The following is a 72,089-nucleotide window of genomic DNA, read 5'->3' on the forward strand; positions in this document are numbered from 1 at the left end:
TGATTTAGTTGGATTTCAATTTTCTAGTATTTTTTATTGAATCCAAATGGAGGGTACTTCCTTATTTACAATGTAAACTTAAAGTAAATGGACATATAAATTAAGTAAAGACATTTACTTAAATGTTTTCATCTGTCAAAACTGTTAATGCACCAAAAAACGTCGACTGGTTTGATGCATACGTCGACCGGTTCATGAAGCATACGTCAACCAGTATCTAGGCAGTACTGAACTTCAGAAACTCAACACATACGTCGACCGGTTTGTAGTATACGTCGACCGGTTTGTGCCATACGTCGACCGGTTTATGCCATACATCGACCGGTTCTTGTCGGATCTGCAGATTTCAAACTGCAACGGCTCTATTTTCCTCGACCTTTGTGCATTCATCTCCTAATAGCTATATTGAGCTTGCAAACTCTATAAATAGAGTGGGGAATGTCTTAATAATTAAGAGACATCATTTGAAAGCCTTCACATTGCATTAAAGAAAGCTTTTGTTCTCAAATCTTCTCTTCATCTTTCTCATTCACTCTTATTCTATCTTGAGAAATTTAATTAAGCACTCAAAGGGCTTTTGCTCTTGCTTTAATCTTCATAGAGTTTTTGCTCTATTATACACTTGAGAGATTATAAGAGCTTACATTCTTCACTTATATCATCTCCTCTCATTTATTTCATTCATAGAGTTTGAGCTTCATTTATATTCATCAATACTCTAGTTGTGAGCTGAAAATTGCACTACTATCTTTGAGAGATCTATTGTACTTCATTGTTCTTGCCACTATCTATTGTAAGTGTTGGTGTGACCCAAAGGAAGACTAAGAGAAGGTTGTTCTCTTAGCAAGGAAAAGAAGCAAGATCTTGCTTCATGTAAAGGTTTGCTCTCCATCCGTAAGGAGAAGTCATAGTGGATTGGGAAGTCTCAAGAGGAGTCTTGAGCTGAGGAGTAGGAGTTTCCGAATCTCGCTAAAATCACCGAGTCAATGTTTGCAATTTCTCTTCTCTTATCTCTCTTATAATTGTGCTATTTAATTGCTTATTTCATATCTTTATAATTGCACAATTGTGTTAAGTACTTTGCTTGAAATTACTTTTCTATATTGCAAAAATTATCCATTGTTTATCATTGACTCTATTCACCCCCCCCTCTAGAGTCAATACTTGGGCAACAGTTTTCATAATCTATGTCTAGGAAAGACAAGTTATACTGCAACATTAGTTAGAAGTAGGTAGGTAGATAATTCGTGTCAACCGAAGATAAGTTATAGTTAGTTGAAGTTCATGGAACATCTTTCTTTAAACTCGAATTAAATGAATGATATTGAGTTTAATTCATCTAATACGTAAATTGTGAAATCCCAAGGTTGAATGATTGACCATAATGCGAGATTCGTGGTGAAGTCGATGTTGGGAAACGCGCAAGTTTTAAAAACTTTTCAAGGGATTTTGATTCATAGATCTTGATTCATCACATAGAGACAAGTTTTATGCAAAAAAAAAAAAAAACATGATGTATCATTCAATTAAAAGATTGAATACTTACATCAAGGTTTGAGTAAACCTTAGATCTCTACTCTAAAGTGAATGTTCTCACTTATTGTAGATCCCTTAGCAAGATGCATTCTCCTTAGATCTCCATCTTCTTGGTAATTGTTTTGCCTTTAGGAATCACTCATATGCCTCCATGAATGACCTTGGAAAACTAGGCTTGTGGGAGCCTCCATTAGATGAGAACATAAACCCTAATTTTCTAGAGAGAGAATATATATTCCTTTTTCCTTCTACTAAAAATCACCCGTAAAATATACATAGACCATGTATATTTATAGGCAACATAAAAGTAAAGAAAAGGAAACAACTAATCATTCTCAATCTCTAATTCACATGTCTCAAATCTAATATGATTCCAATATCGAGTTGGGCTATGAGTGAGAATCCATTGGGCCTATTATTTTATTGGCTATAATGAATTAATAATTGGCCCGGTCCATAGACCCAATTAATTTCTACTCCACTAAAAGAAATTAATTGAACTCCAATTAAATAATAAATAACCTCTAAGTCAATATTGCACTTTGACCCCTCTATGCATAATTAGTTATCGGATAAATAAAGCCATCAATCCGACTACTTAATTAATATATCTATTTTGGTGCCTCTGATTATTTCTGGCTCGATCACAATAAAACATTTGTTTGACAAAAATAATAATTTAAATAAATAAATATATAATAAATCATTTTGTCTAAAAACACACGAAGGCCTTCGAATTTACTTTGTGATCAACCATAATCAATACAAAATAAATACAAGTAGCAATGATGCAAATATTGAAAATATAACCCTCTAACTATTAATTACATAACTACCCAAAGTGTCGGTCTAAGGATCCCGAAGAATCCGCCGAACAAATCAAAGTAATTATTAATTAATAAAAGAGTCTATACTTTTTTCATGCTTAAGAGTCAAATGCCATGACGGTGATAGGGAGTAATTGCATACGACGGCTCTCGCAATATATCTCAACCTAACGCGGATCCAGTTCAAGTCTTAATAAATTATGAGTCCATCTATAATTACCGACTATGAACAATTTATAATTACTATTTATATATCATGCATTGATTGCCATCACATACATATATATATAAATATTTCTTGTAATTACATGGACACTATCAATTTCATAGTGAATCGAAACATAATACATTGAATTCACCAATTATATAAATCATAAATATTTCAGATATGTCAGGAACATATGTTACTATAATCCAGATAGGAATTTGCTATGCCAGGGCATATAAATCCCAACAGTCGATCCCTAAGACCTTCTCTCTCTTGATCTTTTTTTTAATTTAGTTTACTTTTATTTTTATGTTCATGACAAATAATCAAAACAATCAATCTTTCCCCTTGAATCAAAGTAATATTAATTGGATGCTTAAATAAACTACGACAATCTCTGTAATTCGACACCTTTAATATAGTCCTATTCTGCAAAGATTCATGCTGTTACAAGTGGTTATAATTTGGTACACATCACCAGGTGTCAACAGTTTAATAAATAAACCATCACATCTTTGTCCTAACATTTTCACGTGCATTTAAGTGATAGAGTAATATGATGCATATCCACACATTCATAAACTTTTTCAACATGTCGCACCATTTATATAAACATATCATATAAAATAAATCCTAACATAGTTCAACTCAACCTCATAGAGGAAAATCATTTAAAGTAGGAAGCAAATGAATGAAACATACTTTGAACTGAACAACATAACTGTTTACAAACAAATATCAACAGTTTAATAAATAAATCATCACATCTTTTTCCTAACATTTCGAATTGAATATTAATGATAAAGTAATATGATGCATATCAGCACATTCATAAACTTGTCAAACACTAATTTAAGTGCAACACTAATATCTTGATATATACACATTTATAACAAGTTCCAACATCTGGCACCACTTATATGAACCTATCATTCAAATTAAATACCAATATGGGGTCAAGTGTACCCTAAAAAAATAATAAATAAAAAATCAATGAAATTAAATGTTATGATCCACATATTACTATAACCAAATTTGATATTCCAAATCAATTTCAATGCAATAGTAGAGATATCTAATAAAAAATAATAAAAAAGCTCTTTCACAAACAAAATATAAAACAAAATTACTGTAACAGATTAGCCATTAACTATAAAACTCAAAAAATCAGATGTAAAATCTATTTTTTTCTCAATACCCCCATCCTAATTATCAAATACCTAAAACTTAGAACCAATTTTATATTATTAATACAATTATTATCAACACTTACAACATATAAATAAATTCATACTGTGTTAAATATGCACAAGGACAGACAAATAAAATATCAGCTTGCCTCCAAATTATGAAAATGCAGAAGAACAAACAAACCAAATCTCGGGTTGCCTCCAAACAAGGTAAACCAAGCTTCAAATTCTAGTGTTACAGGATTTCGTGCTCATCAGGACAAATTACCAAGGCTGTTACCAAATGTTACCCCTGACTTGCTGCCAAATAAGATAAAGTTTGGTTTATCATTTCAAATAAAATTACAAATTTTTATAAATCACAACCTATGTATAATGACCGGAAACTTTACTTCTCGCCGGAATGTATTGTGCTTCTTAAGAGTAGGTCCCCTTTTGTTTGTTTGAAGCTCATTAATCACCGACTATAACATTACCGAAATGTTGTACACTTTAAATCGGACCTTCTTTGAAGAGTAACGTTGTTTTGCTTCTTTGAAAAGGTTGCCAAAAAATCTTACTTGCTCTGCTTCTTTTGCGGGTTTGGATTTGTTATTCTTTGGCCAGAATGTTGCTCAACAATGCCGGAATCTTGATCACCAATACGGGTATCAATTTCCTCTAGTTTCGAACTAAGAGAGAGACCTGAATATGAGAGGGAGATCTGAAATTTAATTTGAGGAATCAGATATATAGAAGACTTTTGGGGTAAAGGATTTTTCAATCTTAGGGAAAAAATTGAAAATTCCATTTTTCTGAACTTTGGTTTAATTTTCTTGTACAAATAACAGATACGGATGCATATATACAATCAAGTAAATACCTTTTTTTACACAACATGCCATGTTAGCATTTTACCCCTTCATGGACAGCCTCCAGTGAGAGGTGCCAAGGAGAACTTCTTCCTTGGTTAACCAAACACTTTGCTATGCATACTGATTTTGATGAATTATTGATTAGATTACACTCACCCCTACTCAAGTTAAGTCTAATTACACAGTAATCAAGGTCTTAATTACAGTGACCTCCCTTATTAACATTGATTTACTTATGTTTAACAAAAAAAAAAAAACAGAGGAAAGCATGCAAGCTTATGAAATGTCATATTTGCCTGCGTTTTTAATTCATTTTTAATATAGATAGATATTATTAAATGAACATAACCCACAAGAAACAAAAATGAGAGCCACCTACCGCTTACGCCCCACCATGACCACCTCCTTCCCCCACGGCCACCGCCCATTGCCACTCCACAACCATCTTTCTCCTCTCTCTCTTCTTCCCTCCCATTTTCGCTCTCTTCTCCACCTCCTACACCCGCCAACCCAAAGTCCCCACCATCATGAAATCCCGTCTACCAAATCCTCCCTCAGTGTGCAGACTGTCTAAAAGGATTTAATCACTTCAAAGAAACCATGTATTCAACTTCCTGAACATTGTTACAAGTGCAGCTAAAAACATCTGTTAATAGTCCCTCCACTATTGATTGTATTCTATACTGATTTAACAACAATAAGATAATTTTCACAATGTTAAATACATTATAAAGTACAGGTACAATCACTATGTTATATACATTATAAATTACATGGACAATAAAGAAACATGACAAAAATAAAATAAAATAAAATAATAAAAATAAAAAGGAAGGTAAAAATTGTCTACTTTTAACTCTGTATAAGCTATTTTGATCTGTAGTATCATTCATCAGCCGGTCAGCTCCTCGACGGGAATCAACATTTTCTATCTTTGAAACTATTCATCGCCTATTGGTCTTCTCCTTGCCTAATAAAGAACTCTCCAATTGTTACAAATGCATATCATGGAATTTAGCATCTAAAAACATGAAATGAGAACACAACTCACCAAATATATTTGATGATTTCAAAGGAAATCGAATCGCCGATCGCTTCACGTTTAGCTCTCTAAGTTGCCTGCTTTTACCTTGTTTTTCTATTTTTCCGAGACCACTGCTACTTTCTCCAGCTAAAAAATCAATTCCTTTCTTCAACTTTTCATGATATACAGCTGGTGGTGCAAGCCTCAACTGAGGCATGTTCTCTTTTTGGATCGATCTCTGGTCTTTCTGAAGATTAATCAAGATCTCAAACTGTGACACCCAAGTGCATATCCAGTTAGATATACATAGAAAAAAAAAAGATGTAAAATGAAGGATAAGAAAAATGAAATAACTTAATTGTTGTCTTACCCTCGAAGTTTCCTTAAAACCGTACAAATTCTCAAATGCATCACTTTCATATGGGTGTGGAGCACTAGTCCCCTGAGTTTGTTGCGGTCTTGACCAAGACTTGCTCGTCAATCCATTCTCTGCGAGAATTGTCTTACTTCTAGACTTCTGTCCCTTCTTCATAGGCATACAAATGGGACATCCAGGTGAGGCGCCTCTATGTGATGCCTCGTTCTCCTGAATTTCACACTGGACATGGGTTGCATGACCACAACTGAAAACTCGAATGGTAGAGCTAGAGGAATTTTTAGAGAGAAGGCAATTACATATGCAACATAGAAGATTCCTAGGGGCATACCCATGAGAAGCCCCCTTCTTGAGTAAGCTCATGGTATAAAATGTATCATCCTCAATCAAGGATTTGGCGGTATCCTGATATGACAACGGGAAATAGTTGTTACGAAAATAATTGAATTTGGCTAACAATATACAAGTACACTTGGGTGAGTTCCCATAAGAACTTTTTATATTTAAGACATCAACACAGTCACTCAGATATTACTGAAAATTAGTTATTAACGCAACAGAACTAAGGTATACAAGTCATAGATTACACTTAATATTGGTATATAGTTATGTTCCGTGAAGTCAAAAATATACATCCAATAGAATGGTCTCACTGTATTCTACTATACACATATATAGAATTGCTGAGTAAAGAATTGCAACTTCTTTATTTATAGCAGATACAATAAATGTAGCTCCCAGAGATTCTCATCTAGCATCCTTTTAAACATATATACAGTTAACATATACAAAGTTGATAAGTTAGGATGAAGAATAAAAAATTCTTAAACGTGAGCAATGTTTGCCATAATGATCCTATTTAAATCAACCACCTAAAAAGAATTGTATTTTAAGGTTATATTAGCTGCCAAGAAAAGAGGGCACCTGTCCTTCATTCTTTTTTTCTCCCATGTCACTACTTTTTGTCCTCAGCTTCACTAATGCATACTATCACACAAGACTTAGTGTGTGTTTTATTTTTGGGCAAATCACGCTCACCTTCTCAGAGGTTTGACAAAATTTTGATACCCTTAAACCTTCTAACAGTTATTTCCCATGAGAAGTGCATGGGTGTAATATATACATACATCTGTAAGCTTGAAAGAGTTAAAAGTAATATACCCAGAACAATAATGGTAGAGAGAGACCTATAAAAAATAAAATACACAAATAAAAGGAAAACAAACAAACAAACAAAGGTAGAGAGAGACAACTACTTGGTTGAGAATAGAAGTATATACCCAGAAGTGGGTATATTGGTTGAGAACATATAGACATATAAGTATGTAGATAAATAATATATGTGGAAGAAATTAAGAAGATTGGTGAATCAAAGATATTGCGAGAGAAGATAAAAAGAGATGGGGTGAAATTTCTCTCTAGACAACTTTCCTCTCACTAAATTTATAGCTCGAGTATAATCTCAGGTTGATTTCTTCTCCGATCATGTTCTGCCATTGTTCACTCTGTCTTAACTGAAGAATAAGAAGAATATAATAAGGAGATTGAGTGAGCAGTTTGAGAAAGATCGTATTGAGTCTCTCTCTCTAGATATATGGTTTTAATTGAGTGTTTCTGTTCGATTTCTTCTCTGATTATGTATTTATTTTGTCCACGTAAACCATGGGCCAAGAGTGAACCAAAAGATTATCCAAATTGCTTTCGTTCTGAGTTGAAGATGTTTGGCTAGTAACAATTAATGTTTGCAGCAGAAGTGACTAATGGTGGTGGAGAATGGTGAAAATATTGGATAGGTCTAGGGTCTTGAAGATTGGTATGTGCATATATATACGTGTAGATGTTCTGTGGTTCACTATGTGTGTATGTAAATAGTAGGATAATATAAATGAGTCGTTCTACTTATCAAAATATATATATATATATATATAAATGAGTCGTTCAAAAAGTTAGAGACAAATGATATAACCAAGAAAATTTGGTCTTTTGCATGGGATTTTAATCCTTTTATGTTTCATCGACTTGTCAATGAAAAAAATTAAAAAATAATACAACAAAGCGAGGACAAACAAGTAATTACATCACTCCCATTAACACCGTTCACCTGACATCTTTGACAGAGGAGGTTACTTTAATTCTGCAAACTGAATGGGATGTCTGCGTAATTTTGCCAAACCTCAAGAGAGGTCTGAGTAACTTTGCCAAACCTCAAGGTGTTAGTGTAATTTGCCCTTTATTTTTTCACTTCCTCTGTTCTTTTTTCCTTACTCACGGATCATTCGACAAAACTTGGTCAAGATACGATTAGGTTCCATGATGTATAATAGTATTATTTGTTGATGATATTGCTTTGATTGATGAAACTAAAACAGATTAAATTATAAATCTTGATAGAAACACTTGAATCAAGAGGGTTTAGGATAACTTGGATAATGTGAAGATTGAGGGCCAGGAGACACTAAAAAATAAATAGTTTCTTTGTCTAGACTCGATTATTTATAAAGATGGATAAAAATGGAGATGATGTTGCAGATAGAATGGAAGTTGGATAGTCAAATGGAGGGTCTAGCATATTGTGTGATAGACATCACCACCCCAAACAAAGCATTCTCCCAACTAGTCGGAGTCAACTATATGAATTCTATTTTTGCATTCCATCTGTATCATGTGATAAATGTGTGCGTCTATAAATATATATATATATATATATATAGTAAAAGGTAAATTTTGTGTGGCTAAGAAATATATTGATAAAGAGCATAGCCAAAATGCAAATGCTGAAATGGATGTGTGGTAAGATAAGAACGGAAAAAAGAGAAATGAATACATTCTTGAGATGCTGGGCATAACATTAATTAGAGATAAAATGAGAGAAAAACGATTAAGATGAAAACGCAAATGCATTTAGACCTAGACAAAAGTGCATTATAAGCTATACCACACGCTTATTTATGATTATGTGAATCACACTGCATAACTGATAGACGCAAAACGTGACAGTGAAATAAATACCAAAGTGACCAAAAAGAAGTAAAGTAGATAGCAGACGTACCAGAATTCTTCTCTCAAAACCATACATTCCAAGCATGCCCATGATGGTAACTTTAAAATCACCAAATTCCTGGCTGCCATTTTCATAAAGGAGTTTTGACATTATAGTTGGAAGGGGAACGTATCCAATCATTCCCTCAACAATCTCTTTGATGAACTGAGAAAACAATTTCCTTAAAATATGAGCACCTTGGTGGGACTTTGAGAGTTTCCACTTAATTATACGTGCCCCTTCATATTCCCTCCTACCTAATGATTCATTTAGCATTCGGAAGTGATTTTCTCCTTCAGATATTTTATTATTATATGAATCCAACAAAGGCTCACAAAACCTGCATTAAAACTGATACAACTATTAGCATTGGGTTAAATAATAAAAGGAAAAAAATAGCAGGCAATCTATGTGTGTATGCATGTATTTACGTGCCATTCTATGTACTGATGCACGTCAGGACCACATAAGTTTCTACTTATCAAAGATAAATAAATTTCTGACAAGATTTGGTCCCTTATGACGGCTAAAGTTATAGGAAAAGAATACATATAACAGAAGAACAAGTGCGACTACATATGTTTGCCTAGACTAAACTTTCACCCGGTAATGGAAACCCCCAGAGTTGTGCATGATACCATTTTTTTCCTTTCCTTCTGTTAGGTCAATAGGACGTATGATGACTGTTGGAAAATTTCGTGAATCAAAACTAGAGTCTGTAATTTATTTTGATTTAACTAGATTTTAGAAGTTCGTCTCATGGTAGTGGTGTTGGCCATGGTTGAATATGGAAATTCAAGCTTCAACCAGGATAAAAACGTATTTTTCTACACCATGGCACAAAGGTAATTTGACACTCCAATGCAGTCACCCAAATTAGGGTGTTTTTTGGAAAATCCTATTTGATATGCCTGTAAAGTGGTTTTGGAAACTGCCTATTCAAAAATTTCTAAGCACAAATTTGCAGGTTTGATCGTGGGTCTCTTGAGTTGTGTTAACCAATCAAATATAGTTCAAGATTTCAGTCTCCTTTTCTATCTTTCTTTCTTCTTTTTTTTCCAAAAAAAAAAAAAAAAAAAAAAAAAAACACAACTGAATTCTCCCACTATCTTCATATTGCTATTTTACCTATAAATATACTATTAAAGGACACATTACATACACAGAAAATAGAAAGAATATGCAGAGAGCATATAGATTTTTTTTTTTTTTTTTTTTTTTTTTTTTTTTTTTTTTTTTTTGACAAGTAATAATTAAAGAAAAAAGGCGTTTCAAGAGGGGAACGCGTCCCTTATACAAAAGTGGAACCGGGGTCTAAGGCCCCAAAGAATCCAAAAAAATGATTAAATCATCGGAAGAGGAACAAGACTTCCTCTTCACGTAACTAAAAAGAGAGCGGATGATGTGAAGTTTCAGCGTCGCCGTGGACGACTCTTTCCCTTCGAACATTCTACTATTCCTCTCCTTCTATATGCACCACCAAACACAATGTAGTACAATTTTCCATTAAACGCGGACACCACTTCTCACTCGGCATCCTCTCCAAGCATGAATTAAATCCTTAGAATAGCGACGCATAACCCAACGCATACCAAACAGACCAAAAATAAGATTCCAACAATCGCTCGCCATAGGACAATGCATAAAAATATGATCAACTGACTCACCATCTTGTTTGCATAGGCAACACCAGTTAACAAAACAGTTACCCATTTTCCTTAAATTATCAATCGTCAGGATCTTACCCCATACAGCGGTCCATACAAAAAATGCCACCCTTGTTGGAGCCATAGAACGCCAGATAGTCTTTCACGGAAAATCAACAATATCAAAATTAGATAGACATAAAAATAAGGAACGAACTTCGAAGCGACCATGGCCAGAGGGACTCCATAACAAATCGTCACTACCTCTGCCATCTGCCTCATGTCGATACATCAAATCCAAAAAAAACACATACCTCGTCCAACTCACAATCCTGAAAAGAACGTCGAAAGTGCACATCACACGTAATCCCACTATTATCAAGCTGATAACAGTCAGCTATGTAGGCATGTCTATCAATTGCAATACTGTATAATCTGGGAAATAAACTAGATAAAAGCTGGTCTCCACACCAAAGATCCTCCCAAAAATGAACACATCTGCCATTACGAACTTTAAATCTTATATGAGAAGAGAAAGCATCCCATCCCTTCCGAATGGATTTCCATGCCTCTACTCCTCTCATGTGAGAAACCGGTCAGGTAGACCAACCATCACTCTCTTCCCCATACTGACAGGAGACAAGCCTTTGCCAAGGACGATGTCTTTCCCTTCTGTACCGCCACAACCATTTACCCAGAAGAGCTTGATTAAAGGGAATCAATCTTCTGATACCAAGACCACCCATCTTCACGGGCTTACAAACTTGTTCCCATTTGACAAGGTGATACTTAAACTCTTCGCCCCTTCCGCCCCAAAGGAAATCCCTTTGAATTTTTTCAATCCTAACAACAACAGAGCATGGAATTTGGAACATAGATAAAAAATATGTGGGAAGGTTCGATAAAGTGCTCTTAATAAGTGTTACTTTGCCCCCACTTAGACAAGTATTGCTTCTTCATCCTGCCAATCTCTTCGCATGCCTATCAATCACAGGATCCCAGCTCCCCACTATTCTAGAGGAGACCCCTAGAGGCAAACCCAAATACGGAATGGGAAAAGAACTCACCCTACACCCAAGGAATTTTCTTTTAAAAATGAATAGATTTAATCTTTTTGATTTGTTTTAGCAATTGAGATTAAATGTTTAGCATGAACTGTATTTGGAGAATGCTTACTTGACTGTGAAATTAAATATTAGCATGTTTAAGATTCAATTTGTGTGGGATACATGATGTAGGAAGCTTAAATAAATTATAAGTCATTCCTATTTTGTGATAGCATGATATTATGTTATTATGTTTATTCTAAATTATTTAATGTATTACTTTATTTTTTACATCAATTATTGGATTGTATGGATGTAATGCACCAATATGGGATGGTGACATTTTAGGAACGGATTAACTAAAAAAGGTTAAGACCTATTTATAAGGGAACTGACTAACTAGAAAGTTAAGTCCTACTTATCTTCATGTCGGGCCATTAAATTAATTGGATGACATACTGGATTTTATTTTATGCCTTAGACAAGATGGATTTTACAAATATGATTATGTGCCATGATATGAGCTTGAGTCTCAGGATCAGTGGTTAGGGTGCGTATATTGCTAAGGATGTGTAGTTAGATATAGTGTAGTTGTGCGCCCTGGTAGGCCTAGGTACTCATGCCCATTATATGTGCGTTTTGCATGTTGCCTACTATTTAGGTTAAGGCAATCCTATAGTCTAGCGAGGTTTCTTTAGTGTGTATATATATATTTATGAACTATGTAGTTATTGCATAAGTTAGTTATAGATGTGTAATTTCTCCGCTCTCTGTTTGGGTTGTCGTAGAAAGAATTTGTTCTTGGACCTAACCCACTATTATTTTTCAGGTGTTTGTCAGTTTCAGACATAGAGCTTGTTCGTGCTGAGCAGAGACAGTCCACATCATTCTTCCGATTCTACGTAGGATTTTCTTTATGTTTTAGTTTTTGGATTTATTTCTTTTATTCATTATTATTAGGTGTCCACATTATGGATTCCCGAGTTGTAACGGTATCAATGGATTGGATTTTTATATTGGAGGATTTTATGAAATTGTCTTATGGAGGATTATTTTATTTAAGGATTTATTATTTTAGTTTCTTTCAGCTTTTATTCTTTATTCTTAAATCATTTTGTATTCTATGCTTATTAAATACTTACTTGTTTGATATCTCTCTGGTTTGGGCTTGGGCCTAATTAACCCATGTCTCGGAGTTGAGGGGTATCACAAAACCTTAAAAACCGCCACCAATTAAGAAAATAATAATTAGAAAAAGAGATAAGAGATATGAGATATGTAGCCTTGTGCCTCCTTTTATAGAAAAATCAACTTCTAATAAGGGTTGGACAGGCTTTTAGGTCTTCTGGGGTTATTTGGGTCCATTTAGGATGAAAGATGACTTAATTAAGACAAATTCCGCATTTGAAAAGTCTAACTAAATAGGAAGGGCTCGAGCTTAAAATATATGGCTTGAGCTTTTTGGCTTGGGCTCGAGCCTCATGAGATAATGCTCGAGCAGGACTTCAACACTTAGTCAATTTTCTCTAAATAATTTTCAAAGAATCTTTTTCATCAATACTTAGAATATTTTGGGGATGAATCTTCATGGTACTTGATCACTATTTCATTGTGCTCAATCACTGTTTCCTGAGGCTCCAACCTTGGGGTCTTGGGCTCGAGCCTTTTGGCAAAGGCTCGAGATCCGGCAACTTTGGATTCCCCGAAGCGACTTTTGGCATTCCAAGGCAATATTGGCTCGATCACTTTTGCAATGGCTTAAGCACCATGAGTTTGGGCTTGAGCCTTAAGATCTAGGCTCAAGTTTTGAGTTTTGAGTTAAACTTATTCGAGTTTCCTTTGACGTCACGAAGAGTGTTTTAATGAGTAAAGATTGAATCTTTGAATGAAATTACCTCAATCAAGGTACCGATAATGTCACTAGACCTTTTTAACGTATCAAAATTGAATCTTTGAAAGAAAATGAGAGTTTGCGTTTAACTTATTCGAGTTCCTTATGAAGTCGCGAAGAGTGTTTTAATGAGTAAAGATTGAATCTTTGAATGAAAATACCTTAATCAAGGTACCTATTATGTCACTAAACCTTTTTAATATATAAAAATTGAATCTTTGAAAGAAAATGAGAGTTTTGAGTTAAACTTATTTGAGTTCCCTCTGACATCCCATAGAATATTTTAATGAGTAAAGATTGAATTTTTGAATGAAAATACCACAATCAAGGTACCTATTATGTCACTAGACCATTTTAATGTATAAAGATTAAATCTTTGAAAGAAAATGAGAGTTTTGAGTTAAACTTATTCGAGTTCCCTTCGACATCACGAAGAATGTTTTAATGAGTAAAGATTGCATCTTTGAATGAAATTACCTCAATCAAGACACCTATTATGTCACTAGACCTTTTTAATGTATAAAGATTGAATCTTTGAAATAAATTGAGAATTTTGAGTTAAACTTATTCGAGTTTCCTTTAACGTCCCGAAGAGTGTTTTAATGAGTAAAGATTGAATCTTTGAATGAAAATACCTCAATCAAGGTACTTATTATATCACTTGACCATTTTAATGTATAAAGATTAAATATTTGAAAGAAAATGAGAATTTTGAGTTTAACTTATTCAAGTTCCCTTTGACGTCACGAAGAGTGTTTTAACGAATAAAGATTGAATCTTTGAACGAAATTATCTCAATCAAGGTAACTATTAGGTCACTAAACCTTTTTAATCAATAAAAATTAAATCTTTGAAAGAAAATGAGAGTTTTGAGTTTAACTTATTCGAGTTCCCTATAAAGTCGCGAAGAGTGTTTTAATGACTAAAGATTAAATCTTTGAATGAAAATACCTCAATCAAGGTACCTATTATGTCACTAGACCTTTTTAATGTATAAAGATTAAATCTTTGAAAGAAAATGAGAGTTTTGAGTTAAACTTATTTGAGTTCCCTTTGACGTCCCGAATAGTGTTTTAATGAGTAAAGATTGAATCTTTGAATGAAAATACCTCCATCAAGGTACCTATTATGTCACTAAACCATTTTAATGTATAAAGATTAAATCTTTGAAAGAAAATGAGAGTTTTGAGTTAAACTTATTTGAGTTCCCTTTGACGTCATGAAGAGTGTTTTAATGAGTAAAGATTGAATCTTTGAATGAAATTACCTCAATCAAGATACCTATTATGTCACTAGACCTTTTTAATGTATAAAGATTAAATCTTTAAAAGAAAATGGGAATTTTGAGTTTAACTTATTCGAGTTCCCTATGAAGTCGCGAAGAGTGTTTTAATGACTAAAGATTGAATCTTTGAATGAAAAAACCTCAATCAAGGTACCTATTATGTCACTAGACCTTTTTAATGTATAAAGATTGAATCTTTGAAAGAAAATAAGAGTTAATCTTATTCGAGTTCCCTTTGACGTCCCGAAGAGTGTTTTAATGAGTAAAGATTGAATTTTTGAATGAAAATACCTCTATCAATGTACTTATTATGTTACTAGACCATTTTAATGTATAAAGGTTAAATCTTTGAAAGAAAATGAGAGTTTTGAGCTAAACATTTTCGAGTTCCCTTTAAAGTCACGAAGAGTGTTTTAAAGAGTAAAAATTGAATCTTTGAATGAAATTACCTCAATCAGGGTATCTATTATGTCACTAGACTTTTTTAATGTATAAAGATTGAATCTTTGAAAGAAAATGATAGTTTTGAGTTTAACTTATTCGAGTTTCCTATGAAGTCGCAAAGAGTGTTTTAATGACTAAAGATTGCATCTTTGAATGAAAATACCTCAATCAAGGTACCTACTATGTCACTAGACCTTTTTAATATATAAAGATTGAATCTTTGAAAGAAAATAAGAGTTTTGAGTTAAACATATTCGAGTTCTCTTTGACGTCCTGAAAAGTGTTTTAATGAGTAAAGATTGAATCTTTGAATGAAAATTACTCAATCAACGTACCTATTATGTCACTAGACCATTTTATTGTATAAAGATTAAATCTTTAAAAAACAATGTGAGTTTTGAGTTAAACTTATTCGAGTTCCCTTTGACGTCACGAAGAGTGTTTTAATGAGCAAAGATTGAATCTTTGAATGAAATTGCTTCAATCAAGGTACCTATTATGTCACTAGACCTTTTTAATGTATAAAGATTGAATCTTAGAATGAAAATGAGAGTTTTGAGTTAAACTTATTCGAGTTCCCTATGAAGTCGCGAAGAGTGTTTTAATGACTAAAGATTGAATCTTTGAATGAAATACCTCAATCAAGGTACCTATTATGTCACTAGACCTTTTTAATGTAAAAGATTGAATCTTAGAATGAAAATGAGAGTTTTGAGTTAAACTTATTCGAGTACCTTTGACGTCTCGACGAGTGTTTTAATGAGTAAAGATTGAATCTTTGAATAAAAATACCTCAATCAAGGTACCTATTATGTTACTAGATCATTTTAATGTATAAAGATTAAATATTTGAAAGAAAATGAGAGTTTTGAGTTAAACTTATTCAAGTTCCCTTTGACGTCACAAAGAGTGTTTTAATGAGTAAAAATTGAATCTTTGAATGAAATTACCTCAATCAAGGTACCTATTGTTAAAACAATTGATCTAGAAATTGTTGGAGATAACCAAACCTTCTCAAGCACACTGATGTGAAACGAAATACAGAGTTTCAATGTTTTACAAGCATGATAAATCTTGTAAAACTTTAAGAAGCTACACTTACCCCCACATTACAAAGTGTCCATATTACTCTTGTATCAATTATCCATCATGCATGACAAAACAATTTCATGCTTCTTAAGTAAGTAAATCAACTAATAAATATATCATTCATATATAGTAGTGAGTAACAGAACTAGTTACCATTTCACTAATAGGTGACCATCACACATATCTATTAATTAATTATTAACAGTTCATCAAACTCAACATAATATCATATACACACATTTTTTACATAAATAAAATGCATGGAGTGAAGCATAAATTCAAATTTGAGACATACCCAAAATATAAAACGATGTACATAGTCACTGCAACCAGATTTTCTTATTGTAAAGTCACTTATGGATTAAATCTCACTTAACCTTTAAAATTCTGTCTCAACATAGAAATTTAATTAAAAATCAAATTCTAAAGATATTTGAAACGTCACTTACCCTTACACGCAAATTTGTAAAGAATATATATGCCGCCACAAATTTCCTTCTTACAAATAACACCTTAAGATTGTTCTAGACATAGTTGCCTCACTATCGCAGTGCAAAGAACTAGTACTCGCCTTAAGGTGTTATTAAGGTGTTTTTTGTGCGAAGTACTAGTACTCTAACTCAAAGCATGCAAATTGCAAAGCTTGAGAATGCTTGTGCAAAGTTACGAGACTATAAAAAAAAAAATTGAAAAGGAATGTCTCTTGGACTTCCAAGAAAAGGAAGTATAATATTGAAAAGGAATATCTCTTGGGCAGAACTAAATCAAGAATTTGCTTTCCTCCGACAAAAGCATTCTGGGAATCAGAAATAATCCCATCCATTAGTTCCCTCCTCCTAAAAGCAAGAACCTTAGCCATGAGCCTGTTGATACAATCCACTAAGCTGATAGGTCTGAAGTCTTTAAAGTTAGGATCGCCTCCCTTCTTAGGGATAAGGGCAATAAATGAGGCATTTAGCGACTTCTCAAAGGCGCCAGTAGAATGAAACTCCTGAAATGTACCCATCACCTCGTTTCTCACAACCGCCCAACTTTCCAATAGAAATCGCATAGTAAACCCATCAGGCCCTGGAGCTTTGTTCCCGTTACAAATTGATAAAGCCTTAAGAACTTCTTCTTCAGAAAAAGAAATCTCAAGCCCCTCTCTATCCATCTCGGAAATAGCCTCAAAATGAAGACCATCAAGTTTAGGTCGCCAAGCAAGCAGCTCAGTATAAAGCTTCTGATAAAAAGAAGCTATCCCATTTCGCACCTCTTCCTCCCGCCACAACTCAACACCTTCTACCCTAATACATCCTATGTGATTACTCCTTCTGTGAGCATTAGTAAATCCGTGAAAAAAATTTGTATTACGATCTCCCTCCTTTAACCAAAGAGCCCGGGATTTTTGTTGCCACGATATCTCCTCCATACAAGCAATCTCAGCAAGAACTGCCTGACAAGAAGCTCTTCTAGAAAGCAATAACTCCACATCTCCACCCGCCTTTTCAAGACGATCAATCTCATAAAAATCAGCAAGGACTATTCTTCCTCCGTTCAAGATTCCCGAAAACATCCTTATTCCACTTCTTAAGATCGAATTTAAGAGCCTTTAACATATAGCTAGACGAACCTGTAACATAAGCTCCCTCCCACCAAGACTGAACTTTCCCTTGGAAGTCCTCCACTCTCAGCCACATATTCTCAAATCGAAACGGGGACCTTCGAGAACACAAACCCGTGCAATCCAAAACCAGAGGAACATGATTTGATGTGACCCTTGCTAAAACTGCTTGAAGGACATCCGAGAATTTCTCTTCCCACTCCCCAAAAATCAAGTATTGATCCAACCTTGAAAAAGTGACTGGGTCCCTATCATTTGACCATGTACAGGCTGCACCTTCCATTGGAAGATCAATGGGAAGATGCTCGTCAATAAAGTTAGAAAACTGATCCATTTCAGAAGACCTCCTTCCTCCTGTGGATCTCTCTAATGGGAATCTAACAGAATTGAAATCCCCACCCAAACACCAAGGAAGAGACTACAGTGCTTGAACATGGCAAAGCTTCTCCCATAAAAAAGGTCGATCATTATCAACAACCGGTCAATAGACCCAAGTAAAGGCCCATCTGAAATTGTCCTCTTCCAACTTAAACTTGCAAGACACAGAAAATCTCTCCACCCACACATTCATCCTAGACAACCATCTACAATCCCACATAGCTAAAATTCCACCCGAAGTACCTATAGCATTCAAGGCCTCCCATTCCACAAACCTTCCTCCCCACAAACTCCTAACCTCCCCATCAAAAATGGATACCAACTTGGTTTCTTGCAAACAAACAACCTGGGCCCCCCACTTCCTTAAAGCTACCTTTACCACCCTCCTTTTATTCGAGTCGCTAAGACCACAAACATTCTAAGTAATAATTAATAACTTCATTAAAAACCAGATAAAATAATCTCCCCTCCTCCTTTCCTCAAACTCCTACTCCTAGTCCTTCCCCTCTCCCTCACCACCCCTCTCTTCCCTTCATAATTGACGTCAAAGATAAGATTCTTGATCTCCTGTGCCCCTTTCCAGGATGATAAAGGCCTCGTGTTCATAACCTCATTGGTCACTGCAACCTCTCTTCCGTCCACAATTGATTTAAGAATGGATAATGTCTGGTCATTATAACCCTCTGAAGAGACACCCAACAATTCACTAGTGACTCCTATATTTTCGACTACCCAATACTTTCCCATATCGGCAGCCATTCCAAGAGAGCCAGGTCGCATAACAGCCAATGGTTCTACATCAGAACAGTCATTCTCTAGCCAAAGGGCAAGCTCATTAGAGCAAACCTGTTGGATAGAACCCAAATCATCAAAAACCTCATCTTCAATATCTCTGCCATTCACAAACATCATATCCGAATCTGTAACAAAACCTCCCATTCCATTACACACGGGTCTGGCAGGCTCGATCTCCTTAGCCCCTACAAATGGCAAGCAATTAAGACCTGACAATGCTACAAGCAAACGGAGCTTTTTGAGCAGAGCCGAGGCCTCGTCATTTGATAACTTAAAATGGAAATCTTTTCCCACGTAGACCTTGACCCCCTTAGGCTTATCCTTAACTGCACATTCTGCTGGGTCAACATACCCGGAAATAATAGACCCATAGACAGCCTTCCCTTCCTCATTCAAACCATACACAACTTCAGGTATCGAAGGCAAAACTGATAATTCACGACTCTTCTCCTTTGCCAACTCAACATCACTCCTCAAGACCCCGCCAGAGAGAGTAGAAGAAGAAGATTAAGCGTAGAAAGGGTTCCTGAAAGGATGGCCTAAAGAAATACCTGGAGCATTATTTGGAGAGGTACAAACCCACTTTTGTTTATCATTACGAGACCACCTGTGATCGTGTCGACCCTTATGAAAGCCCCTAGTTGAACTGAAGCTTTTAGTAGATGGTATACCAGAATCAGACGGAAAAGACTCTGCAGGATGACAACACGTATTGTGTCGGAAAACCCTCTCATTTGCGTTCAAACCATCAGCGCTTAACTACATCCATCTTCTCTTCTCCTTCGAAGACCATACTCTATTAAAAGAGTTACTATTGAGACGACGTTGTGGATAAATGGCTGAAGAAGACAGCGGTTGTGGGCTGGGCTTATCATTTAAGAGAGAGATGGATAAGTGGTTACTGGCCCCAGGAAACAGACCTCTTAAACTCCTTAGTAAGTTGTGGCCCATAACGTGTTAACAGCCTGTCATCCTGCCCATTAACCATAGGCGTAACAAACCCAGAACTCAAAGCAGGCCCAAACTTAAGCCTATCTAAAGCCTTGGCTTGAGAGGCGCCTGTGATGCCACGTATCCTACTACGTGGTTAGTGGCTAATTGGACGATCGATTTGAAAGGCGTTCTTTAAGGGCGTTATGTGCACTGCTCAGACATTTGCCCCCACTCGCGTCCAGCGCGTGGAAATACACTTGCCTCTGTCCTTGGGAGCTAAGGTGGATCCACAACTTCCGGTGGTACCTTCCTTTGTTCGTTTCTTCAGGCTTGAAATAGGAACTCTCACCAGCACCTTAGTAGGACTTCGGCATAATTCTAGGTGAGATTTCCTCCATTAAATTGACCTTAAAGGCCACCCACTGATCTTCAACAAAGATAAACTCCGGTACCTTGCCTCCGATGGAGACGTAAAGAAGAACTCTCTCACTCCCCACCATATCATCTGCCTCCACACCTCTAAATCCTCCACATAAATCACCTATGGCTTTGAATAAATTCTGACACCGAGATGAAGAGGCAGACCGTGAATCGCCACCCTTCTAATTTCTCGATTTTTCACTACAGAGCAACCCACTGCAAAGTACCAAATGTCGTTAGCTAATGAAGCATCTCCCCATCTCTTCTTCCCAAAATCCAAAACCCGTAGTGCCTTCACCTCCGATGGTAGCCTGAACAAGAGGAGACCTTCAGGTAGGGATGAAACCTTCACCCCACACGAAACCTTCCAAGCCTTCGTCGCCCATGTCTCGATCCCCTCAATACATCCCACTTCTCGATCAAAACGGCCAACTAAACAAGATTTCAGAACTATTTCTCGATCCATTATACTTTGATGATCAACCCTAAAAACCTTTTCTTTGCCGATTGAACAGCTTTTGACCTTGCCATGGAGATTGAGGCGTGGAGTGTCGCAACATCAAGATACGACCGTAACATAACACGAAACCCTTCCAAAATCCAAAACCGGAACAGAAAAATCAACATAAGCCGGAGTAGGATACTCCGGCGACAGAAAAGGGAGGAGAGAGAAGAGAGAAAAGTCAAAATAGTCAACTCTTGGTATTTTTCCATAGAGAGCATATAGTTTTTGAAAACAACAGTGTATTCATAATTTTCTTCCCATTCATCAATTGCAGTAAACTTGGTGAGCATGTACATGAAATGTTGACAATATTGTTGCAGTGCTGAATTGAAAAGTTCGACACCAACAACCACCTATTGGTAAAAGGTTGTGCTAGATGATTACGCTTTTGAAATCAAATTACAGGTTGGGGAAGTAGATCCGTGAGGAGCAAACTCTATTGACAAGAGGATCGCGTGCCTCAAGACTCGAGCAAAGTGTTTGGTGGAGCAATTTGTGTCAAGAGTTAATCATGAGTTCTATGGTCTGGGAACTTTATCCTAGCTGTAAACTTCTTTCTCATAGTGGATTTCATTTGCTTAAACTAGGTCCCATGATTTTTTGTCTGTTCGGTTTTCAATGTAAAAATCTGTGTCCATCTTTTATGCTTTACTGCTTTAGGGTACCATTACATGATTGATTATCATGATAATTTGAATAGCTTTTGATAATTAGTTACAATTTGAATTTAAGTATTTTTGTTTAAATTATATATTAGTTAAATCAGTCAACAACACCTATTCAAACCCCCTCTAGGTTTAGTTGATGGACCTTGAGCCACTCTACTTCAGCATCAAGGGTCTCGGTTCTTTCAACTATCAATTGGTACAAAAGCAGGTTACTACTGAAAGCTTGCATGAGAACTTTTCTTAAATCTATGGATGAAAAAGTCATTAGCTATTGAGATTAATTTGACTCACCCTACTAGGAATGCAGTTCCAAAGTCAAGTGTGGATTGGACTAAAGAACTTGCTGAGGCTAATTACAATTCTAGAGCATTAAATGCCATCTTTAATGCAGTTAATCCGACAGAGTTCGGTAGAATTGTTAATTGTTCTTCTGCTAAGGACGCTTAAGAAATCTTAAAGAAAGTACATGAAGGTACAAAGTACAAACCCTGTTTAAATCTCTAAAATTCAAATGTTAACCACTAAGAACAATCTTAAGATGGAAGAGAACAAAACTTTCGATGAATTTTATAATAGGATTAATGATATTGTGAATAGCAACTTTGTTTTAGGAGAGGCCATTCCCGAAAATAAAGCTGTAAGAAGGTGGGAGTGGGACAAGGGCTCTGTAACCCATCTAACTCCCCTTTTGCCCTCTCTCTATCTCAAACTTATATATGTATTCATATGTATATGATTACATACAAATATATATATATTTTTCCTAAGCATGTACATTTATATACACACACACATATAAATAGTAAATACAGCTCATACCTGCACCTCTTAAACTGCATTCACCGCTCATAAGAATTTATTTATGAAACCCTTTCATCTTAGTATTGATTACTGAGATATTGTAAAGTTGTTTCTTAGTAATGGTTTCCCATTAATCATTGAAAATAACAGAACTATGAGAAATGTTTAATTCCAGTTGCTCCATATTTTATATCATTTTTAGAAAGATTAGAAGTTTAAATAGGCCAATGCAGAAGTCGACATCAATTAAAGAGGCCATTCAACACTCGAGATGAGAGAAAATAACAATTAAATAGAAAAGAATAAATGGATAGTGTTCGGACTTGAGAAAATTTGGTTGCAATGACTTCTAGATTCTTTCCTTCTGGACAAAGACAGCCACTGGATGGCTATGCTTTAGTAAATTACCACCATTCACTTCAGCATTTCAGTATAGAAATGCAAAACAATATATATTAAGCATTTTGACTTCTTTCACAACCAACACCATCATACTAGTACTGTATCTCATTCAGCAAACACCAAAATCACTTCAGAAAAAATTCAAAGGGTCACGGTGGTAGGAGAAGCAATATGGACTACCCAAAATAAAGTACCCTTGCAAGCGAACTATCCAAAGGTCAAAGTTACTGACAGAAATTCAAATAAATGAATGCAAAACTTCCGGTCAGTATCATATATGACTCAATTTCGTGTCCAAGGAATTCAGACAACATGCTTTCACGGAAGATTCTATAATGGCAAAAAGACCATTTCTTTTTCCCTGGAAAAAGACCATTTCCAGGACTACCATTTTAAGTTCAACGAATCTGAACAGTGGACTCTTGGACCAGCAGTGGTAGCACATAAAAAGAAAGAATAATGGCAATGAGTTTTCGAGTGTTCGACTTACGAATCAAGCAACCGAAACCAGAGGGATTCTGACTCCTCAGGATCCAATCGGGGGGTATTCCGCTGACACATTCCAATACAGGCATGCAATATATCACGCACTTCACTCACCTGTAGAAGAAATAGCACAAATATAAAAAAAATTACAAGAAACATCTTTTCCAATACAAAGGGGGGAGTGAAGAGGTAGAGCTGCAAATGAACCGAGTTGTTCATGAAGAGCTCGGGCTCGGCTCTTTAAAACCTTGGCTCGGGCTCGTTCGTTAAGTAAACGAGCCAAGCTCGTGCTCATTTTTTAGGCTCGTTTAGTAAACGAGCTGAGCTTGAATAATGTTAAGCTCGGCTCGTGAACAAGCTCGTTTACATAAAACATTATAATATTTATATTATAGATTTAAAAGCCTAGCCCATTTATACAAGTTTGGCCCAAGTTCATATATATCTTTCATTGGCCCTATTAATAATTTAGTATTTGGAAGCCCATTTAATTCAGTAGCCCATTAGCCCAAGTCAAGGTTTCTTCTCAGTATTCAGATTAATTGATTAACATGTTAAAGAGTTAGTAAAAAATCCTAAAGCAAAGCCGCAAGTACCCAACAATCCCACTGGCCACTGCAACGACAATCCTTCAACTCCCACCGTCCTTTGACTCCCACAGTGCTTCGACTCCACCAGCGACAAAAATACCAGTTCATTTGCTCTCTCTCTCTCTCTCTTTCTAGCCTGATATTCCCTCTCTCTCTCTCTCATAATATTGTTGATGAATTGGTGATTGATGGTTGGAATTTGAAGTTAGCGAAGGAGATGTTGAAGATTAGAGAAAATCAATCAGTGAACTTGAAGTCAATTTGAAAGAGATGGCGTGGATTCTGTCTCCTAAAACGGATTGATCTCAATTCCATTTGATATATATATATATATATGTATGTATACATGAGCTCGAGCCGAACCCGAGTGCCTCTCTGATCTAGGCAAGCCGAGCCCGAACAACTTAAGGCTCGGCTCGGTTCGTTTGCAGCCCTAGTAAGAGGAGGGACATCTCTACAAACCTCTCTCTTTAAAATGGTGCTGAAATGCTCCATACCAGCATCACAAACTACATTTCCCACAGCAGTATCAAGCACGACGAATTTATCATTGAGGCCAGAAAGAGTAAGTACAAGAGCACTTCCAACATCACCAACCCTTTCCAATAAGAATGCTGCGGCATCAATGATCCCATATTCCTGGCACAAACGCAAACAGTGTTCCACCCTGTAGCTTTCAAAAGTCTCCAAGAATTTGAGAACTGAATTGCGCTCATGTTTACATAACAGCTGCAAAAGTAAAATGCAAAAAATTAAAATTAAAATCTGAGTGCGATCTCAAGTGAATAAGTGCTTCTGGATGGTTTTGCAATCATGATGTAGTAGTTAAGGTTAAAAACAGGGGGACCATAAACTATCCATGCTTTATTAGGTCAAGAAACAGCACGAACATTGATATGATCACCACCAAAGAGAGAGGCTGCTGAGATGATTAAGTGACAAGAATATATTAGGAATAGAGCATCCAAAAGAAGGTTGAGATAACATTGGTTGGAAAGAGCAACAAAGACCAGTTAATGATCCAATGAAAAACATAATGGTCAATGTTGATAATTCTACAAAGACAAAGAAGTGGGGTAAAATGAGGTCCCACTCAGACAAGTGATTAAAGCCTCTACAATGTCCAGACTCATCTTGGACCTAATTTCTTACAATTAAATCCCGCTCTCTGGGTTCTAAAAAAGATTGGGAAAAAATGCTATAGGAAAAGCAAGACTAATTTAGCAAGTAGGACAAAAGAATGGAACCCCTATTACAAAAGCAAGACTAAAAGGGAGTAATTTGAAGTTACACCCTTAATTACAGGAATGGTCCTCAAATGAGCAGAACAAAGAAACAAAATTCAAATTGAAGGGATAAAACATTGTTGAGGAGAGACAATAGCTAAAATTTAACCCAAAAATAAAGGAAATTATATAATCAAATAAAGAAAAACAAATACCATGTGACATTAGTGAACAAGCAGAACAAAGTTACACACACTGCCCACCATTCAATTGATAATAATATAAACAATTTGCAGAAATGTTTACCTCAAGATAAAGCTCTGTCATTTCATCAGTTAAATGAACAGGATTATTGTGAAGTATCTTCGGGAAATCAGATATCCTTCTAAAGTAAGCCTCAACTCTATCTGACCATCTTCCACCGGGAAAATAAACAATATGATCTTTTTTTAAGCATGAAAAGTTGAGAATGCCAGATAAATGAACCTCAACAACTGTCTTTAGATACAGAAAAAGGCTTTTTGGGTGAGAATGTAGTTCAGAAAAAATTTGTTGATTTTCTCCAGCAAAATGGTCAATAATCAAAAAGAATGCTCCCTCTCTGCAAATGATCAGAAAACATAAATTTCTTTAGAAAGAAGTAAGATTCAAATAAATAAATAAATTCCTACACAAAATTCAACATGTGAAACCAAGATCCATTATGGCACCATAATTATTCAAACATTACCTGCATAAGCAAACCAGATCTGGGATTTGAGAAATGACGGCTGATTGAAAAGCACCTAATTCAGGTTCATTCAGTAGTAGTAATGTATCATTGATGAAGGAAAACGCATGAACAGGTTCATCCACATCTTTCATATAGCTATCTAAAGCAGCAAGATACTGATGTCTGATGGCATGAATTAAGCCACAAACCTAAATATGAACACAATTTTAATGAATAAATAAATTAAATAAATGTGTGTGTGTGTGTAGAGAGAGAGAAAAAAAAATACAATGGTCCAAACACTAAACCATAGTCCTATGTTCCCTCAAGCATTGTATAAGACACATACTAAAGATACCTGATAAAATTGAGCTTTTTCACAAAGACGTAACACATAAGATGCATCCCAGTATCTTTCAGGAACTACTTCCAAAAGAGAAAGCACCTGCTTCTCTCTTCTTTTAGAAGTCTCAATATTCTGTCTTGGAACACTTGGTGGAAGATTAATCTCGGATGTGAAGTACTCAAAAATCTGACTCAGTATGTTGTTGGATATATTAGCTCTCTTACAGGAAACATTGTAGGCAATAAACTCAAATATATGACCTACATCATTCTTTGAAGGCCAATATTCCACTCCAATATTATCGCTGCTGGTAGACCAGTCCTTTAGGGAGTTGACTGTATCAAGAACATGAACAAGAGCATTTACTGTTCTTTGGACCAACAAGTTCAGACTTTCAGCTGTTGAACCATATTCTTTCTTATCCTCCACATTTGCATTGGGTGAATCATACAAAGAATGGTCAGATTTCAGTACTTCATCTTCTACAAATGCACATGTCAAAACATCTAAAGTAGCCTCAGTATCTAACTCTAAGAGATGATACAGGTTCAGGTATGCTCCTGCGGAGGATAAGCATGAAACCACCCATGAATTTGGGGAACTAGAATCCTCCAATAGAAACTGCACGAGCTCTATTCTAAGGGATGGCAACCGTGTAGGGGAAAGAGTTCCATGCCCTGCAAAATAGATGCTTTAATTCTCTGCCACTCTCTTAACCAGGAAAAAAAAAAGTAAAAAATTCTCTGCCACTCTCTCAATTCCATGATATTGAACTCCATCACATAGAGTCAAGATAAACGAGTCAAACAGCTTCAACCACACGTACAACAGAGAGATGCAAATTAGTTTTAAAAAACCAACATGCAAAACAAAACTTCTATAGTTTTATGATTCAGTGTCACATTTTTTATTTTTTATTTTTTATTTTTTGTGATGTATTTGTTTTGGTGGGGGAAGGAAATCCTTTGCTCTTTTTCTTCCACTTACTCTCCCTCTATTTGACAAGAGTCAAGAATACCATATGTATCAATAAAAAGACATTTTATAATGTTGTGCATAATCCAGAACCCTAGCTAAACTATTGCTTCTCAAACTCATATTATAAAGACAGGCAGGGTAGTTTTGAAAACATTAAGCGCCACAACAGAAGGACTTCGAGCTTAGTTGTCCTTTGGAGTTGAAGATAAAGAAAGAAAATCATAGAGAAAATTTGCAGGAGAAACAAAATTAAAGCCGTTATCAAACACAAATTGTTACAAAATGAATGATTAAAAAAGATGGAGATTAGTATAAGAGGATGAATTTTCTTTAACATTACCATCCGCGTCAAGTGAGCAGATAGTTTTTTTCTATTTCAGGTATTCATCAAGAAAACCCCTTGCTAGTTCAATTTGGTCACTAAAAGTCTTAGTAGGCTGATTACTGGAGAAGTGCCAAGCTGCAAAGAGGGCAACTTGCATGTAAGGATGTTCTTTCTAAGAGGGAGAATGAAGCAAAAATATTTATATGAATATACAACAGAAGCTTTAGGTGTTTTAAGTCTTTTAGAGACTATCATATACTAAGTTATGTTCTTGTAGTGTTAGTGAAATGTCTTGTATTGCCTTCACCTAGAAGCTTTAGGGTTATAAAAGGTAAGACATGCTGTCTTTGGAACTTGGCCTGTACTTCGACCCCAGTAATGGTTTTGAGGCATTGTGAACATTATTAAGTTTGAGGAATCAACCCCGCGAGACTTTTCGATTTATCTATCTCTGACCTGCGTTTCCTTTAAGAGGGCCAATATTTTGCTGCTGATCTGCCTCACAGTCAAGCTTTGGGAAGTTTTCAATCTAATTTTTGTTCCTTATATCTAAAGAAACACAAGATATTTGTTAAGGGTAGGACCATTGCCCAAGACTATGGTATGTCCGAGTATGCCGTGTCTCAATTAGACCATGAGGGGTTAAATAGGTCAGAGCAAGCTTTGATAATTTTATGTCAATTCCAATTTTACCCAATATTAATTAATTAATTAATTATGTTATGTGAATAATCATTTAATAAATTAAACCATCTAAACCAAAGAAGCGAATCAGAGACAGAAATTTAAGTGGAAAAGCCCAAAGAAAAAAATCAAGTGACATTGCAAGAAGCAAATAATTCACTATAATAGAGAGTACAATCCTAGGTCCAGACTCTTACCCCTAATAATCACCTATGTTGAATTACCTCTGATTAATGGTTCAAAGTCACGGGTTTGGACAAGGTCGTATCGGGCATACCATAACTGAATCGGGTGCCACAGTCCAGACTCTTACCCCTAATAATCACCTATGTTGAATTACCTCTGATTAATGGTTCAAAGTCACGGATTTGGACAAGGGGTCGGATCGGCATACCGTAACGGAATAGGGCGCCACAGTTGTGATTTTTCTTTAACCTCGCACTATGTTACCCGGACTCGGGTATGGGTGTCGGACACGGGTACGTGTCCAGAGGTCGGATCCATCTATGTATTAAATTATAGGACACGGGGACACAGAATAAAAGTTTCCAAAACTTAGACACAGGTACTTGGACACTTCATATAAATATAGAAGTATGAAGTAATTACAACTGGATTCAGCTTGGGCCGAAAGCCCCCAACATCATAGAGAAAACATTGCATAGGCACAAAGGCAGGACCACAAAAAAAGCCCAACCAACGTATTTGTGTATGGTCAGTGACGTAATTCACATATAATATTATAATGAGGTTTTTATTTTTATAATGATGATCCAGCCTATTTTGGTAAAAGCCCAGCCCAACGTATTTCTTTTTGGTAAAGTTGGCATTGGGCTTCATTAATAGCCCAAAAGACTGACCACCATGCATCAGCTGGCTGTCTTTTCTTTTTATTTGAGGAACCGAATGCACCAGCTTTCTTTCTTTTTTTGTCCTTTTCTTTTTGCTTCTTGGTAAAGTGGGTAATGGGGACCACTTGCAACAACTGTCTGGCCAAAGCTTTTCACATTGTTTCACGTGGGTTCAAGCAAAACTGTCAGCTATATATTTATCAGCTTTCTTTCTTTTTTTGTCCTTTTCTTTTTGGTAAAGGGGGTAATGGGGACCACTTGCAGCAGCTGTCTAGCCAAAGTTTCACATTGTTTCACGTGGGTTCAAGCAAAACTATCAGCTATATATTTATAAGAATAAAAAGTCAAGGCACGATAGACAAAAAAATGTCTCTTCTTTTCACAACTTCTCCTTCAACCTTTCGTAACCCTATTTTGAAATCGAAGACCAGAGAGCTTCATCCTATTTTCAAATCAAAGACTATCAGAGAGCTTCATCGCCAGCTAATCAGCCGTGTCCAATTCAAAAACAAAGTGTCCGACCCGTATCCCGTGTCCGTGTCCGTGGCGGCGTCGTGTCGTGTCGTGTCGTGTCGTGTCGACACAGACACCCTCACCTGAGCCGGAGAGTCCACGTAACACAGACCTCGCATATAAGCCCCGAAACACATTGATGTGCAAATTTCTAATACATAATCCAATAAATATGAGTTTTTATGAAATAGTTGATTTTTTGGCCTCTTTAAAAGTGTAAGGGCTGTTTTGGCCTATTTTTGTTCCCTTGGGATGCGCTCCCCCTTTTGAGCGCTTTTTATAAATTTCTTACTTATCAAAAAAAAAATATGAGTTTTTATGAATTTTGTTAAATTTATACATACATTTTTTTTGAGAAGTGAATTTTGTTAAATTTATAAAGATGATTTAATACAAGTAATGACATATATATGAATTTTAAGTCACGGTTCACAGTAAAGACTTGATAATTTAGACTTGTTACTAAATTACTGAGCACCAATAGACTTTAACACGAAATAAAAAAGAAATTACCACGTAAAACACAAGAAAACATTATACAACAACATAGTATCAATTGAGCAGGGGGGCTTAGAACAATACTTGGAGTAACATGGAGGAAACCAAAAAATAAAAAATTGAAAACACGCCTATGAAATCTCTTGCTTGGGCCTTTGTGGTGTATTTGATTGCTAAATCTCATTGATTTTGATGTTTGAGGTCTGAATTTAAGTTGTGAGTTTTAGTAAGAGTAGTGCTAGTACAGTAAGAAAAAGGGAGTGAAAATGGTGTAAAATGAGTTGAGCCTTCATTTTATATCATCACAATTGATTCCAAAATTGAGTGAGCTCACTCAACCGAGTTAACCGGAGTTGCTCCGATTCCTTTCCGAGTCACGAGAAAGTTTTGAGTCTTCCCGCTATACGTCTGACTCGGATCTTTGAAGACTGATTCCGATGCGACTTGGTCAAGTCCACAAACCATGCTCTGATCCATACTCACACCAGACATTCCACCAATCTCTGCTACTATTAATCAATACATTTGTTCACTATTGCAATACACTCTTCTCATAGTGATTGCCTATTGTCTCATGAACCAACTGTTCTTTTTATAGATGGTTGCTGTGGTTGATGAACTTCAAGTATTCGACAAATTTCCTTGATTTAAGCACTTAATCACAATAGCATAATATGATTTTCTACTTAGAAACCTACTATGTGATGAAAAGAACTCTCAATGTTTTTTTTCTTCCTAATCGCTCTCACATAAATTGTAATTATATTTTCCACATCTTTAGAGAACCCTAGGACATCTTGTTATAGTGTTGCAGTGATTAACCATACTCCACTACTATCTCCCCTTGTTCCCAAGTGAACATGCTAATACCAGAAAGGATGAGCTCTACTTGGGGTGTTAAGGGGGGAGCCATCCTGTCTTCCCCTGGCAGTGAAAGGGAATGCTGCATCATTGGATGGGTGGTGGCGCTTAGGAAGATCCCTACACCTGAGAACCTGATTAAGAGGATCCAAACCATTGTGAACTGGTGATGCTTGTGCAAAAGGAAAGAGCAGGCTCAGAAGAACTAGCTTGAAAGACTTGAGGGAGTTCCTTCTCTCTTTGGGGTACACTGTGCTATGTCACATGCAGCAACCGACGCATTGACAAACTAGAGAGGTTGCTACTATCTGCTTTGGGTTGAGTATTTGGTGGGAGAGAAGTAGCCAGTCCTTTGATGAGGTTGTGCTTGCTTATTGAGAACCGATTTTGAGCTCTCTTATTCGGATGTAGAGGCCATGCTCAATTTTAAATAGATTCTTCTGTAGGCTCTTTGTGAGATATGACAGTATAGTTTCTATATTGTGTTGTCAGGGGCTTATTTGTTATTACTTATATAATGTTGGGTGCTTATGTGTAATTTCTGAAACTTGTTAGTATTATGTGTTCTGAAACTTGTCAGTATAAATGAATGTGGTGAAAGGATGAAAGTATTCTTTCATTCTTTCTCTCTTTCCCCATCTCTCTCTTTTTCTTTCCTCCTCTTTCTTCTCTTCGTCTTCATCTTCTTATATTTTACTCTTGGTTTGATTATCCCTTAAAATCAACATGGTATCATAGCATAGTTTGTAAAGCTCTAGGTGTGTAGTTGAAACGCTAGGCCAAGTATGTGTAAAACCCGAGTGAATGTGAAGGGTTTTGAAGAGATTCCAAGATGGGATTTGTTTGCAAGGAAGTAGTGTTAATCACATCCACACGTACCACGGATCCAACTGTAAACCCTAGGGCAAGTTTTTGGACCTGTTTTTGATCGATTGCACTCTCAATCAGTGTTTTTTCGCGTTCGCATGGTTCTACAACAGCGGCTTTTCTTTCGCCGTTCGCGATTCTGGTATGGTCTACTTTGTTACTTTCTAGGGTTTGTGTGGTGACGATGTGGTCGCTTGTTTATGCATCTTTGAAGACAATAATCTCTCTAGTTGCAGTTGTTTGTATGTTAGAGAGGTGGTTCTCTACATATTTTGTTGTTGTTTTGTTTCTGAGGAGTGTATACCCAGAAACTGTTTGATAAAATGTCTGGCTCAGATGTGACTTCCAAAGAAGTTGGATCTTCTCCTATTGTCACTCCAGTGTTGGGAGGTAGTATCGTTGGATGATCAACCATATCAAAGGGACGGTCATGTATCCCTCCAAGAGTGATCCTGAATTTAAATAGTGGAGTGCAAATAATGCACTAGTTATTTTTTATTTTTTTTATATAGATAATAAATAATGCACTAGTTATTACGTGGTTGTTGTAGTCAATGCAGCCACAGATCAACAAAGGGTTTCTGTTTATTAAAATAGCTAAAAGCTATGGAAGGATGTGGAAGAGACTTATTCCTCAGTTGGTAATTTTGCAAAACTATATGGGCTCCAACAACAGATTTCAAAATTCAAGCAGGAAGACCAAACTCTTGCTACATATTACCACACTCTACATGGTAAATGGGAAGAGTAAGATCACTACCAAGACCACATGCATGTGTGTGCAGCTGATGTTGAAGCATTTCGGGCTATGGTAGAAAGGAATCGAATCTATGAGTTCTTGGGTGGTCGGCATCCGAGATACGAGCATGCCAGGGTACAAGTGTTAGGCAGGCATCCAGTCCATACTTTTATTAGAGATGTGTTCTCGTATATCCAGGCTAAGGAGAGTAGAATGAAGGCTATGTCTGCACCTGTATACGCTAAGCCTGAGCCAGAAATACTATTATCTGAGAGGTCTGCTCTTGTCACACAATGGAACAAACCCAACCCTTCAAAAGGAGGGTTGCACGATGACAAGAGCAAGTTGAGGTATGCGCCACATTAAGGAAACATGCTCGAATCTACATGGTCGCCCTACTCCAGCTCATGCGAATGTGAATGCTCGGCCAAGGCCTGGTCCATTTAGGGGGTTATTTATGGCACATACTGCAGCTCATGAGACTGCTTGTACTGGTCATGCCTTCTCAGGGCCACCGAGTCTTTGTCCGAGGCTGAAGTTGATGATCTTCGACATATGCTAGCTTAAAAAGCCTCTATTTCCACCTCTAACTTCACTTAGGTACCTCTCATTCGGCACAACAGGTTTCCCACATTATCTAGTGGGCCACCCTAGATCATTAATTCAGAAGCCACTAATCACATGACTGGTATGGCATCTGATTTCTACTTGTACAGTTTATGTTCTAGTAAGGATGAGGTTAAAGTGGCTGATGGCACCTTCACCTCCATTGCGGGGAAGGATACTATTTATGCATCTCCTAATCTTACCTAATCCTTTGTTTTTCATGTCCCAAAGTTTACCAATAACCACCTTTCTGTCAGTCACATTACAAAAGGCTTGAAGTGTAGTGTAACATTTTTTCCATCTCACTGTGTGTTTCAGGACTTGGACACGGGGGAGACGATTGGGAGTGGACACGAGGACAATGGCTTGCATTTGCTGAACGCAAGGCCAACTTCTTATTATGTTTCAAATCAATCTAGTGTTAGGAATAGTAATGTCACTAAAGATCTGTTAATGCGATGGCATAATAGACTCGGTCATTTACCTCTTCCTGTTTTGAAGCATGTGCTTCCCCAGTTTGCTTCTGTTGAATCTTTTGAGTTAAATTGTGAAACATGTGTTCTTGCCAAACAATGTCGTGTTTCTTATCCTACTACTATCAATGAAAGTACAACTCCTTTGTAGCTTGTTCATTCTGATGTGTCCTGAATCTATTACTTCATTACTTGGTTTTCGCTACTTTGTTGTGTTTGTTGATGACTTTAGTCATTATACTTGGCTTTATCGGATGAAAATCAAAGATTAAGTTCATTCCATTTTTAAAACCTTTCATAAGATGATATTTACTCAGTTTGGTTGTCCCCTCAAAATCCTTCGATCTGATAATAGAGGAGAGTTTATGTATGGTGGTTTAGCCTCCTTTTTTGATGATAACGGGATTGTCCATCAAACCTCCTATGCTAATACACCACAACAAAACGGTGTAGCTGAAAGAAAACACCGTCATATTACGAAGGTGGCCCGTTTTCTTTTAATTGGGATGGGAGTGCCTAAAAGTTATTGGGCTGATGTAACCTTAACAGCTACATACCTTATCAATCGAATGCCTTCTAAGGTTATTGGCTATCAGTTCCCCTTCTCTGTCTTACATTGTCACACTGCCCTGTTTACTGTTCCTCTAAAAGTGTTTAGTTGTGTTTGTTATGTTCACATTCATCATCGCAAGGACAAAATGGACCCTAAGGCAATCCGATGTATCTTTCTTGGATACTCTGCCACTCAAAAAGGGTATTGGTGTTATAACACTACCACTCGTCGTTGGTTTGTCTCGATGGATGTTGCATTCTTTAAGTTTGTTCCTTTTTTTTCCACTGCTCGGGATTCTCTACAAGGGGAGACTACTATTCATGTAGAGAATTTGTCATCCATTCAGAAGGAATGCCCCTTTCCTTTGCCTGTTCCCATTCAAGGGAGGTTCCTATTCAAGGGGAGCTTCTTACTGAGGTGCCTGTGTCTAGTCCTCCTAACACTAATGATTTGCAACAGGGAAAGCAGCCAATTATCTATATTAGGAGGGCAAAACAAGTCATTCACTCACCCCAGGACCAAGAAACCTCCCTGGATCCAGGTAATCCGTCAGTTAACATTGATACTCGTGATTCTTTTCCCAATAGCATTCCTGCTAATCTTGATGTTCCTATTGCCTATCGTAAAAGTGTTCGTAGTTGTACAAAACATCCCATATCTCAGTTTGTATCCTATGATGCCTTATCACCAACATATCGTGTTTTCACTTCGTATATCTCTTCTGTTTCTGTTCCTTCTAGTGTTTCAGAAGCTCTCAGTCAAACTCTGTGAAAAGAAGCTATATTTGAGGAGATGAAGTCCCTTGAGAAGAATGGTAGTTAGGATATTGTTCCAGGGGTAAGAAGACATTAGGCTGCAAATAAAATTTCATGCACACGAAACAATTGAGATATAAAGCCCGGCTAATTGCAAAAGGCTTCACTCAGACCTATGGGATTGATTATCTGGAAACATTTGCTCCAATTGCCAAGTTGAACTCTATATGTGTCCTCCTTTCTTTGGCAGCTAATTTGAATTGGCCTTTACATCAGCTGGATGTAAAGAATGTTTTCCTTCATGGTGACTTGGGAGGAAGTGTAAATGACTATGCTACCAAGGTCTAAGCTTGCCAATGGTCAGAATTTAGTGCGCAAGCTAAATAAAGCCTTGTATAGGTTAAAGAAGTCGCCACGTGCTTGGTTTGAGTGGTTCAACACTGCTGTGAAAAGAGTAGAGTACACACAGAGTCGAGCATATCATACTCTCTTCATCACCCGGGCTACACCACTACCCTTATTGTATATGTTGTTGATATTGTTATTACTGGAAATGATCATACTCTTTTGGACATGATCCAGAAGAGATTCTTTTTTTTTTATAAATAAGAAATTCATTAAAAGCATTCAAAAAAGTAACGCGTCCCTACAAGACCACAAAAACCTGAGTACCCTAAGCCCCAGGGAAGCCAAAAACTCAATAGTCTCCTTAGCAGAGGAACATAATCTACCCGAACACCAAAAAAATAGAGAGCTAATAACAGAAGATTTGAGAACAATGACCGAAGATTCCTCTCCTTCAAAGGATCTTCTATTCCGCTCCCTCCACAAACACCACCAGAGACACAGGGGCGCCATCCTCCAATAACCTTGAGCTTGTGCTCCCACCCAACCCCCTCTCCAGGTGTTCATCAGACCTCTCGTAGATCTAGGCATGACCCAATAAACTCCAAATAGGCCTAACAAAAGATTACAACATTCAACCGCCACTGGACAATGCAAAAGAAGATGGTCAACCGACTCACCATTACACTTACACATGCAACACCAATTCACCGTGATATGCTTTCTCCTTCTTAGATTATCCAGCGTCAATATTTTACCCACACAACCATCCAAGCAAAGAAAGCCACTTTCAATGGCGCCTTAGTTCACCACACTGCCTTCCAAGGGAATACCACCCCAGCTGGGTCCAAAAGGCATCCGAAAAAAAGATCTCACACTAAACATTCCCCTAAAGGAAGGAATCCAAACAAGAAAATCCCTACCTCCTCCACGGATCACCTGGCTATACAACAACTCTAAGAAACCAAAGACATCATCCATCTCCACGGATCACCTGGTCTCCAGCTATCAAGGCGTTAGCAGTCTGCCACCGGGGCATGCCTATTAGCCACAATCCTAAACAGTCTAGGGAAAGAGCATGCTAAAGTGCAATCTCCACACCACAAATCCTCCCAAAACCGAATCTCAATACCATCATGAACTCTGAATCTGATATGCTTAGAAAACTCATTCCATCCATTCCTAATGGATTTCTAAAAACCGACACCTTTAGGAATAGACACCACAGCAGAGCACCCCCCCCCCCCCCCCCCCCCCCCCCAAAACTCCCCAAAGCGACACAAGATAACCCTCCTTCACAACCTATCCCGCTCAATACCAAACCTCCATAACCACTTACCTAAAAGGGCCCTGTTAAAAAGGCAGCAGTCTCCTAATCCCAATTCCTCCGAACTTAACAGGCTTACACACCTGCTCCCAACGAACCAGATGATACTTAAACTCATCCCCCAAACCTCCCCATAAGAAGTTCCTTTGAAGTCTTTCAATACAAGCAGCAACCAAGGACGGAATCTAGAAAAGGGATAAAAAATATGTAGGAATGCTCGACAAAGTGCTTTTCAACAAGGTAACCCTCCCACCTTTAGATAAATATTACTTCTTCCACCCCGCAAGCCTCCTCTCCACCAACGGATCCCAAACACCTACAATCCTCAAAGAAACCCCTAGAGGCAAACCCAAGTAAGAAATCGAAAAAGAACTAACTCCACAACCAAGAACAGAAGCTAACTCCTTAATATCCAGAACTTCCCCCACTGGAATCAAAGCGCTCTTCCCCACATTCACTTTCAAACCCAAGACTGCCTGAAAACAAATCAACACCGACCTCAAATATCTCATCTGAGACACCTCAGCCTCGCAAAAAACCAAAGTATCATCCGCAAACTTTTATTATTTTTTTTTTTTTTTGATAAGTAAAATGTATTAGAAAGCGTTCAAAAGGGGAACGCGTCCCAAGATATACACAAAAAGAATCTATGAACTCAAAGAACCCAAAAAGTCCACAATGTCCTCTAAAAAAGAATAATCCCTCCCCCAACCCCAACAAAAAAGGGTACAAATAATAGAAAATTTCAGCTCTCCAATAGAGGACATCTCCAAATAAAAGATGGGAAATCTCCAACTGATGCATATCATCCCTTCCCACCCTAAAACCCCTGATAAAGCCCACCTCCACAACCCTCCCCATCAATCTACTAAGCCCCTCCACAACAATGATGAATAGAAGTGGGGACAAAGGATCTCCCTGACGCAACCCTTGTGAGCTACCGAAGAAACTAGTCAGAGCCCCATTCACCAACACCAAGAATCTCGCTGAAGAAATGCAGAACTCAATCCATTTCCTCCATTTATCCCCAAAACCCATCCTTCCCATCATATATAGCAAGAAACTCCAATTAACATGATCATAAGCTCTCTCTACTTCCAACTTACACAAAACCCCTGGAACGCCACTCCTCAACCTATCATCCACACACTCCCTGGCAATAAGGGCAGAATCCAAAATCTGACGCCCTCCTATAAAAGCATTCTGAGATTCCGAAATAACCTCATCCAGGACCACCCTCAATCTCAAAGAAAGAACTTTGGCTATTAGTTTATAAATGCATCCCAACAAACTAATAGGTCTAAAGTCCTTCACATCTATGAGTTCACCCTTCTTCGGAATGAGAGCTAAAAACGATGCATTCAAGGATTTCTCAAAACGGCCCGAGTATGAAAAGCATGAAAAGTACCCATCACATCGCCCCTGACCATGGCCCAACTCTCCAAAAGAAACCTCATGGTGAAACCATCCGGATCCGGAGCTTTATCCCCATTACAATTTCTCAGCGCCTTCAGCACTTCCTCCTCAGAAAACGGAATCTCTAGACCCTCCCTATTTGCCTCAGAGATTCTATCAAAATTAAGACCATCCAACCATAGTCTCGTAGAAACAGGCTCCGTAAACAGTCTTTGGTAGAATCGGGTAACCCCCCTACAAACATCATCCTCCCTACTCAAGACCACTCCATCCACAGTAAGTCTCCCTATATGATTGCCCCTCCTATGAGCATTAGCCAACCGATGGAAGAACTTAGTGTTCCTATCCCCCTCCTTAAGCTATAAGGCTCTGGATTTCCGTCTCCACGAAATCTCCTCCGACACAGCAATCTCAGCCTGGCACGCCGCTCTCCTACTTCTCTGATCATCATCAATGCCACCCATGCCTTCCCGGCGATCAATCTCTGCAATCTCCACCAAAGCCCTACTCTTCCTCCACTCGAGATTCCCAAAAACCTCCTTATTCCACCTTTTCAACTCCTCCTTCAACACCCCAAGCTTTCTAGCAATAATAAAATTCGGGTGCCCAAACACCACACTTCCTTCCCACCAAGACCTCACGCACCCCTGGAAATCATCCGCCACAAGCCACATGTTTTCGAAATGAAAAGGAGTAATTCTAGACCTTAACCCACCACAATCCAACACCAAAGGAATATGATCCGATGTTTTGAGCGTTTTTAATAAAATCTTACTTATCAAAAAAAAAAAAAAAAGGAATATGATCCGATGTCGGTCTAGCCAAGGCCGCCTGAGTCACATCCGGAAACTTCTTTCCCAATCTCCTGAAATGAGAAATCTATCCAGACGTGAAAGGGCAAGAGACTCTCTGCTATTAACCCATGTGAAAGTAGCTCCCTCCAAAGGCAAACCATGAAGATGATGGCCAGCAATGAATTCTGAAAACTGTACCATAGTCGGAGCCCATCTTCCTCCTATTGATCTCTCCAAAAGGGATCTAACCACATTAAAATCACGCCCCACAAACCATGGAAGACACCGTTATTCCTTAACAAATCCCAACTCCTCCCAGAGAAGATGCCTCTCCCCATCATCCACTGAACCATAAACACCCGAGAACACCCAACGGAACCCATCCTCTTCCATAGTAAAACTGCAAGAAATGGAGAATCTCCCTCTCCACACATCCGCTTTTGACACCCATCTTTTATCCCACATCACCAAAATACCCCCAGATGTCCCAACAGCATCCAACGCCTCCCATTCAATAAACCTCCCACCCCACAAACTCCTAACCACCCTTTTTGAGATGGACGCCATCTTTGTCTCCTGTAAACATACGACATGAACACCCCACTTCCTCACTGCCAATCTGACCACCTTTCTTTTGTCCGAATCATTAAGCCCACGGACATTCCACGAAATAATGCAGCACTTCATTAAAAACCAGTAAATGTCCCCTCCCCTTCTCCCTCTTCCCCTCTCACTACTCCTCTCCCTCCCCGCCCCATTCTTCCCCTCATAATTAATATCAGAAATAAGGCCTCGGATCTCCCTTCCCCCTCTCCACGGAGATAACCTCTTCTTCTTTCTAACTGTTCGGTTCAAACTCCCAACATCCTCCACATTCTTTCCCTCCACAATTAAATGCATCACCAAACGAGCCTGCTCCTCTTCTGGCTGAAAAGAAACTCCCAACATACTACTCACAGTATCAATGTTATCCTTCACCCACTCCACCCCTTTGTCGTCATAACCTAATGCAGAGAAATCCCTCCTCCCTTCCAGCCGTAAAACACATAATGGTTGCATCTCCAAACTAGTAGTATCCTCTCATGGAACCATCTCCATAACATTCCTGTCATTGCCCCCTCCCCCCAGTCTGTCATGCCCATCATCAGCCGAAACTTCAATCTCGTTACAAGCCAAAGGTGTACCAAAATCCCCTTCAGAATCATCCCCTACTGTTTCTGAGCCAAAGTCTAGCAAACGGTTCAATCCCTTCAACCCTTTATATATCCTCAATTCCTTCACCAGTACTGACGCAGCCTCCTGACTTAACTGAAACTTTGAATCTCGTCCCACACAAACCGTAACTCCATCCACACCAACCGGCACTGCCATCTCTGTTGCATTCTCCCTTAAGATCTTGGAAGAAGAACTCATCAGAATACTAAGTGTGTGACTACTCAAGTGTCCCACCTCATCCTCTATCTCTACATCCATCACAATCCCCTCCGAATCCACTTCTACCACAAACGACAACACCCCAGTTCTCTCCGACTTCCGGTCAACCTCCTCCCCCATATCCCTCCTCAACACCTCACAAGGAGGGTAGAAGAAGAAGGAGGAGCAGGAAGAAGGGTCCAAGAGTAAGGGAAAGAAGACATACCAGGTTGGCTTTCATTTGGGCAAACCCGTTTCTGTTTCTCCTTCCTTGACCAACGCCTACCATCTCTAACTGTGGGATCACCATCATCAGAAAACCCGGATTGCAGAGACCGAAACCGATTCTCCGAAACCATATGCACACAGCAACTACCATGCCGAAACTTTTTCCCCCTACGATTGCTATATGAACTGGCTCTAACCCAATTCTCTTTCTCCGGTCGTGACCAATGTCTATTATCATCACCAAAGACCGATGAGGAATTCTAAACCTGGGCTTGGCCCGACCCATTTGCTCTGGATCTCATCTCCTCTTCCTTCGAACACAGGCCCAAAACTCTAATGGACAGGCTCTTATTAGGCCCCAAGAAACGTCCCTATCTCTCTTCTGCTAGACCAAGTTATTTGGCCCATACACATCAGTGGACTTGGGCCTAGTCCGCACCTTCTGTGCATAAGACTTGACTGGCCTATTGCTGAGTCCATTAAGCGAGCGGCCCACGTCCCACCGGCCTAACCCCATCCAAAACCTTATCCGAAATCTTTAAAGACCTATCCCCTCCACGTGGGCGCCTCCATTCCACCCCTTCCCCACTCGCCTTCCGCACGTACGGGTCGCCTCGTCCCTGACCTTGCTAACATCCATCTTTCTTTGATTTAACCAAACTCACCGAACGGACTGAACCAGCCTCGGATCTGCGAAGCACACGTCCTTTCTTCTCTATATTCAGGGATACCATGGATTTCGCCACCACAAAAGGAGCGATCTCCTCTATCACTGAGATCTTGAAAGCCCAAGACCTGTCTTCAACGATCACGAACTCCGGAATGACCCCGCCATCGTCCACCGTGATGACTATCCTTTCCGTCTCACTCTCAGAGACCTCAACCTCCCTAAAACCACCACATAAATCCCCTATAGATTCGAAAAGTTTCCGGCACCAAAGATGGAGGGGAAGGCCAAACAGTGCAATCCTTTTCTGCCTCGTCATCTTCCTCAGCTCAAAACACCCCACTCTGTAGCACCACAGATCAATGAACAACTGTGCATCACCCCAAGATTTTTCCCCCACCTTAACACCCTCTGAGCTTCCTTCTCCAATGGAAATCGAAAAAGCAATAACCCATCCGGTAGATTAGAAACCCTAACTCCACACAAAATCTTCCAAATCTTTGCAACCCACTCCTCAATTCCTTCCAAACTGCCCACATCTCTGTCGAATCTCCCAACAAGGCAAGATTGAAGTGTCGTTTCACGAAGGATCGTGCTCTGCTCATCCACCTGAAGAACAAACCCTTTGTCGGATCATTGAGATACTTTCTTGCCATCGAGTTGTGCAGATCTAAGAAAGGGTTATTCATTTCTCAACGGAAATATGGGTTAGATTTGTTGGTTGAAACCGGCAGGCTTGGAGCTAGACCTATTGGTATTCCCATTGAGTAAAACCAAAGGCTTAATGATGTGGATGGAGACCCATTAGATGATGTAGGAAGATTTCAACGATTGGTTAGGAGACTGATTTACCTATCTCTCACGCGCCTGGATATTTCCTACGTTGTTAGTGTGAGTAGTCAGTTTATGCATGCTCCACGTACACCTCACCTTGAGGCAACTCATCATGTTCTTCGCTACCTCAAGGGTTCACCTGGTAAATGGATATTGTTTGGTCATCATAGCCACTTGCGTGTTGAAGCCGATGATTGGGCAAGGTCTATGACAAATTGACGATCTACTTCAGGATATTGCACATTTGTTGGAGGCTATCCTGTTTCATGGCGAAGCAAGAAACAATTTGTAGTAGCTAGATCTAGTATAGAGGTTGAGTTCAGATCCACGGCACATGGAGTCTATGAGTTGTTATGGCCACAAACTACGTTGGATGAGTTGGGTTATCCTGTTCGTGAGTCAATGAAGTTGTATTGTGACAACAAGGTTGCTATTAGCATTGCCCACAATCTAGTTCAACGTGACAGGGCAAAGCACATTGAAGTCGATCGACACTTCAACAAGGAAAAACTTCTTATTGGGCTGATTTGTACTCTATACGTCAACACACATGATCAGGTTGATTGCTAATGTTTTGACTAAGGGTGTGAGCAAGACTTCCTTGCAAAATATGTCAAGCTGGGTATGATAGATATCTTTGCACCAACTTGAGGAGGAGTATTGTCAGGGGCTTATTTGTTATTACTTATATAATGTGGGTGCTTATGTGTAATTTCTGAAACTTGTTAGTATAAATAGAATGTGGTGGAAGGATGAAAGTATTATTTCATTCTCTCTCTCTCCATCTCTCTCTTTTTCTCACCTCCTCTTTCTTCTCTTCTTCATCTTCTTATACTTTACTCTTGATTTGATCATCTCTTTAGTCAACATATAGCTTATTCACATAATGTGTCCATGGGTTGTCCCCTCTGGGCCTTGCCTAATATTCTTATTAATGAGCTCTATATATCGCATTGGCTGGCACCAAGGCAACAGTAACAAAGGCGTCTTATAACATTAATGCAACAAAATATGCAAAAAAGTACTATAAGACATTAGCACTACATCTTTACATACAAGATAATGCTACCAATGAAAGTTGAGAGGTTATACCATATTTGAAAGAGATAAAAGCATCCAGTATTTATTATAGTTCAAGTGCATTAATAAGGTAAAGAATGGATGCAGGTACTCAATACTCCTATGTCAGATAGATGATAGATCACATATTACTTATTCTGATAATTCCCTTTCTCACGTAATAAACTAAGTAATAATCATGCTCACTCACAAAACAAACATCATCAAACAATTAATTTCAGAATCCACATTAGCATCTTCATGACAAGTTAAGTTGTAGAAAACTTCTTGCAATAATTCAATTGGATAAAGATCCAGCAACAGTATCTTAGAGCAATACCTGGAGGAAAAGCAAGACCTGAAAAACAGTACTTCAGGTATACAAGCATCCGGTACCTGTTTCCAAAATCCATGACAATAAGCGACCAATTTAAAGTTGTGCCACAATAACTATCAGTATAGTTTATTTAAAGTCATTTGTTCTGTAAATTCCTCGCAGCTTTATAGTTCAGGGAAAGAAAATCTGACACATAATAAATGCACAAAAATTCAAGTGTATGTTATCTAAGGGCAGAGTGCCAGAGGTCCACCCAAAGAGCCACCTTGATAGCCTAACCATCATAGTTCAGATTGTAATTTTTAAGCCCAAAGTGGTGCACTCGTCAGCAGATATTCAGTTTGACTAAAATGACAGTGCCTCAATTCAGAACAGTTTAGGTGGTTCCTCACAGACAGATATGTATCATAAAAAATTCTCCCAAGTTAAAAGATGTGATCTCCTCATCCTCCCACGTGGAAGGTTGAGGGTTCAAGTCCCTATTGAGGCACCTACTAAAGGAGAGAGGGGGAGGGGGGAAATCATTCAAAGGATGTGAGATGGTTGATGTCATGTAAAATTATATGAGAAAGCAAAATTTTACAAATCAAGTGAGAAACTTATTAATATGGAAAAATAATTATACAGCATAAACAAACAAATAAGGCAACACAAAGACGCATTCCACTATCACAGACTCACAGTATTAAAATACTTGATAACAGTAATACAACATACCCAAGAACAGCGGCACTTTCCCTGGGGCTATTTCGTAAAACAACCAGGAGCTCCTCTAGAGGTGCCTTAAAATCATCTAAACCCCTGTTAAACAAATATACCAGTGCACCATACAATCTGTGCTCCCGGCATAAACGCACAACCTACAAAACATATTAGAATAACTATTAACTAATCATGAACAATAATATAAAGAATGGTACTAAGATTAGAAGCACGGATACTTCTAAAGGAAGCCCATGTCTTTTTTCTTTTCTTTTTTCTGTTAAGTGGCTGCCTGGCCCATGCCCGTGCAACACAAGCTTCATGCCAACTTCAATATTACATAGATTCTTATAATATAAAAAAACGACAAAGAAGAAAGCCATTATTCAGGGTGGTCCAGTATGCTGGAAGGATGGAACTATTTAACGACCTAACATTGGTATTATTTACACAAAGAGGTTTTTCTCAAACTCAAATTTGCATTCTGATCCTTTACAACCCGAATTTTTACAATCCACCAAGCAGTGGCCCTTTTCTTAAAAATAATGAATATAAATCTTAATATATATACAGATAACAACTCAAGTATTATTGTATCCTAGCCAAATCCACATCCCTTTTTTGCTTCTCTTGTTTTACAAGAATTTGTCGTGTTGACAAGTTGGTATCATGTCATAACCAGGTCTCACACCCATGTCCATGCGTCATGGATAAGAATGATTATATGTCATTCAAGCATGTTTTATAGTAATTGATATTCTTCTTTAACAATTAACATAATAATTGATTAAATCAGTAAACTGGGAATACAATACAACCTGATTAAAATCCAAGGAAGAGATGTCCATATGGAGAACACATTGTTCAACTCGTTGCAGCCAACCTTTTGTGCTATAATGCTCTACCAGCGCTTGCATTATCTTCGCCAAAGAAATAAGAATAGAAAAAATAAATAACAAAACAAAAGGGAAGAGAGAGAGAGAGAGAGAGAGAGAGAGAACACTTATAACTTGGCTATCGATAAGGTTAATACATCAACGTAAGCAATACCTCAGGCGGTAGAGATCCAAGCATGTCTTTCAATATATATGGCTCCAAAAGCTCCAAAAATGTGTCTAGCAGCGGGAAAAAGATAAATCACCATATGTAACAACAAAAAATATTTTAAATCATTTTTCACTGTATCCTAAAGAGTAAAAATACCATATTTATAGACAAAAAAAAAGAGAGATGTGTAACAAAGCTAACCCGCATGGGTTGCTGAGTTGGTTGTGGTGATGGCATAGGACCCAGATATCCCAAATTTGACTCTAACTGGACTAGCACGATGCATGTGTTTTGTAGGGTGATTCCACCCTATGGGGATTATTTTTGACCCAAAAATGGATTAGAGGCAAACCAGCATGGGGGGGGGGGGGGGGGGGGGGGGGAGGGGAGGGGAGGGGAGGGAGAGAGAGAGAGAATGCAGAAAATCCTTATGTTTTATAAAATCAAATCACAGCCGAAACAAGTTGAATTAAAGACACAACAATCCTGGAACCCATTGTCTTCTCCTATAAAGTATCAATATGGAAATCATGCATAAGGTTCAAAAGAGAGCTACATTCTTATTTGTGTCCTACTAATAATAAATACAATCTCAAATGGCAATGAAGAAAAGGCTGGGCATAAGAAAATACTTGGTAAGAGAATCACAATTGTTTACTCTCCTCAAAATTATCTATCAAGAATCTCTTCACTCTTGATATTGTAGGAAATCATTTGCAAGATCAGAAAATTTTAACTTATTTAGAAAATTTTCTTCTTCTTCTTCTTCTTCTTCTTCTTCTTCTTCTTCTTCTTCCTCTTCATTTTTTTTTTTTTACTTTTTTCAAAAATTAAAGTTCAGTAAATAGCATCAAAAACAGATACGCAAAACATACAAAAACAAATCAAAAGGTTACATAATCCACCCCCAAAAACTTAGCTAAAGAATTTATGATCATATGTTGCCTCATTAAGTAAAAAATAAATAAATAAACACAACAATTGATGAATTGAAAATTTTTCAACCTTTGAGGGGATACTCCTCCCTATGAAGTGAATTATATTCCTTTTCTAAATATGCTCCAATGAGACGTATGGAGAACCTAACATTCAGTGGAATGCATGTCTCTTACCAAGAAGCCAAAAGGCCATCCACTCCTTTCATCATCTTCAGCAACCCAAACAAGGAGTACAAGATGCACAAGACATCCATAAGAATAGCTGAATGGTTGTAGCTAATTTTCCTATGAAAATATGTTTGCACCTAGGATGAAAACTGACCCATAACTACATACAATAGTTTTAAACGGAATCAAGAAAAATATACACATCCAGGATGCATGGTGGTTGTTGCTGATATAGTTTCGTTAGACACTTACTAAGAAAAAGATCAAAACATGGAGAAATATATTAGGGTCAAAGAACTAAAACAGAATATTCATGTTCAAATTGGTCATGACAAAGTTTTACGCCGGCTGTCAAGCTACCTGAGCTCCTCCTTTATCCGGGCTTGGGACCGGCAGTGTAAAGAACTAAAACAGAATATATAAAATGTAAATTTAACAATGAAAAAATCCATGAAATTGTAAAGGTAACACTTTCAGATGATATAATAAGTAGATCAAAGTGGAGACAAGCTAGTGGGACCTTATGTGATAAGATAATATAGAATAGTTACAAGAAAAATTCTATAAAACATCTACTAGAGCAGTTATCATGCATAGACTAGAATTGACATTGAAAATTAATTAAGAACAATACATTCACGTTGTTGAAATGAGAATATTGATATGGATTATAGGAGTAACTCGGAGGGATAGTATTAGCAATCAACATACTAGAGAAAGATTAGGTATAACACCTATTAGTGATAAAATAATAGAAAGTAGGCATAATGGTATGATCACAGACAATAGGCCAGAAAATTTGCCAATAGAAAGGATCACTAGTTAATTAGTGGTACAAGGTAAAGAGGCATACAAAAGTTAACTTGGTTAAGTTATAAGAAAGAAGAGAGGAAAAAGAGAATCCATGTGGCCAACCCCATTCGAATTGAACCAGAGTAAGGATGATGATGATTACACATCCCTAGCAAAGTGACATTGTGGGAGAAGATGAATTACACTCTCCCTTACCCTCTTGCACATTCTCCAAATTGTCAATGGTTATGATAACTTTCTTCACCACTTCCCCAACAAAGAAAGCCAACTTCAAAAGAGCTTTATCATCAATTTGTGCTCTTTTGGGTTTACCTACTTTCTAATTTCAATGATCAATTTAAAAAATTGACCATAGACAAGTATGTAGTGAGGGCATTCAATAATAAAAGCATAAAGCAATTGACTAGTATGCAGTGAAAGCATTCAATTAAAAAATAAAAAATAAAAAAGAGATGTACCTTTATGTTTAACATCCACAAATTTGGAAAGAATTTCATCAAAAAGGATGTCAGTTCTCTTGATATGGACACAGAATTCAACAGCAACGCCACCAACACGAGTGAACTGCTCTTTTATATCTGAATGCACAGAACTGCTTGTACTCTTCGAATCACCCAATTGTTCCAGCTTTTCAATTTGGTTGCAAAATGCCACTGATATATAAGAAAAAACTTCATCTACGTATGACAAAAGCAACTCTATGAGGTAGGGCATTATGGCCTCCTGTACAGCATCCAGCGTTTTAGGAAGGTCAATAACACCATGGGCTTGACCATCATAAAGTGTCATTGCCATGTTCAAGGCACCCATCCAGTCACCGGCTTTCCGCAAAACTTGAATCCGTTCCTTCCATGGGAGGAGCCGAGAAACAACAAGATGCATAGGGCCAAGTATATAAATAGTAGCGCCTCTTACAGCTACACAATTATGATAAGCTTTCTCAGGGTTTCCAAAGATATTCATAAAGTAGGTGTGATATGCGATGAGATCATCTCCTCCAAATCCATCCACAGAAAAATTTGTCTGGTGTATCACAGTTCCATCTTTTGCAAACAAACAAAGTTGTCCATTCAATGTAAGAACCACCAACATCTGGACAGGTATAAGATCCTGGTTATCCTCTTATATTTTTTGAAAATGACTTGGAAAAAAAAAAAAAAAAAATTTGAAATGAAAAAGAACCCTTCTCATGATGCGAACATAGTAATAGCAATAATAAATTACAAGATAAAATAACATTGAAGCATGACTAAAACCCAAAGTATTTTAAGTATGCATAACATAGGACAAACAAACAAACAACACCTGGTCATCCAACCATGCCACACCTATTGCTGAGCTTTCAAGGGTCCATTTCCCACATATTTTTAACTCTGACTTGACAAGTTTTGAAACCTGAACTTTCCGATCCCAAGCAATTGCTAGAAGTGAAACTTTTTCCGAAGCTTCAACAGGCAAATTTTCTGCAGCAATATTACATCTTAGAAAACCATTAATATAAATTTCATAAACCCCAAACAATTGCTGTAAGATTTTTCTGTTGCTTCCACATGCATACTTTCTAAAACAATATCACAACGTATAAAATTGTCACCATGAAACTTCACAAATCCCATTAAAACATACCATTGGAAGAATCACGTGACTGCGTCATGCATTTCCAAGCAGTGTAAGGCATGGAACCCTCCCGAACTCCTTCAGGCTTTGGAAGCTGAGAATAGACTTTCACTTCAGGAGTTACCCTTGCCTGCAACAAAGACATGTGGCATTAACAGGTTGCAAACAAGAATCTAAACAGCGCAGAGACATAATGTGTTAACTAAAAAGTGCTTGAAATCATACAATAAAAAACTTCATACCACCAGAGCAGTTTGATGGGTGACAAATATGACCACACCTTCTTCAACCAAAGAAGAATCTTCGGCAAAGAATTTCCATCCAGCATCGCCCCCAACCACACCTCCCATCATACTACCAAGAGCACTGGTTGAACCAGTAGTGTTTTCTTGGGAGGACAATGACACACCAATAGAACATTCGTTAGACAGAAGTGGAGAAGCACAGAGTACTCTGCCTGTTGTTTTTCCATCAAGAAGACACTGTTCCATTGGACAACGGTAAGGTTATTTAATCTTAGTATGGCACTGTTCACTATCAGTTCTAAAACAAACATATAAAAAGTTTCTTTCAAATGTGCATCATTAATTTAAACAGAATAGAGCAATACCGCCGTTTTGAAGGAGAATCTATTGAGCCAGGGAACCACAGAAAAAGTAATCAGAAAAACAGAACCCTTACTGTCGCCACTAACTACTTTAAACTGACGAGCAACTTGAGAATCCTGGCCCAGATATAACATATGTACTACTGGTGCTTCATGCGACCCAGAAATAACTTTCACTGCAGATCCCTTCTGTACATCCCAAACAGTTATGTGTCCATCACCATATCCTGCAAAGAGCAGGTCTCCTTGCTGATTGAAGCACATGGAAGTTACTGGGGCATGAGACCTATCCCCTTGTAGTCCAAGCATCAACATCTGGTGTTTATTTAACAGGCGACATAAGCTAATTTAAGTTAAATGCAACATTAAATTATAAAATGTAATATAAACAAACAACAAAAACGAGTTCCATCCAGAAGAAGGAATTCTCATTGCAAAAAGTTTGCTTTATGTACTGTAATTTAATAAATTTTACACTTGGATGTGTAAACCAACCATAACTGTCAGAATGTAATCCTTTTTTTAGCATGAGGTAAGGTGCAGCAACCTAGATAGAGATATGAGTCTGACGGAATGCCTCAAAGAGATATGCAAGAAAACGTGGGGTGAGTGAATGAATATACAAACCACCTTGGCATCCAGGTTGTCAGCACAATGAGGAGAGTATTTACTGGGCATGATGACCACCAACCCTTTTGACATTCCCACCGCAATGAAGTTGAGATGAACAGCCACGACTTGTGGAGATCCGTGATCGCGCCTGAATGCCTGAGATGAGATTGTCCGTGTGATAGTGTTGTTGGCATCAGTGTCAAAGTATCCCAAGGCAGTTGACCCCCTCCGAACACCCTCAAGCCTCATTGGCTGAGCAGCAGCACCCTCTTCCAAGTGCAAACCAGTAAAGGAATGTTTCTTTTCAAGTTCTTCAGCTAATTCAAGGGGCTTCATGGAAGAGCGACTTCTTCTCTTTTCTGCTCGTTTACTACTCCTCTCACTCTCCCATTGAAGAATTCTTTCTTCAACGAGGTCCGTTACATCACTTGTTGAAGAACCAGCGTTGTCATCTTCTTCAGCAAGACTCAGCTCCTCTTGATCTTTGGGATAAGGCATGACAACCTTCTGCTCTAGATCATCCTGTGGCGTTTCATACATGGGAATTGTCAGATCCTCCTCTGCCTTACTACTGCCCTTATCAGATCCAGGTCCGGGGGGAGAAGGAATCCCCTTTTGCTTAGTATGTTCAGTAGTTTTAGTATCATCAGTAAATACCACCAATGAATTGACATCACTATGAAGCTCATGAGACCGAACTAGTTGTTTATCATCTTCAATAACATCAATTGAAACTGGAATTGTGGAGCACTCATTGAAATTCCAATCATCCTCCTCCTCCTTGTTAAAAGAGGAAGTCTTGGTGTTTTGTTCAACATGGGTTGTACTGGATGAAACTTGTTCGAAATTGTAAGCTCCCCTAACACTTGATTCATCATCATCCACTCTTTCGGATACATGTTCTTCCATATATATATGTGAACTCTCTTCTGCGATATTCCTATCGAATTCCCCACTAACATTAGACTGAGAATCTCCCAATTTGCCATCTGACTGAAATGGACTGATTTCTGCTAAGCCAGAAACATCGTCATTAAGATTGGGATTGGGATTGGGATTGGGATTGGGAAGGCCTAACCCTAATCCTAATCCTAATCCCAATCGGCCAAAATCATCAGCACCTCCATCCCTTCCATCCTCAGAAATACCACCACCTTGGGATGATTTTGAAGCCAATTCTTCTTCTTCTATAGCATTGGCTCTTCTGGATTTAATTGCAGCGGCGTGAGGAGTAGGAATGGAACGTGAAGCTGCCGCAGCGGCAGCAAGGGCAGCCCCTGGCTTCTTAGCATTTGATCTAACGCCGCCGCCAAAGCCAAACAGAGCATTCCTCCGATGATCCAACAAGCCGGAGGAGGAAAACTCACCCAACCTACTTTCCCTTTCCTTTTCCTTTTCCTTTTCCCTTTCCCAACTAATTGAACTCAATTTAAATCGGTGTACTTCTGAGGAGGAAGTTAAACGAGTGTTTTCATCAACAAAAACTCGAGCATCATCCGATGATAGGGTTTTAGGGCTACATGCCATCACCGACACGGAGGAGCGATAATCTGATGGGAAGCGTGGGCGTGGAAGGTAAGAGCGATCTGACAATGAAGTAGAAGACGAATCATCAGAGGAGGAGGATTCGTTGAGTATGTCATCCACGGTGCGGTGAGGAATGCCATCGTCGTTGAGGAGGTGGTCCTCGTCATCGTAGTTGTTGTCGCCGCCGCTGGTGAACGCATCGAGATCAAGCTCCATCGAAGGCAAGGCCGGCCCTGAGATTCCAATAGTTTGAGAGGCCCTAGGCAAACTTTCAAATGTGAGGCCCTTAAGTTTCACCTGCGCAAAAAAAAAAATTATAAGAGTGCGAAATTGTCACACGATATTTTCAAATTCTATAGCTAATACAATTATGCGCCTGTGCATTGTGCATAAGACAACTACCTAATAACTATAAATTTATCACCACCAACAAATAATTGTGCGTCTGTACAGTGTGCATAAGACAACTAACTAATAACTATAAATCTATCACCACCAATAAATAATTGTGCGCCTGTGCAATGTGCTTAAGACAACTATCCAATAATTATAAATTTTTATCACCACCAATAAATAATTGTGCGCCTGTGCAGTTTGCATAAGACAACTAACTAATAACTATAAATCTATCATCACCAATAAATAATTGTGCGCATGTGCAGTTTGCATAAGACAGCTGACTAATAACAATAAATCTATCAATTAAAAACTGCAAAATTTTCACAGGCACAAAATAAAAAATGAAGAGAACAGTTTACTAGAGAACAGAAAACTGCAGATTCTTTTACATTCATTGTTTATATAGCTACTAAAATTTGATGATTACAGACGACAAAAATATGCGGAGATGAGGTGACTATATATATTATAGGAGGCTGAACTTGTAGTACTGAAGAAGTAGTGGGACTTTTAGGTTATATGTGGCATCCACTATCATATATAGTTTTGTCTTTCACTCTTTGTATTAACTACACTACACTTTGTGTTTGTGTTTTTTTTTGGGAGCCAATTACCCCTTTCTTGATTTCAGGATGAGGAATCAACTTTAGTAGCAGTGATTGGTTGATCATTGCTACAGTAGGCCTGTGCAAATTAATAGAAAAACCATTAACTTTTGTTTTGTTAAAGCCTGCTCTTGATTTCCATGTGTTTGTACATTCTGATGGCAAGTACTTTGACAGTATTATTAACTGAAATTCTAGCTGAGCCAACTTCAAATAACATCAATAATGATGGTACGTTTCTTCATATAAAAATAAAATATAAAAAAACCCTTAATTTGGCACTTTTAAGTATGAGCATAATTTAGAGATCGAAAAACTTAATTATTACCTCAAAGGCTCAACCCACTAGAAGGGATCCTTAATTTTCGTAGGATTGAATGTGAAAATGTAAAAAATTATGAGAAAAAGGGGTATGGTGGCTGCTGTTGTGAGATTGGAGTGGAATTAGGGAGAGGGAAAAAAAAAAAAAAGTACCTGCCATAAATTATGTACTCGATCGCCATGAAAGACACATGTAGAAAGTCACACATTTATTAAAATACTAAGAGAACCATAATATATTCATTCAGCTTTTGATAGCCATCACACACAGTCACACACACACAAAAAAACCCTAGTTTGGAAGCTACTTTTCACTATTGGAACAAAGGTAAAGGCCAGAATCAAACGAACCAAAGTTAGAACATATCAAATGATGAGATGAACGAAAGAAAGAAATATATATAAAAGATCGATTCATGCAAAAGGAGAGAGAGGATGAAAATACCTTGTCACCTGAGGCGATAGCGGAGGCTGCGCCCTGCGGAGTGTCGAAGCAGATTGTGTCGTCTGAAACTTGCCCGAACTTCTTTTGTTTTTTTTTCCATCCCCTATGGGCCTCAAAATTTGACGCCTCTAAAGTTTGAAGGATCAAAATCGTCTCCGCCACAGTGATCTGTCCGAGCCGGTGAGTAGTAAAATGACTAAAACATAAAATAAAAATACAGAAAGTAAAATAAAAATAGTATATATATTTGGATATTGTCTCTTATGCGTATGGATCCACCAAATAACAATAAAAAAGGCAACAATTGAGTTGCATTTCAATTTTCAAAAGCCGGCTTTTTTCATTTTTTCTTCTCCTGAAATGTTCAGTTGCGCTCTCTCTCTCTCTCTCTCTCTCTCCACAAACCCAAGAGAAAAGTGATCACAGAGTATATTGTATATTGTGATTCATTTTTTTTCTCGCAAAATACAAGATTAACTTGTAAACTGGTTGACCAGTTATTTGGATCTGAATTTTTCTTGACAAACTACAAACTAGTTGATTCTCTTATTTAGAAGTGAAGGCAAAGTTGAGGAATTTGGTAAAGATTTTGGAGCAACACATTATTTACAACTGATTGATATTGGGTTTGTTTTTTAATTTTAATTTTTGAAGTCTATTCAATGTAAATATTTGCGATCGACTATTGATTCTAAATACTTGTATGAATTCCTACAGTGAAATAAAGTAACATATGGGATTTTGTATATATATATCATTGGGTAGGCTTGTTAGAACAGGGTTGGGATGTAGTAGTCTTGCAAATTGGGATTAATTACATTGACACGTTGGCATGTGCACTGAATATCTTTTTTGGATTATTCAATTCAAATTAATTCTTCCTTTTTTGCTTTGTATAGTTATAAATGTTAGAATTTTTTTTGAAGAGATACATGTATCAATTTATATGTTGAAATATAAATTTCATTACTCAGGCATATTAGAACAGGGTTGGGATGTTGTAGTGTTAAAGATTGGGATTATTCAAATTGACATGTTGAGACGTCCACTTCAAACACATTTTAGGAATATTCAATTCAAATCAATTATTCTATTTTTTGCATTGAATAATGAAAAATGTTATAATTTATTTGAAGAGATAGGTGTATGAATTCATATGTTGATATGAAGTTAAAAAATAAAAAAATAAAAAAAAAATGATTTTGTATATATTTCATCGGCATGTTAGGATAGAGTTGGGATGTAGTAATTTTAGAGATGGGAATTATTCACATTAATACGTTGGGACGTCCACTTCATGCACCTTTTGGGATTATTGAATTCAAATTAATTTTTTCGTTTTTTGCATTGCATAGTTATACAAGTTAGATTTTATTTTGAAGAAATACGTGTATCAATTCATATGTTGAAATGAAGTAAAAAAAGGGGGGGAAGGGGGGGGGGGGGATGTTGCGTATATTTCATTGCTTAAGCATGTTAGAACTGAGTTGGGATGTGGTAGTCTTAGCGATGGGGATTATTCAGATTGACATGTTGGGACGTCCACTTCATACACTTTTTGGGATTATTCAATTCAAATCAGTTCTTCCCTTTTTTGCATTGTATAATTATAAATGTTAGATTTTATTTTAAAAGATACGTGTATCAATTCATATGTTGAAATGAAGTTTAAAAAGAAAAGGAAAAAAAAAAAAAAAAAACAAAAGTGATTTTGCATATATTTCATTGGTGAGGCATGTTAGAACATAGTTGGGATGTTGTTGCCTCTTCATATACTTATGGGGATTATTCAACTCAAATCAGTTCTTACCTTTTTTGTATTATATAGTTATAAATGTTAAATTTTTTGAAGAGATGTTTTATGCAGTTCATTGGTGCTATATAACCAAACTAAGTTTGGATGTGCAACTCTTAAGTAGTCATTGGTGTTCCTATATTTTAAATTTAATTTCTTCCATTATCTTTTCTATTTTATATACTTGCAACAAGTTAGAAAGAGGATTGGATTTGGTTTGAATTTCTTAGGTGACACATTATGTTACTTGAATTATGTTGTAGGTTCAAAATTTTACTCCTTTCGATGGAAGATGAAATGATAAATATTGAAGACACAACAAATGCTCCAGTTATAGAGCCCCAAGTGAATCAATGGAAACCAAGGTTTAAAATCGAGTTTGATACGGAACAAGAGGCATACGATTTTTATAATGCATATGGGGTAGAGTTAGATTTAGCATCTGGAAGGAGTATTTTAATAATAGCCGTAAAACTGGGAAACTTTTAACAAGGTTGTTTACTTGTTGCAAGGAGGGTGTTAGGAAGAAGGATGGAAGGCGTAAACATACAAAGGCTCTGCGAGCTGAAACAAGAACTGGTTGCGATGCACGAATGCATATTAAATACGATGAAGCAAAGGGAAAGTACTTAGTTGATAATTTTGTAGATAGTCACAACCATCCATTGATAATTGATGAATCCACCCACATGATGTCGTCTCATAGGTGTATTTCTAGCGTCCAGGCCATTGATGTGGAGTTGGCTTCAGATTCAGGAATTGCAGCTCGTAATTCATATGAGTTAATGGCAAGGCAAGCTGGTTGTAAAGAATTGGTTGGATACATTAAGCTAAACCAACAAAATTATATAAGGACCCGTAGACAGAATAAGCTTTAATATGGTGAGGTAACATGGCTGACCAATTATTTTGTCAGTTATGCTTACGATGATCCTTCATTTTTCTATGCCTTACAATTGGATGCTAAACAGATGATAACCAAATATTCTGGGCAGATCCTAAAATGATAACTGATTATGGCCATTTTGGAGATGTTGTAACTTTCAACACTACATACAAACTTGTATATGGCAACCGTCCCTTTGCATTGTTTTTGGATGTCAATCAACACTGGGAGACGGCTGTATTCGGGGTAGCCCTTATGTATAATGAGACAACAGATTCTTTTATGTGGTTATTTGATACTTTTTTGAAAGCGATGTCCGGAAAAACACCAAAGACAATTCTGACTGATCAAGATGCAGCAATGGCGAAGGCTGTGATGCAAGTAAATTGAATTAACATCTTGATCGGTCTCGTCGACTATCACAATAATAATCAACCCTTTTACAATATCACAAATCATTGTAAAATAGGGCTATTGGACGGGTAAGTCAAACTACTGGGATTGCTAATTTATGGCAACCAAGGTCTTATAAAATCACTTTTGGTTTGATAAAAGAGGTATGAGGTTTTTTTTGATTTGTCACTTGATAACTAGAATTAACAATTGCATAAAACAATAATTTGCAAGAAATTAAGAGGAAAGGAACTTAGGTAGAAAGGACTAGGGAAGTGAATCCACTACCTACCCTATGAACATGCTAAAAAATGATTTACATGAGAGAAGAACATACATAAGTGGCCATGATATGTAGCTACACATGGTTGCCACATTATCTTCAAGAAATTTATTAAATCAAAATGCAATAATAACCTATCAAAGTTTCACATGCTTGAACTACCTAAACTAGGTGTAGCCTTAGACATGCTCATTAAGCTAGAGATTATCAAGCCCTTAATCAAATGATAAAAGCACATGACATCAAGAATCAAGATTAATCTATCAAAGGAAGACCCTGAGCTATGGACTAACAAGGTTCTCATAAAACATGCCATTAAAACCATTTTGCAATCTCATTTTCATTGTCATTATAAAAATGTAAGCTATACAATCATGAGAAATTATGATCTAAGACAAGACAATAGCTTTAACATAATCATTTACAGAGATTTATATCCATTACAACATGCAATGTGCTCTAGATTGCAAAACTACCACAAATATACTTCCCCAAATTAAACCCAAAACTAAGGCATGCTTACAAAGTAGGGCTTTATCACCTCCCTAGAAAGGGAGTTAGTTACCCATAGATGCAACAGAGAAAGGAGAAGAGATGAGGAAGCCTTCCATTTTCGCACCTAAAGGTCAAGAACAACCCACACACTCAAGAACTCAATATTTCTCTCTCTAGCACCTTACAAAATGTGTGATCTCCATAATACATGCTTCAGCCCATGCACATTTGTCTGCAGATTGGCGAGCTCCCGCGGCTTCAGGAGGTTACTGGCCATTTTGGCGGGCGCCCGTGGGTTCATGGCGGGCGCCCGTGGGTTCATGGCGGGCGCATGCGGCTTGTCATGGAGGAGCGCGGCGCAACCGGAGGGCGCCCACGGGCGACGGGTGGGCGCCTGCGCTTTTCTAAAGATTTTGCCCATTTGGGCGGGTGCTCGCGAGTTCATGGTGGGCGCCCGCCATGCTTCTGGGCTCTGCACCATTATGCTTCAAAAACCTATCTTTGTTTGGTCATCTGGCACAATCATCTTTTTTAGCGCTTTGCAGGGACAACCATGAGTTCGCTGATGTAATGACCCGGTCATTTTCCTTCCTTTCTTTTTTCAGAAATTCTTTTTTTTTCGTCTTTTCCCTATTTCGTCCTTTAGTCTTTTTTCCATTTTTCCTTGCATAACCTCACTTTTTGAGCTCGGATTTGATTTCGGCTTGGCATACATTCATGATATTTCATTTCCATGATATCTACATTTTTACTTTTGTAGAAAAACATATTAAATGTTTACTTTTCTTGTAAAGTGCATGAAAGCATGACTTTTTGGTAATTATCCTAAACTTGAGGGGTTTTAGTGTGATTAAGAAAAGTAATTATTTTTTGTCTTAGGGACCATTTTGTAATTTAATTTGAAAGATATTTTCAAAAATGGCCTTTTTGTAATTTCCAAAAAATGTGACAAGTGTCACATTCCTATGGTGCCCCTTGTTGGTTTTGTGGTGGAACCACTTGGAAACTTAATCTCTTGACACATGGTGGGTGGAGATTCACCCATATGTTGACCTAGGATTGGACCACTTGTTGGCATAGATGGTTGACAAGTGTGGGTTCAATATTAAGCCTTAGAAGTTTACATAGGATGGTGACAAGTATAGGACTCACCTTTAGTCTTGCATTAGTGTGTGTGTGAGAGGTAGTGCAAGAGCACCTAGTTAGTGGAGAATCCCACCATTATAACTTAGGATTTGCATTTTTATTCATTCATCTCTTTCCTCTCAAGAACTCTAACTTAGCCTCCATTGAAGGAAAAGCTTGACCAATAGCTTTGACTTCAATTTTGGTGCCCTTCTACTCACCTGAAACCATTAAACATGGAATACTTTAGTTTCCTCTCACTCTCCTCTATAAAACCCTTGTTTAGTTTTTATTTTTAAGCTTAGTTGCCTTGAATTATAGAGATACAATTCTCTATTAAGGTAGGGGATGTTATAATTTATTTTTCCAAGTGATTTAATTTATCTTGAAATGATATACAATTGTATGCATGTCCTATGTTAATTTAGGAAGTAAATGACTAATGGAAGTTTGCATATAATTCATTTTAGACTTGATAAATGGTATGGCCATGACTTGATCTTTGTTGTATATTAATTTGGCATGATTTAAAAGAGCTTTTAAATCTAGAGAATTAATTAATTTAAATTGATTTAAATTCTACTTAATTGTACCATGCTTAAATTCCATTTTAGACTTGATATATGACATGTCCATGAGTTACTCTTTGTCATATATTTAATTGGTATCATTTGGACAACTCTTGCAATCTAGATAAATTACTTAATTAGTTTAATTAATTTCTATCTTATTGTTCTAATGATTTAGTCATTCAATTCATAGAACTTGTTGTGTTTTATCACATATCATGACTTGTTACTCTACTTGTTGATTGTGGAAACTTGGGATATTATCAAGAACTTTACTAGGCTAGGACTTGGTTCTAGTACGGGAGATAGAGAGCTCCCTACGCTATAGTGCGCACTAGGGTAAGGTACCCATGGGTTAATAGCCCTAAAGTGATCCCAAGAGTACGGTTTTAATCTAGGTAATATCCAAGTATCCACTTTGGTTTGATTTCGCATTTAAATTCCAAGTTGTTAACTTTGTGAATTTACATCTCATTGTGCTATGTTGAAATTTTTAATGTCACTTTAATAGCATGGACTAAATTGTATTGAATTACAAACCTTTATAAAGATAAACCTATGCATTCCCTATGAGTAAACTTGTTTACTCGCCCCGAAGTTACCGGGTGTTTTTCAGGTAAAGAAGCAATATTATGGGATGCATAACAACTTTAGACTTGCTAGTCTACTTGGAGCATTTTTGCTTTGTTAGAATATGCACTTGTTAGCATATCACACTTTGTTTTGGTTATTATGTTAAAAACTTGTATTTATTGTTCAAGACATGTAATGTGCACTTAAGTGCACCTTTTGATACTATATGGATGTGTGTGTACTGAGGCCAAGGGCCAAACTTGTTTACTTTAACACTTGTATTCATTTGGTGCAATAGTTTGTGTTAAAAGCATATTTTAACCAACCTTGGAGGTTTAGCATGTGAGATCCTTATAATTAACATGTATAAGGCCATAAGTTGTTGTAATATATTCATTTAGTCATTTCAAGGTTGTTGGCATGTTCATATACTTTAATCTCATTGAAAATCAGTTTTAAATTTCATTTTTGAACCAAATCATCATAGGATTCCAAGCATGGGTTGAACCTTAACACCTTTGGCATATAGCAGGCCTTATAGCAGCTTTTTGAGGTGTTTCGGTCGACTGAAACTCCATTTTGGTCGACCGATGGCAATTGGATTTGTCTTTGCACAGTAATTCATCATTCCAGTAGCCAATTCTACTGTTCAAGGCCTATTTCGGTCGACCGAACCTTTATTTCGGTCTACCGAAACAACCAGTACTTAGATGCAGGTTTTTAGCACATTTTTTTGTCATTTTAGTTGACCGAAACTCCATTTCGATCGACCTAAATAGCTTTCATATGCACAGCTTCTAGATTTTGTTTCAGCATTGATCTTTCTACTTCAAAGAGTCATAACTTCTTTGTTTCTAATCCAAATGGGGTGATTCTTGAGTCTAAACTCAAGAATTTTGAGTCAGCTTTCCAATGGTACCAATTCTATTCTCAGATTCTAAACACAGTGAGAGATATGTATATTTTAGTGAAGTAGTGTCAGCTTTCACTTAAACCGGGAAAGGGCGTTTTGTGGGAATTCTTATCTGAAGTTCTTAGAACCTCTTGGAATGTTAGGAAATGATTAGATTAGGTTGTATTCACCTTGTTTGACTTGTTTAGAGTCAATTTTCTCCTTTTAATTGTGAATTAACCATTTTGCCCTTGTTTGACGAATTTAGCCCATTTTAACTCTAGTTTCCCCTTTTGCTCTCTTTAGCTTCCGTGACCACATGGAATATCACATTTGTGTCTTAGAGATGATTTATATCTCAAAGGACTATGGTTTCATCTTTTGCTTCCGCATCTGGATCCGTTAACGAGTCAATCCTCGGTTTATCACTGACATACCGGGTTGAATAAAACTCGGGTCACGACAAGTGGTATCAGAGCTCCTAGATTCGAAAACCTTAGGACAACGGGTTTTGGGTGCATATCATACTTTTTTTGGTGTACTTTGATTTTATTCATATGCCTTGATAACATGTTTTAGTATTATAACATGTTTACATGCTTAGTTTGATAACATGTCTATGTGCTTACGTGTTTAAGTACTTAAAAGTTTTCAGTATCCATTGAGCATGTTATATATGCTTACCTGCTTTAGCATGACTGTATGTCACATGCATTGACATGCTTCTTGTTTCGTGCATTCATAGCATGAGTTGCATTCGGTCATAATAACTTGTGTTATTGTTGACCACTTTCTTCTCGTGTGTTTAGTATCATGGTTGTCATGCGTGGAAAGTCTTCGTGTCAGGGTGTTGAGGAACATGTGGATGACACCGAGTTTACGAGGGGTCCGGGAAGGCCTAGGATTCTAGTTCGTGGCACGGTTCCTAATCCACCACGAGCGCCGACTTATGAAGAGCAGATCGCACAGGGAGTGGCTCTGGGGATGTCAGAGTCCATTTAGCAGATGTTTCGTCAGCATATTGCAGGGATGCAAATTCTGGTACCAGCACCAGCACCGACACCAGTTGCTAATGAGGCATTGGATTACTTCATGAAGTTACAGAGGGTTAAGATCGACCAGTTTGTAGGGAGTATGGATCTGCTTACTTCATAGGCATGGCTAGATCTCATGGTACGCAAGCTTGATAGCATGGCAGTGCCTACAGACCGATTGAGGATCTCCTTGACAGCCTCTATGGTCATGGGAGATGCCGATATTTGGTGGAGTTCTATGACCAATGTCCACAATGTTGAGTTAATGACTTGGAATGAGTTCACAGGTTTGTTCTTCGAGCGCTTCTTTCCTAGGGCTATGAAGCAGGAGATGAGGATACAGTTCACAGGTTTTTATCAGGGCACTATGAGTGTCATTGAGTATGAAACACGATTTACTTCTCTCTCTCGTTATGCCGAGGACATGGTAGCGACAGATGAGGCCAGGGCAATGAAATTTTTGGATAGACTACATCTTGACATCAGGCCACGGGTCTCAATTCTTGATTTGAGGACTTACAGAGAGGTGGTCCAGAGGGCAATGCTAGCTGAGGCAGAGGAACGGGATCAGTTACGGATCAGGGGTTCACATAAGAAGCCTCGTAGTGACACTCCGTCATCTTCCGGGTGTCAGTGGAAGAAGGCTAAGGCCGGGGACAGTTCACGCTCTCAGGGACAGTCACAGCAGGCTCGGTCTGCATCTGCAGTTCCAGTATCTTCGGGGTCAGCCCGTGGAGTGATTTGTCACCATTGTCAGCAGCCGGGGCACATCAAACCTCGTTGTCTACAGCTTCAGCCACAGACCAGTCAATCACAGGCTAGTAAGCCAATAGCTCCGACAAAGGGGTTTCAGGGGACTTGCAACTACTACAAGCAGTCTGCTCATATAAGGAAGGATTGCCCTCATCCACGGAGCAGAGCACAGGGTAGCACTTGTTCATAAGCCACACCAGCACAGTCTGCAGTTGTTCAGTCGGGTTTCAGGGTGCCTCAGGCACCACTGCTAGTGGCGCCGCCAGTTGGTTCTTATTCGGGTAGAGGTTCTACACCTACTACTTCCGGACACCAGTCAGGCCACCAAGGCAGTTCTCAGCAGTCAGGGGCCTAGGGACGAGCTTATGCATTGCCACAGGCCGATACCTCCGTAGGGACTTCTACAGTTCGAGGTACCTTTCGAGTCTTTATTTCTTGGACTAGAGTCCTTGTTGACACAGGTGCATCACATTCATTCATATTTGCATCATTTGCACATTTTTTGGGTCTAGAGGTCACACAGTAGGATGGTTTCCTTTGTGTTGACACGCCTATTGGGGTCTAGTGTTTTTAGACCATGTTTGTCGGGGTTGTGCTATCGAGATAGCTGGGCAGACTTTAAAGTTCGATTTTATCGTTTTCGATATGACAGGCTTTGACGTCATTCTCGGGATGAACTAGTTGTCTTTCTTTCGTGCCACGATCGATTGCTTCTGTGGGCGAGTGTTTGTTTGCACTCCTAAGGGAGATTGTTTCCACTTTGTGGGAGATCGAAGCAATTCCCACTCGACGATGGTTTTCAGTATTGGTGACTGGAGTCGCCAAATGGTTTCTGAGACTCTTTCCTTTGGATTGACAACTTCCTTTGAGAACCGAGTCATTTCCACATTTTTTATTTTTTCGACACTATTCATTTTTTCGTCTTTTCCCTTTTTTCGTCCTTTAGTCGTTTTTCATTTTTCCTTGCTTAATCTCACCTTTTGTGCTCGGATTTGAATCCGGCTTGGCATACGTCCATGATATTTAAATTCCATGACATCTACATTTTTACTTTGGTAGAAATGCATATTAAATGCTTACTTTCTTTGTAAAAGTCATGAAAAGAAGACTTTTTGTAATTATCCATAACTTGAGGGGGTTTTGGGTAATTAAGTAAAGTAATTATTTTTTATCTTAGGGACCATTTTGCAAATTAAATTGGAAGATATTTTCAAAAAGGATCTTTTTGCAATTTCCGAAAAATGTGACAAGTGTCACATTCCTATGGTGCCACTTGTTGATTTTGTGGTGGAACCACTTGGAGGCTTAATCTCATGACACATGGAGGGTGGAGATTCACCCACTTGTTGTCCTAGGATTGGTGCACTTGTTGGCATGGATGGTTGACAAGTGTAGGGTTAATATTTAATCTTGGAAGCTTACTTGGATTCATGACAAGTGTAGGAGTCACATTTAGTCTTGCATTAGTGTGTGTGAGAGAGGTAATGCAAGAGCACCCAGTGAGTGGAGAAGCCCACCAATTTAGCTTAGGGTTTACACATTTTAATTCATTCATCACTTTCCTCTCAAGAACCCTAAGGAAGCCACCATTGGAGAAAAGCTTGACTAGTAGCTTTGACTTCATTTTTGGTGCTCTTTCACTCACCTTAGAACTTTGAACTTGGAATACTTTAGGCTCCTCCTACTCTCCTCTTCAAAACCCTTGAAGGATCTAGCCCAACTCCTAGTTTTGCTTTGGTATCTAGAGATTCAATTCTCTAGTGAGGTATTGATCTATTATTTTGAAGTATTTTTATGTCATTATTGAGTGTTTTATATGCATGGAAGAGAAGGACTTGTATTTTGCCCTTAAACTGTTTTAACTTGAAATTAATCTTGTCAAATTAAATATAGAATATGAAAATATACTCAATTAGCTTTCATTTAGTTTTGGTTTCATGTAATTTGGATTTAAAATGAATTAGTTATGAATTTTTGAAGTTGCAAGCTAGTTGTTGGAAATTTGAAGTTTTTCCTTTTCGGTCTGGAAATGAATTTTTATATGGAGCTGTGGTACTTCATTTGCCTTAAAATTTTTATTGAAACTTCCCCCATGGGTTTTACACTACTCAGAATTTTTTCACAATTTTAGAGCATTTCTAAATTTTTTTAAAAATCTGAAACTATCTGCTGTCCATGTTTTTATTGCAGTTGGAAAACATATTTTTAGATGATTTATTGCAGTAGTCACAGTTTCATGGTAGTATAGGTTGTTGTCGACCTAGCATTGGTTTTGAGGTAGGTGGTGAGTCACCTTTTGTTTAGGCTCTCATGAGGTGAGTCATTTAGCATTGCCGTAGTACTAGATTTGTTGGTTTTCGGCCATGTTGGGGTTATGGATCTCTTATGATCCTTGGTTGATCGGGATGATTCCTCTGGGATTGTAATTTTCGGGGGCGGGTACGTTTGTGGGCGGGTGCATGGCACTATCATGCGACCGTACTGGCTAGCTACAAGTGTAGTTCAGATGGAATCAGGGTTGGTTTTCGTTTTGATAGGCGTTGTCCTTTTGATCGATGATGATAATGGTTGTTTTGGAGATCATTCGTGGTGATTGATTTGGTTGTTGTTGGTATGGCTATAGTTGCCATTTTCTTTGAGTTCTCCTTGCGCGATGACGCTTTTGGGGTTAAGTTGATTGGTAGATGCTTCGGGTAGAGAGAGCATTGCATTATTAGTGTCACTTGTAGTGTTACCCTTAGATTCAGAGATAGATTGTAGGAGTCTTACCATTGTGGTAAAGGATCACGTTTGTTTTGAGACAGGTTGTTGTTGCATTGGTTTTTGGAGTCAGTGTATGGCTAGGACTGGTCCTTCCTTTTTACCTAGGCACTCTAGGACACGATGTCCATAGGGTTCATTATTGCATCATTTTTGTTTTCTGTAGTTTCATTTACTACCATGTTAGTAGTATGATTTATGATATTGTGATGCATGAGTAGGTGGAGGTCTATCCACGTTTGCCTTCTTGTTGTGTGGCAATAACATGCCTTTCTTATATGCTTCGAGATGCCATGTTGTTACTGCGCTTTAATGACATGCTTTTGTGTTTTTGTGCAGACGTGCAGCATGTACTTTTGATTTTCATCTATGTAAGTAGATTTTCTTTCTGGTAGTTGCATTCCTTGTCATATGCATGACTTTCAGGTTTGGTTTTCCCATTCGTTTCCCTTGGTCGCACGTAGTCTGTATGGGGGTTTCCACAATGGTTTTATGCTGGTTCGTGTTAGGGATTTCACAAGGAGTGAGTCTCTTCCCTCCGTTGCGTTGTGCACTGTTTTGGGGTTGGTTGGTCCATGAGGATCATCGTTGTTGTCTTGAGTCCTTGGTGAGGATTTGACAGATTTTGGTCGACTTATTTCCAAGTAGGGGGTGAAATCTTTGACCTTGTTGTCTTTTGTTTCAGAGGTAGAGTCGTGGTGTTGTCCTTCTTAGGACTAGTGGTTTTCCTTCTTTCGTGTCTTCCCTTGGGGAGTTTTTACCGTGTTTGTTAACGGAGTTATGGTGCTCAGGGTGAGTTGATTTGTGTGAGATCATTTTACGAGGACTTGTGTCCATATTATTGAGGATCTTTTTGATTCGTGAGGGGAGCTCGATGCTCTTTTGAGGATGTCTTTTGGAGACTTGTTTCGATTTTGGAGACCTGGATGTGGTTGACCCTTAGGAGAGGTTTTGAAGGATCGCAGTTGGATTCGGCTTGTTTGTGAATTTTTCTCGTCCTAGTTATGGCTAGGCATCGTTTTGAGGAATTGTAATTGTAGTGATTGGGTATGGAATGAAATTGAGGAATTTTGATTTAGCCTAGTATTGCCAAGCACGATTTTGAGAGACTCTTTTTTTTATGGCCATGGATGTCAGAATTTTGATGTGTATGCCACGTGGTGGACTTGTTTTTCGAGGACTTAGTTATCCATGATAGGGATGTAGATCTGATGTTTGATTTCGGTGTAGTTTTGTAGGTGATCTGTTTCAGGGAGATATGTGGGACTTTCGATGAAATGTCTTGTATTGAGGTTCGTTTTGATTCATGGTGGTGTTGATTTATCTGGCAGGCTTTGGATTTTTGATTGATGTTGTTAATAGGAGTGTTTTGAGACATTGGAGTTGCAGGTTTTGTTGTATTAAGGATTTAAGACCTTAAGCGTAGCGGTGCCTATGACATTGTTGTCAGAGTTTAGGGATTAGCTACCCCAACTCTCACACGATGCCTGGTTTTCGTAGTGCACTTGGTGATGATCTTTTCCCGACATTAATGTCATTTGTATCGAGAGGTTTCATGGATAGACCTAGTGGAAGGCAGGTCATGAATTAGTACCTAGTACCGTCATGCTACCTTACTGACGAGTAAGTGTGGGCGGGTTATGGTCGCTATTCGTACTGCCAGATTGTCTTTGTTGTGTACCCTGATTTGATACGTGGTTATCTTGGAGTTCTTTTGGTGGTTGTTTTTGGATCGGTATGATGGTTCATCAGGAGGAATGCTTATGGTTGTTGTCTTCCGTTCCTTTGTCCAACCTTGGGTTCTTTGTGTGTGACTTTTGACTAATCGTGTGACCGTGTGGTCAATTTCCTTTTGAGAGGTTGTCCTGTCGTAAGCACGTGGGTGCGAATGACATTGGTTTGTACGTTGTCTTTCAGCTTTGGGATTGCTTTTGTAGTACGTTGTGTGGGGTACTCGGAGATGTACTCCGTAGTTATCCTGGTTTCACCTTTAGTTTCTTAGGGCTGGATTTCGGGGACGAAATGCCTTTAAGGTGGGAAGGTTGTAATGACCCGGTCATTTTCATTTCTTTCCCTTTTTTCAAATTTTGCGGATAAATTTTTTTCATTGTCTTTTCCTTTTCGGGTTCGATTTCCCGCCTCTTAGTGTCGTCTCGAGTGCTCGAAAATAGTTTCTGAGACTCTTTCCTTTGGATTGACAACTTCCTTTGAGGACCGAGTCATTTCCACATTTTTTGTTTTTTTTGACACTATTCATTTTTTCGTCTTTTCCCTTTTTTTCGTCCTTTAGTCGTTTTTCATTTTTCCTTACTTAACCTCACCTTTTGTGCTCGGATTTAATTCCGGCTTGGCATACGTCCATGATATTTAAATTCCATGACATCTACATTTTTACTTTGGTAGAAATGCATATTAAATGCTTACTTTCTTTGTAAAAGTCATGAAAAGAAGACTTTTTGTAATTATCCATAACTTGAGGGGTTTTTGGGTAATTAAGTAAAGTAATTATTTTTTGTCTTAGGAACCATTTTGCAAATTAAATTGGAAGATATTTTCAAAAAGGATCTTTTTGCAATTTCCGAAAAATGTGACAAGTGTCACATTCCTATGGTGCCACTTGTTGATTTTGTGGTGGAACCACTTGGAGGCTTAATCTCATGACACATGGAGGGTGGAGATTCACCCACTTGTTGTCCTAGGATTGGTGCACTTGTTGGCATGGATGGTTGACAAGTGTAGGGTTAATATTTAATCTTGGAAGCTTACTTGGATTCATGACAAGTGTAGGAGTCACATTTAGTCTTGCATTAGTGTGTGTGAGAGAGGTAGTGCAAGAGCACCCAGTGAGTGGACAAGCCCACCAATTTAGCTTAGGGTTTACACATTTTAATTCATTCATCACTTTCCTCTCAAGAACCCTAAGGAAGCCACCATTGGAGAAAAGCTTGACTAGTAGCTTTGACTTCATTTTTGGTGCTCTTTCACTCACCTTAGAACTTCGAACTTGGAATACTTTAGGCTCCTCCCACTCTCCTCTTCAAAACCCTTGAAGGATCTAGCATAACTCCTAGTTTTGCTTTGGTATCTAGAGATTCAATTCTCTAGTGAGGTATTGATCTATTATTTTGAAGTATTTTTATGTCATTATTGAGTGTTTTATATGCATGGAAGAGAAGGACTTGTATTTTGCCCTTAAACTATTTTAACTTGAAATTAATCTTGTCAAATTAAATATAGAATATGAAAATATACTCAATTAGCTTTCATTTAGTTTTGGTTTTATGTAATTTGGATTTAAAATGAATTAGTTATGAATTTTTAAAGTTGCAAGCTAGTTGTTGGAAATTTGAAGCTTTTCCTTTTCGGTCTGGAAATGAATTTTTATATGGAGCTGTGGTACTTCAATTGCCTTGAAATTTTTACTGACATTTCCCCCATGGGTTTTACACTACTCAGAATTTTTTCACAATTTTATAGCATTTCTAAAGTTTTTTAAAAATCCGAAACTATCTGCTGTCCATGTTTTTATTGCAGTTGAAAAACATATTTTTAGATGATTTATTTCACTAACCTTTTGACATTGGATCATGGCTTAAATTTCCAGTTTTACACTCTCATATGTTTACTTCCAAAATAAATTAGGTTTGCCCAATTTGAATGTCAAATGAATTTTTCAAAGTTGGAAGCTACAGGCTGAAAATGTGTTTTCTAGGCAGAAATTGTTTCAAAGTTGTGGGGAAAAACTGTTTCAATTGGGAAAGTATTTTGTTAAACTAAATTGATATTATCAAATTACAGTGTTTAAGCTTTCATGCTTTGGATTCATTCAATTTGGGTTAGAATTAAATTTTTTATGAATTTTACAAGTTGAAGGTAGCAAGCTGAAAAATCTGTTTTGTGGACCAAAAATTTGGGGTGATTTCATTTCGGTGGTAATTGAGATTTTCATTCCAATTGAGGTAGGGAATGTTTTAGGATTATTTGTGTGTTGTATTGTGTGTTTGCCATGATTATACAACATATATGTATGCCTTGTATCAAATCTAGAAAGTTAGTAATTTTTATTTCTTTGTATAAGATTTAAAATTTAAGATGATGTACAACTTTGATTTGAATTGTAACATGTTAGGAAATTATGCTTAGATATGTTGGTTAACATATATTAAATTTGGATCATTTGATTAAGAATTACAAGTTTTATTTAATATTTATCTTTAGTGAAAGTTTAATTCACATGGTTGTATCAAGCATTAAATCAAGTTGTAATGTGGTATTTAAATAGGTCTAGGCATGTTTTCTAACATAGATTAAATTGAGGGCATTTGGAATTTTTTAAAAATCTAGAGGAAATTAATTAATTAGCTTGATTAATTTTGTTTTAAGTGTTTTAATCACTTAACTTGTCATTTGATGTTATATATATGATGACCATGACATGTCTTTCAATATAGATTAAATTGAGGTTATTTGGATTAACTTGGAATTTAGAGAATTTAACTATTTATGTTTAATTAAATTCTACTTAATTACTCCATGGATTTAATTACATTTTGGAAGTTGTTTCTATATTTAAATCATGGATTTGGATTTGATGTATGCTTACTTTATTACTTTTGAGCATTGGATAACATAGTTGTTACTTTTATATTCATGAGAATATGTTTTTCCTTATGGAATAAATTGTTGCTATGTGTAAGGAATTGCACACTTTATATTTGACATCTTACATGCCATAGTAGTTGTGAATTTTGAGCATGTATTGTATAAGTTTCCAAAATTTGGATTGTGCTTGGTAAATAGTTGATATCTTGTATGTACATGTTGATATATATACGTTGCTGCACAATTTGTTGATTTTGGAAACTTGGGGATGTTGTTGTTTGGCTACGGCTAGGACTTGGTTCTAGTACGGGGGATTGTCCCTCTATACAGTCTAGTGCGCACATATGGAGGTTACCCATGGGCTAGTAACCCTAAAGTAACTATGTTGTCGGTTTGATCCGGCGTGACGTCCGAGTATCCACTTTGTTTGATTTTGTATTTCATTTCATGTTGATAACTAGATGATATCGTAACTTGTTGTTCCTTATTTGATTTCCTATTTTGAGCTTAAGATGTAGCTTTGTGAAAGCATGCTTCATGCGTTGTATTGGAAGTTCCATTGTTGGTTAAATTGCATCGATATCATAATTTGTGTTTTGATGTTCAAATGTTGTTTAGGAATGACCTTATAGATTCATTTTGAACATAGACGTTAGGTGGCATGACCCACACTTGTTGTTTTTGTATTTTGGATTTCAAGTTGAAGACTTTGAGAATCTATATCTTGTTGCCTTGTATAACATGTTTCCATGTTGTTTGAATTGCATGAACAATGTGATTATGATAGAAATGATATAGGTAGCTTAGGATGCTCCTTGGGTCTCATCTTGACATAGACGTTAGGTTGCATGAGCCCCTTTAACATGTTTCACCATAAGGTGATAAAATTGTAAAATGCTAGGTCGATGCATGTTCATCTCCTACGAGTAGCTTTATGTTACTCACCCCTACGATACTGGGGCATATTTCAGGTACAAGACTCAGGATTTGAAGATTCCATTGCTCCTTGGATGGCTTACAGTTTCTATGTTTTTATTTTATGCAAGTGTTAGCATAAGATGCCTCTTTGTAGCCCGAATTGTTTAAATTTGTATTCGTTGATTCATATATGTAAAGTGTACGTAAGTGCACTCTTTTCAATGTATTTAACATGTATGAGATGAGGCCGGAGGCCAATGACATGTATCTCGTTTTCTATGCACTTTTGTTTTCTGTGATACCCCTCGATTCTAGAACCACGGGTGATCAAGTCCGGGCACAGATCCGAAGGATCCCAGACAATCAATATATAAACAAGCAGGAATAAAACTGAATTAAGAATAAAATAATGATATGCTGAAAAGAATTCTAATTGTAAAACCTCCAAAAATAAAAGTTTTAATATAAATTAACTTTACAATCCGTACAACTCGGGAATCCAACTAGTGGACCCCTAATAATCTCAACTGATAAAACTTTACAGAATAAAATCCAAAACTAAAACCAGAAAGAAAAATCCTATTTAGTCGAGAGAGTGAATGACTGTATCTGCATCACCACGAACAAGCTCTAAACCTGTTATAGACGATCACCTGAAAAATAAGGGTGGGTCAGGCTCACATGCAAGTTCCATGCCACTACAATCCATACATAAACCCGATACACAGATACATCCTAGATAGCTCAACAATAGCTAAGATAGTCCATATAGATATAAGTACACACTATAGGACGTTCACCAGCCCACATAATCCGTCTCAACCCAAGTAGAACAACCAAGGAAACATCATCAGGCTTGGTTATCAATCCTAGGCGATATACGCACCCTAACCATGATCAGGAGACTCAAGCTCGTATCACGGCACTTAAGTATATATTTAAATCTCTTCCTAATACAGAAAAGTAAAGCAACCATCCATTATGTCGTTCAACTGTTTTAGCTAACTGGACATGCATCCATGTAGGAGTTAACTGTTTGAGTTAATCCATTCCATATGTATGAAAGGGGTAGGACTTAGCTCTTTTTTGATCTAAACCATCCCTAATATGTCACCGTCCCATACCGGTACATATAATGCAAATGATCCATCAATGATGCACACATGTTTGAACATCAAATCCATCCGAAAACCAACAAAATAGAAATCAGATATTGATAAGATCCTATCATGCATCCAGTATATGTTTATAATCATAGATCCTCCTTTTAAAATTGTTAAAATAAGAATAAACAATTTAAACCATCCATTTCCATGTAATTGACAGAACCAAAATTAAGACAGTTCCGCAATTATCCTCCATAACATAATATAATGAATATTAAAATTTTAAACTGCACATTATACTAGAATTCCAAATCAACACATCCATACTAGTTCGTTTTAAATGTTAAAATGATGACTAGCATTTACATCCTCCCAAATCCTTTACGGCATGCAAATTTATAATTAAATCTCATGGCATCTATGTAATTCCCCATTATAAATTCTGTGTCGGATATAATGACACTCCAAAGTTTAAGTACATCATATGAAACTTCAAAAGTATTTTATACCAGTTTCATTTAATTTGCTAACACGAAACTAGCAACTAACCTTGCACTACTCCCGACAATATACAACTTATTAGATATGAGTACATGACGTCATAACCAACATTCCTGGAACTGAACTATGCTAAATATATCATTGATATAAATTCTAACA

The 72,089-nt window shown here is 37.6% G+C and overlaps 1 protein-coding gene across 2 annotated transcripts; it reads right to left on the bottom strand.

Annotated features, from left to right (window-relative positions):
- Positions 1–5,260: 5,260 nt before the first annotated feature.
- LOC132304565 (uncharacterized) lies at positions 5,261–53,767 on the bottom strand. 2 transcript variants are annotated; one of them, XM_059802322.1, is made up of 20 exons: positions 53,246–53,745; positions 49,967–51,772; positions 49,340–49,651; positions 48,972–49,211; positions 48,739–48,859; positions 48,418–48,575; positions 47,571–48,204; positions 45,197–45,261; positions 44,965–45,066; positions 44,162–44,304; positions 43,448–43,503; positions 26,334–26,998; positions 25,994–26,184; positions 25,570–25,864; positions 24,500–24,766; positions 23,452–23,561; positions 9,065–9,395; positions 6,010–6,420; positions 5,667–5,910; positions 5,261–5,585 (listed from the first exon to the last, which is right to left on the bottom strand). In XM_059802322.1, the coding sequence occupies exons 2-20, from the start codon at positions 51,689–51,691 to the stop codon at positions 5,560–5,562; spliced, it is 6,096 nt and encodes a 2,031-aa protein (XP_059658305.1). In that variant the 5' UTR covers positions 51,692–51,772; positions 53,246–53,745; the 3' UTR covers positions 5,261–5,559. The 2 variants fall into 2 exon arrangements, with proteins under 2 accessions (XP_059658305.1, XP_059658306.1); XM_059802323.1 differs by lacking the exons at positions 5,261–5,585; positions 5,667–5,910; positions 6,010–6,420 and having other exon boundaries at positions 9,184–9,406; positions 53,246–53,767.
- Positions 53,768–72,089: the final 18,322 nt, after the last annotated feature.

Source organism: Cornus florida, unplaced genomic scaffold (assembly GCF_030987335.1).
Source record: "Cornus florida cultivar Cherokee Brave unplaced genomic scaffold, ASM3098733v1 CherokeeBrave_3.0.0_Hap2_Chr04, whole genome shotgun sequence".
Lineage (NCBI taxonomy): Eukaryota > Viridiplantae > Streptophyta > Magnoliopsida > Cornales > Cornaceae > Cornus > Cornus florida.

Excerpts from the sequence above, each read along its gene's own strand:
- LOC132304565 (XM_059802322.1), bottom strand. The coding sequence starts at position 51,691 with ATGGAGCTTGATCTCGATGCGTTCACCAGCGGCGGCGACAACAACTAC. Across the intron at positions 48,576-48,738 it reads GTCACGTGATTCTTCCAATG|AAAATTTGCCTGTTGAAGCT; the intron begins GTATGTTTTAAT and ends ATATTGCTGCAG. Across the intron at positions 24,767-25,569 it reads TGACAGAGCTTTATCTTGAG|CTGTTATGTAAACATGAGCG; the intron begins GTAAACATTTCT and ends TTACTTTTGCAG.